Source organism: Nelumbo lutea, chromosome 3 (assembly GCF_056320005.1).
Source record: "Nelumbo lutea isolate HS-2025 chromosome 3, American lotus-T2T, whole genome shotgun sequence".
NCBI classification, from domain to species: Eukaryota; Viridiplantae; Streptophyta; class Magnoliopsida; order Proteales; family Nelumbonaceae; genus Nelumbo; species Nelumbo lutea.
The window spans coordinates 98432142-98493089 of NC_142686.1; the positions used below are offsets into that span (position 1 = coordinate 98432142).

At 38.5% G+C, this 60948-nt stretch overlaps 1 protein-coding gene across 1 annotated transcript; it reads right to left on the minus strand.

Annotated features, from left to right (window-relative positions):
• Positions 1–9611: 9611 nt before the first annotated feature.
• LOC148867100 (MACPF domain-containing protein CAD1-like) lies at positions 9612–57475 on the minus strand. The gene is made up of 7 exons (XM_088976772.1): positions 56969–57475; positions 38268–38506; positions 37762–37948; positions 37562–37639; positions 22770–22953; positions 12239–12402; positions 9612–10396 (listed from the first exon to the last, which is right to left on the minus strand). The coding sequence occupies exons 1-7, from the start codon at positions 57242–57244 to the stop codon at positions 9749–9751; spliced, it is 1776 nt and encodes a 591-aa protein (XP_088832898.1). The 5' UTR covers positions 57245–57475; the 3' UTR covers positions 9612–9748.
• Between the last annotated feature and the right edge of the window lie 3473 nt (positions 57476–60948).

Below are 60948 nucleotides of genomic sequence, written 5' to 3' on the forward strand. Positions count from 1 at the left end.
TGAGAGTCATATGCCTAGTCGCCTTTTTAGCTAAGGCAAGAACTTTTAGGACCTCGGCCATTGTTAATGAGCGGCCCACAACACTAGACTTGGCCTTAAATACTCTTAGAAGATATGAATCTCTGTGAACGTCAAAGGGTCAGCATCGGCCCAATACTTAGCATAAAATACGATAAACAACACACTAAGCAAATAACGCTACTCCATCGATGCAAAAGCACTCTACAACCTTTATCGCATACCATTTGTTGGGCTTCAGCCATGCACGAGTTTGGTATCTAAGTCCCTAAGGAAGAGCACGTCATGCAAGCTAAAGCAATCGCCTCCCTTCCTTTTCTCTAAGGCAAAGGGTCCAGATACCTCGGCGACAACAGTCGGCCTCAGCCTAAAATCCTTAAGAAAAAGAAAGAAACGACACATTTTTTACAAGAAATTCAATATGGAAAACATTTATATATTCATTCAATTTTTTTACAAAAAGAGGCCTCTGATGGGAAGGTCAAGCCCCTTACCAAAAGTATATCAAAACAAAAGAAAAGAAAAAACAAAAAAGCATGTCCAAAGGTTGTTAAAGAAGGGGGCCTTGGCCCTAGGCAAGCATCCTCACTCAGCCTCAATGTCAACATGCTCGTTGACCACCACCTCCTACTACATGGGCTGATGAGCACTGCCTTGGTCCTCGGCCACGCCTGCCACCTCAGCTACCTGCTGGCTCAGAAGGTGAGGACCCAAGTGGCTAACATTGAAGTTGGGGAAGAACACCAACACTTGAGTTTGGGTATACTCGATCCCCTCTAAATATGAAGAGGTGCCAAACTCGGCTAGTTCCTCCTTATGTGCCTCTGAGGTCTTGTACTCCACAGCTCGGGTGGACACCTCCTGAAGCTTTTGCTCCGCCTCATCTAGTGAGGCCCTGGCGGCCCTCAACTACTCCCTCTTGGCTGCCACGTGAGCCTCAAGCTTCTTATGATGCTCGTGTTCCCCACGATCCATCTCAACAGTAGCCCCTCTACTGGCCCACTCCTCAGCCAACTAGCGCTTCAGTTGCTCAATCTCCTCTTGTAACGTTTGTAGCTGTTGTATCATTACTTCCATCTTGTCGCAGAGGTTGACAGCACAAGAAGACGTCTACGAAGATATAAAGAATTCAAATCAGTTAGAAAAATCTAAGTAATAAAGTAGTGTCATAAAGCAAGTAAAGGTACAACCTTACCTCGGCCATCTTGTCGAGTAGTGTGTCTCAGACAGCTTAGGGAGAGACTTGGGTCCACGATTGATGGTCTCTAGCAAGCAGCATGTCAATGATCAACATGCGGCCAATGCCTACATTGCTCAAAGAGTCCCCCTCCTTGCCTCTCCAGTTTGGGCAGAACAACCGGCACTCCACTAGCAGAATGTCATTCTGCGGGTCCGAGGAGTGAGGCCCCAACTACCAAGGCCCCCAGCAGCACCCTCAGCTCGGTGGTCCCTCACCGCAACCTTCTTCGCCCTTGGGTCTTGAGGAACCTCGATCGGCCACCTTTCTCTTCTCGGCCTCGGTATTTCCCTTTGGCCAAGGTTGATCCCTCTTGCTTGGATTCCATGAAGTCCCTTCCATCGGGCCCTTCCTTGACTTCGCCATCTTAGCTTGCAGCAATCTCTCCTTCAAGCCTCGTCCATCTCTACAACCAAGAAAGATGACCATTGTTAGAAAAATGACAATGAACACTAAACAAGTAGCACAACTAACCGATAGCAAGAGTGCCCACACCAATGGGGGCAGAACTAAGGCCAGCCAACACTAAGGAATCCTCCTCCACTATGGGTCCAACATGAATCATCCCAATCTGCCGAATCAGATTCATCACGATTGACTCCTCGTTGTTGTATGGCTTAATCCTCTCAACCAACGAGTCTGGCGCTCCCCAGTCAGACCGGAAAGACAACCCTTGTGGACAACTAATGAAGAAGAACTTCCAGTTATGGATAGACGGTAGGTTGTCCACTACCCTACCCTATTGGCTTTAGAAGTACCAGAGACCTTCCCGTCAGGGTGCTTCCTCAATGCGAACAGACCCCAGAATATTTTTAGGGTCATGAGCACATCTTGGAGGTGGGACATCATCAACACGGCCGCTATGGTCCTAATGGTGTTCAGAGCAAGCTAGCTAAGGGAAATATTATAATAATTAAGGATCTCTGGGACTAAGGGAGGCAAGGGACACCGAAGGCTGAAGTGGAGGTAGTGTTCATGCACACAGACCTCCCCCTTGGTAGGCTGCCACGATCGGTCACCAACGTAAGGGACTCTAGCCCTATAGCCCCCTGGAATATGGTACATCTTTGATAGATCCCTCACATGCTCTTTATTGAGCTAACTATTGAAATTGGAGCGGGGGTAACGCATCAATGTCACAGACTCACACCTTGGCCCACTCCTCAGGTGTAGGTTCCTCAGCCTCCTCCAATTCCTCCACTTCAAAAAACTCAAGGGCATTCCCCGTAACATCAGCCTTAGCCTCATGGAGCTAGTACTCTCACCGAAAGAGCCTACGCCCCATTGGTCACGTTTATCTCCCCATGGGGCGGTCCTCTCCCTCAGCATCGGGCGCTAGATGCCTGTGGGGAGCTTTTGGAGTCACTACTATCACTCCCTCTACTAGCCAAGGTGGAAGGAGAACTGCTAGGGTCACTTCAGTCAAGAAAGGCATAGCACTTAGGTCTAGAGTCTAAGGCTGACATATTCAAGACAGGAGTCCTTTACCTAGTGTTTGTTCAAAGAAAGAAGACTTAGGGAATCAATTATTGGTAGTCGAGGTCTATGCGATCACAATTGAAGAATCAAGGTTTGAGCAAATGGTGAAGACTCACTCAACCAACGTCTCGATTTAAAGGAAAACATATGGCTTAGATCCCTTTAATCCAACAGTTGCAGACTAGTCGATTTGAAAACCCGAGCCAACGAGCCATACGTGGCATCAATCTCGGAGAGACGAAATGACACCCAAGGAATGAGTCGATTTTCCTGTTAGCTTCGGGTCAAGAACAACCCAAACCGGATGCCCCTCCGCACCATTTCACACACGGCCTTGACTAGTCAACACCAACGCCGGTCCCGTGTACGAACCTGGATGACTGAAGAAAGGGTAAGGATCCATCATATGGATGGTCGAACCATGCTAGATGGCTGGGCAAATTTTTTTAAAATTTTGTAATCCATCCGGGAATCGAATTCCCTATGTTTTGAGAAACTGCATTTTTCAAGATCGGTTTTGCATTGAACCGGACCAGATTTGAAACCAATTAAAGAGGGAGGTATATACCTAATATGGATACCACAAATGCAGATCCCAAAGTGGAAGTTCACGCCCAAATCAGTCCTAAAACCAGCCTCCACTGAATATGGCGTAGTGTACTCCTGAAGTCGGTTCAACAATATAACTTTCAACAAAACTGCAATCCAACTGCTTGGATCAAACTGGGGAGGTGAGCACGAAATTCCTCTAGATTTTTCTTGCAAAAATCACTAGAAAACCGATCTCTATCAGTCCCAAAATAGCTGTGGTCGAACTAGGGTCTTTTGGGAGACAAAAGAAGAGAGAGCAAAAATAGAGAGGTGTTTTAATCTAGTTCGCCCACTTCTTTTATCTCTGTATGGAGCGCTTCTCCTAATCAAATTAGGAGATTATCCAAATCTAATTTAGATCTAAACTTTATTAACAGATAAGTCTTATCCTCTTAAGATGATGGGTGCTCCATACCCATTTCTAAACCCACATTCGCCCCATGTCACATGACAACTTAATATGTCATGTGACAACTTAATTAATCATATTAATTATGGGCTTAGGCCCATCAGCTATGATGTTCACGACCCAGGGGTGTTGCATGGCCAACTTAGGCCTGATTTATATAGCGTGGGACCCCACAATGACCTTACATATGTCCACCTGGGTTCGGCCCAACCTCTGTGAAAAAGCTTGGCCAAATTCATTGCTAAACGTAATGAACCCCTGAGCAAATTAATATGGGTTCAAAATGGGCCTAACATTTACCCTTAAATGATCCTTGAATTCAACCATCCTATGAAGACCCAAGGATAATGGACTTAAGTAAGATAAAGCCCATCAGGTAATCAACCTTGTAATGGCCTCTTACACTTAAACTCTTGGCCCATAATGATCAAACACTACCCGGCAGGGAATGACCTCTCCCTTGGCTGCAAGGTACAGTGTCACACTCTCTACTCAAATGGATCCTATGAATTAAAACCTTTTGCTAACACTTTTTCATAAAGCATAATATATATATATATATATATATATATATATATATATATATATATATATCATATAAATATATTTTGCAAAACCAAATCTCAAACACAGTTGAAATTCATTGCCGATAATTTAGATTTCCATCAGAGAGAGTGTAAGTCCTATCATTCACTTTGTTCGACAAAGGGGCTGATACTATCACTATGATCACCCACTTAAATGAATTCTCAGACTGCCCCAACATACCCAGGTTTTGACCCTCAATGGATCTCACTGATTGGCATATCAAAGAGAGCCCAATTCGACAACTAGTGCAATACCATAATCAAGTCTAAGGGTTATGTGTAACTTTTCAATTTTGCCCATCAATCTCCAAGGTCCAAGGCATAACTGAAAAATTGATTGGGTTCAGCATGTGCTTTGGGTCAAACCCTAGTAGCTGAGACAAGTTACCCCAACTTATTTGGCAACACATTAGTGTCAACCTTGGCAGGATAAACTCCCCAAGTCTATCCAATGGCTAAGAACATTCTAAACTAACACGAGTCTTATAAGCATCCATTTTAAGGGGTAGTTTCACAGGAACATACCAATATCAACATGAAACAATAATTTATTTATATTCATTTACAATAAATGTATATGTACATCAATCTTATTGGATCTAAGGGCATACACTGTCTAACAATGATGTCGACACCCGTATGGGGCACGGCCAAAGAACGCGGATGTCCCACACCCGTGCAAGCCACAGTCATGCGTTCTTGGCTCATAGCGATCCTCCACTGAGATGGAGAGCGAACAATGAAGCAATTGCTACATGACCGCCAAGAAGAGTCCTTTGTAGCCGAGGTTGACGCCTCAACACAACTCCATTATACTCTCTTTAGTCGAAGCCAAGGTCTCCGTGCAACACGCCATCCGACCTCAACCATTACAACCTCGAGAGTGGGGGGCAAGTGATGTAGGGATACTTGGCAAGCCTTAGATCATGCCATGTGGCGTTAACCAGATTAGATCCTGGCCACACATCACCAACTACTTCCAATCACTACTAAGGCAAGGTTATCTATAAAAGGGGGCACTCACCTCAAGGTAAGGATCCATCCATAATCCAGAGAGAACCATTCTTGGCTATTAAGGACTAAGTTTTGAGCTCTCATTTCTTGCCTGGTCTGACCCCTCTTTAAGCACTCGGCTAACTTGACCGTTGGAGTCTCCGCCCCTGGGATAATACCTAGGGCCTCTAATGTGTGCTCTTCTCTTGTTTACATATTGGACCTATTGGCCTTGAACAATAGAGAAATCACCTTGTTGCCCTAGGCCTCATATTTGGTAGCAACAAGCCTATATATTAGGCTTGAGTTTGGCTCAAAGCTTGGCTTAGACCGAGATGAGTTGAGCTCGAACAACTCATGAGCAGCTCGACTCGTAGCCACCCCTAAATGCCCATATATCCAAAATGCAAGGTTTAAAGTATTGGGTATAACAAAATTTTAGGGCCTATTTGGTTTGCAATCAGAACCGAAATCCATGGAATTGGAATACTCTACTCCTCCCATCTATTTGGTTCAGACAAGACCATTCCCTCAAAAAGGGTAATGCCATTTCACCATGAATGGTAATGAGATTCCCATTCTACCCAACCAAATGATTGGAATCATAATAGTCCATTCCAATTCTGGTTCTAGACCCCTATTTTCGTTAACCAAATGGACCCTTAAAAAGACAAAATTGTGACACATATCGGCATATACCAGGGTATATTGAGGATTGGAGATGAGGAGATCATTCAATGTGACCTCTTTCATTATCTTGGTTTGTTAATTTATAATAAATGAGAGATTGAGGAAATTGCCAATAGAATTAAAACAAAATGGACAAAATAAACAGGTGCATGCAAAATCTTTTGTGATAGGCAAATATCTCTGGGCCAAATGAAAAGCTCCATAAAAAAAATAATAAGTGTAACAAGAATGCAAATTCTCACATAGATGAGTAGTAAAATTAAAAAAAAAAAAAAAAAAACGTGGTTAGAATGAAGTTATACAAAGAAATTTAGGGGTAGCTCTAACACATGATAAAATGAAAGAAAAGTAGATTAAGATAGTTTGGTTATATGTATAGAAGACCATCTACGAGAACTTAGAGTTAAAGGGGCTAGAAGAGCTAGGGGAAGACTAGACTAAAGACTTTGGAAATAATAAAAAATCATTTAAGTGCCTATAATTTAATAATAAATATTGCACTGAATAGAAGAGAATGTCAAAACAGGATTCAAGTAACCAATCCCAACCAGTTGGGAGAAGGATATGGTAGGGAAACCCAAATTTATACTACTTTAAAAAGTACAAATGGCCCTAAGAATATTTCTGGAATTTTTTAAGACAATATTTACCCCACTATATTTAAATTTAATGATAAAAGAATGAGGGCAAATAGGGTAATTGGTTCTTAATATTAAATGAGTTGAAAATAGGTAATTTAAAGATATTCAATGCATTCAATCCTCTCTCATTAAATCCAACATTTAAATTATTAACTTGCATTCATGCTCATTGAATCATATATTTAAGTCATTCTTATTTCTTCTCATCATTAAGTTCTATTAATTAAATCTATACTTAATAAATGAATAATTTCAATAACATAAAAGCTTATACCTTTAATATCTACCTAGAAAAAATAGTATTTTCATCTAAGTGGTGGTAAGAAATTAAATCATTTTGGGTTAAATGGGTTAATCCATGCTGCCATGATTAAATAATAAAATTAAAAAATAGATAAAATAAAAAAATAGAAATTAAAAAAATTGGAAACATTTTTAACATACATATTAAACAACAATAAGTATGTTAAATAAGAAATGTTTTTATTAATGATGAAAATGGAATATAAAATTTAAAACCAATTGGAAATAAAAATATTTTCCTATTCTCCCTCATTAAATCCTATATTTAAAATATATTCTTCTCATCATTAAATTCTTGTATTAAATCCACAATATGAATTTTAATAGTATAAAATTAAATATATTGAAAATTAATTTGAAAACAAAGCCATTTTCTTCCCTCCTAGTGGTGGGCAAGCAATTTGACCATTTTGGGGTCAAATGGATTAATAAATAATGTCATAATTAAATAATAAAAATTAAAATAAATAACTATGAAACGTAAGAAGTTTTTTTATTAATGATGAAAATGGAAAGCCAATTTCAAAATCTACCTAGAAATTAAATGAGGTCATATAATAAAAATTTTGATAATAGAAAATACAAAGAATCACAAACATAAAAAAAAGATAAGAGAAAATTTTGGGTACATATCTAATGTTATATATATATATATATATATATATATATATATATATATATATATATATATATATATATATATATATATAATAAAATATTGGGTACATCTCTAATATTATTATACATTCATTATATTGAACAAAAATATGTTTTATACATACGAAATAATTTTATCAAAGATGGAAATGTAATACAAAATTTAATGTCAACCTAGAAATCAAACAATTTTTATTTTTAGATGGTGGGTTAGTGGTTTGAGTAAAATGATACTATAGACAAACAAAATTTAAGTGTGATAAGTAAAAATTTATATTTTTTATAATGTAAATGAAATATATAATTTAAAGGGAAAATTATAGTCAAAGTCGATTGTACATTTTAAATTAGGTTGCAGATTGGCCCAGAAATCAACCGAACTCTGAAAATTAGCTCTACATTTCAAATTATAAAAACCATCGCCATGTCATTAGAGGCTTATGTGGTTGTTGCCAACATGCGACTCTTATTCCATGTTGGACACAGCAGAAAACCTATATCAAAAATAGGTTTTCAGTTTCTCTCCCACTCCCTTTGTCTCTCAATCGCCCTTCCTTCTCTCACTCTCACAGTCATCTCTCGATCTCCTGCTCCCTCTGTCTCTCCCACTCTCTCCACTTTGGTCTGTAGTCAAATCAAAACCTCTCTCTCTCTCTATTGTTCTCCCTCAATCTTTCTCATTCTTCTCCCTCACTCTCCCTCTCGGTCAAAATCTTCTTCTCCCTCAATCTTTATTGTTCTCCAATTTGTGTAAATTTCATAGCCAAGAGTTTCTTGTGAATTTTATCAAATTGGTGTAATAATTTTTTGAACCATAACAAATTGGTCTCGTGTTCTTTTATACGATCTGATTAATATCATATAAGTGTGTAAGAAAATAAGAAAATAAAAAACAAAGACTGAGAGGGAGAGAAACTAAGGGAGAATGATAAAAATTAAGGGAAAATGAGAGACCGACCGAAAAAGAGAATAAGAGATTATGGGAGAACGGTAAGTAGAGAAAGAATGAGAGAAATTGATATAGAGAATGTAAATACAGAAACCAAAAACCAATTTTTTTTTTTTTTCAAATCACAGTCGTTGAGCAGATAAAGATGATTATGAGTGAAAGAGTGTGAGGGAGATTGTGACAAAGAGAGAGAGAGTGAAACTAAAACCCTTTTTTATTTTCCAATCGCCCAACATTAAAGGACAATTTCAGTATTAGCTTTTATTATGTCTAGTATGTTTTAAGAGTCCCATGTTGGCAATAGACACATAACCCTCCGATGACATGGCAATGACTTTTATAACTTGAAATGTAGAGACGTTTGTTAGAGTTTTGTTGGTTTATGGACCAACTTGTAACCAAATTTTAAGTGTACAGCCGGCTCCGACTATAATTTCCCCTAATTTAAAACTAATCCGAAAGCAATGCTATTTCTTATCTAGATGGTGGGTCAATGATCCAACTTTTCAAAAAAAATGCATAATGTCATAATTGAATAATAAATATTTAAGTTTATTTTTAACCACATTGTTACTTTTTTTTTTTTAATTTTCAAATTCTATCTTAACTATGATATATCTAAAATTCAGGTAATTAATTTCAAGAAAATTTTCTCATGTGCAATGCATGTGCTTAATTACAAATATATCCTAAAAGTACACATCTTAACTGCTTGTGTGAGGCAATACGTTACAATCAATGTACCAGATATGAACCTTGCATGTACATATAGCAGCTTGTCCATGACCCTGAACTGAAGCGTCAAAAATAACCTTGACTTGGTTGAAATTGGGGGACTTCAACGAGTCCACTTGATGAGACGAGAACATGTCTCCTGCTTTGGGTCGTTCTCAAATTGTTAACCCTTGATATCAAATTCAACCAAACGAGAATTTACATAATAAAATTCTTCCAAAGAACTATAAAATATATTTATTTTGACCAACTAGCATACTTTTAAAAAGGAACCTCACCCAGAAAACATAAATCAGCACCAAAATCAAACGACAAAAGAACAGGACCTGAGATCCCAATCAGACACTATGAAGACATGGAGTATTTACATAAGAACAAATGAACAACCGTGCTTGCTGCGCAAAAAAAATATGCTTGGCAATGCCGTCAAGGGATACAAAGTATTACAACAAGAGATCTTCAATAGTTCAATAGGGAATACTTTACACGTAACACAATTCTTCCCTTCTCAACCCCAAGTTTTGCCCCCGTAACCAACCAGTGGCCAGGTATGTCTTGTGGTCCTTTTAACATCTCTGTCAAATCAACGATCTTTGCCAGCTTCCCAGTCTGGCCCGAACTATCAACCTTTTTATCATCCGAACTTCTCTCATTTAAAGAGGATGAAGAAGATGCACTGCCAACCTTGTGCGGAAAAGTACTTGAGGGGTTGTGATCCCACACTGATCTCCTTATTGTACAGCCTGGTACCTTAGAGAAGAGAAGTTTCAAGTGAAGGACACTTTTGGCACCAAAATCCCAGACACCTAGCTGGGCCCCAGTTACAATGTGAACACCTGAAAGATCCCCAATACAGGTCTCAGCGTGCTCTATGGGTGCTGTGCTTACATGGGCAAAATTCTTCCACTTAATTGGCTCAAACCACCGGCTATCTTGTTCCTCAGGACCTTGCCATTTTGGTGCCCCAATGGCCATGTGTGAGTCCCAATGGGGTTGTAGGATCTTAGGAAGAGATGCCAAATGCTGCAAATGGACAGTTAATCGGTTTTGCTTGCATCCTTCAAGGCAAAGTCTGAGCCCAGTTACAGGCTTACGACCAACCGTTATCTGCAAAATATGACGGCGCGAACAAACTTAGAAGCAAAAGACAGATCAGATAAATTGGGATCTATTTGCTGGATATGTATGGGGCCATACAAGTTTCAGAAATTGATGTGGCAAAATAAAAAAATTGAAATTTGTAGAGCCAGAAATGTATTTAGAATTTTAGACAACTATAGCAATGTAATCATTTACCCCCATCAATTATAGTATCAGATTAAACAATGGAATAAACAAGATTAGTAGAGAAATAATGCATCAGTTTATCGCTTTCGCTTGTGAAAAGATCTGGTGCTATTTCTCTTTATTTAATGCAAATTTGTACCTCTTTCTTCTCCCCTCACACTGAAACTGAAAGGGTTATGTGGTATGGTCTGAGAGCAGCTTACTTTGATCAATTGGGGGAGAGAAGTGCCAGCTTAGGAGCAGAGCCATAAATTTATCATTGACCCCATTGCAATTAGGGTGGCACTGGAGGGGCGTTCTACAACATGAATTGTTTTTCTCATTGCTGGTTCCAAAAACAAATCAAAACCATCTGGTTTGAAAACATGTTTCTCAAAACAAAAACAAAAAAAAAAACATGTTTTTGGTTCTGTATGTGTTTTTTGTTTTCAAAATTGAAACCAAAAACATGTTCTTGAATTCCTGCTTTCATCTAATAATTTAATATCACGTTCCATAAATCATATAATTTCTACACTACAAAATTTGATTTTGTTTTAAACCATTATTTTGATGGTTCCAAGAACATGTATTTTTTCTGAAACAAAACCAACTTGTTTTCACCTTTGAAAACAAAAACAGAGTTCAAGAATATGGGGTTTTTCTTTTCTGATATGGCAATTTCAAAGACATGAAAACAAAAATATTAATGTTGTAGAACACCCCCTGGATTGTCAACAAGGAATTCTGCCCTTCCTCTGGATGATGTGGAACCTTCTTTGACTAGACAGTATCTTTCCAGTCACTTGTTCCCACCCTTCTCGAGGAGTATAGAGCTAAACCTTGATGGTGCTCTTTGGGAAATCTGGGAGATCAAATGTAGATGGTGTTTTTGGAGACCATAGACACGAAAATGAGGTTGTGCTTGTTTATTCAGGTCCATTTCATGGGTAAACCACACTGCTTTGGCTTTGCTAGAGCGGAAAGCAAGGAGAGGAATTTCCAGGTGATCAGTTGGATGAGAGAGGACTCTGACGATTCTTGGTTGATCATGATTACATTAAGGAGGATCTCTTTCCGCCAACATGAACTTGTTCCATTGGAACAAGATGCCAGCCAATTCTGTAGCCGACTTATTGATGAGGACTTGAGTTAACATGGCTGAGCCTAGTGCAGGTCTACTTTTCTTGAATAGGCCTTTTGGTTTTGGGTTTCTGGGTTTCTGCTGTATTTTGTTTTGATGCCAGTGCAACCAACCAGTTAGCCAATTCTCTGACCAACTCATTGGTGAAGAGTGGCCTTAATAAGGGTACGTTGAATTGGTGTTCTATTTTTATAGAGTAGACTTCATGGGCTCAGCTTTTTGGTCCCCCCCCCCAAAAAAAAAGAGCCACATTGTATGTTCCTTTTTTTGTCCTATTTAAATAAATCTATTTGTGTCTTAACTGTGTGCAACATAGATACAGATCTTTTACCCATCATGATGAATATTATCTCCTTCCACATTTCTTAAAGGCAAGAAATTTATATAACAACACAAGCAGATGTTCTGAGCTTCACCAGAGTCATAACAAAATAGAAATTTTTATTTTGGGTACCAAGAGGTAGTAGACAACTTATAACTGAGTGTTTTTCTCTAGTTCTTCTGAACAATGAAAGGAGCGGTCAAAACAATGGAGATACCTGATCTGTGCTGATGTAAAGTTTGGGACCCATCAAGCTGTACTGCAAGGATGGGCACACAGGCTCCTTTCGCTGATATCCTGGAAGATTACTATTTTCAGGTGCCCAGACTCGTGCAATCTGAAATTCTAAGAAGTACTGTAGCTCCTCTATAGGTGGCTTATCTGAGCAAGAAAATAATAAATTACAACCACAAAATAGCAACAAGGATATGCAATGTAACATGCAATGCCAATATATTCTATATCAGAAAGCCCTTATTCATAGTCTTTTTTTATAGGAAATAGTAACAAGCCCAAACAAAAATCCTTACAAACAAGCCCAAAACAAAGCCTCCCTATTTACTCCTTGCTTAGCTAAAGCGTTATTCACTCCATTTGCTGACCTTACCCACTTAAACTGCACCCCAAGTTCCCTTGCTAAGTTTACAATCTCTCTTATAGGCTGTCTAAGAGCAAGGTTCAAAGTATCGATACGATACGCATATTGGCAGTATCACATCAGTACTTAGAAATGGCCGAAACTCTAATTTTTTTAGTTTTTTTTTTTCAAATTTTGGTTTCTTGGGAAGCTAAAAACATGTTTTTTATTATTAAAAAAGTTGGGGTTCCAAAACACCTGGAAACAGGCATTTCGGAGCGTATCTTTTTCAAAAGATACGATACAATACGCCCGATACGGAGCGTATCGTATCGATACTTTAAACCATGTCTAAGAGGCCACACTCCCAGGTTTCTAGATTGCATCCACCCTATTACCAGCTTGGAGTCTCCTTCCATTTCTAAGCAAGGTTCAAAGTATCGGGCCATATCGGCCAATACGTATCGTATCAGGGGCTTCCCAATATGCCCCTACAGGGGGTGTTTTGGGGTCCCGACCGGTTCAGAGGGTGAACGGATCTTAACCGGCCCCTCAGAACCAGATTCAGAAAAAACTAAAAAAAAAAATTTTAAAAAAAGCTACTGATACTGCCCAATATGCCACTACCGGCGTATCGGGCGTATCAATATTTTGAACCTTGCTTCTAAGTGTTGCATTCCCCATTGTTTTGCCAATCTCAGGCCTTGGAGTAAAGCCATGACTTTTGCCCTTATGCATAGTCATTCTGTGCTCAAAATTTAAAGAACATATATGTTCCTCAATTAACCTAGAGTACATTGGTCAAAATAGAGGTTAAAAAGATTGTCCAATCTGACACGTCACTGAAAGGCTCAATTTTTTCAATAAGATTAGTTTTCTTCTGTTTGATAAAACAAAATGCAAAAAAAAAAGTATAATAATGAAGTTCAGAAAGAACGATGAAACTGAATGTTAAAAGCTAAAAAACATACAGGGAAAGGTGCAAATCTGCAACTTTTCTTGTTTGACTGATTATAGTCATAGGTATCAACTCTTTCTGTTCCAGCCAGATGATATACAAAGTCAATTATTATTCTAATATAACTTCATGCTTTTGACTAATGCCTGGATTGGTCACTGATGAGTGGATATAGGAGCTTCGAATGGAACCAAATCATTACATCCCCAAATTTAGAAAGATCTAGAGTTTTGGAGCATCTTCAAATCACCAAATTATATATCTATTTAATTTTGAAGTTAATAGCACTGTAAAGGTTTATATGTAATAATTTCCTTTGCAGTATGGTGGAGGATTTGGAGAGAGAAAAGAATATCTTTTGCAACTAAAGGAACTTTAGGATGATAATGTACAGGCTCCACTAACCCGACCATAAAGAAAATGAATAACCCAAAAGAAATTTAATGCTTTTAGCCCAAGGGGGGAGGAGAGAGCACTGAGATGGAAGATGGTAGGGAGTGGATGGGATACAAAATGTGGGTGCTGGTGATCTATCCTTTTCACCATGGTAGAGGGGTTTTCTTTGCCATACAGATTGAGAGCAGACGGTCTAAGAGCCCTGAAAGTTGAATGCAATGCTAGAGTGAGAAATGATGAAGCAGAAGTAATTACGAGAGGAAAGAACCCCTTTCTCAGGGTGATGGATCCTCTATTTAAAGAGAATGCTGGCCATGCAGTCGTGCATGGTTCATGAAACATTCCAGAATATTCCAAAAGTTGGTTAAAGCAGCAGATCCTAGGTTGCTCCAGGGAAGAGACACCTGTCAGGTGGGGGACCAGGTGCCAGTTGTGCAGGCTTTCCCTATGTCTGTTACACACCAAATGCTACCATTCCTTCCTTGGATGAGAAGCCATGGGATACAAGATCTAGCTAATTCGGTGAAACCAAGATAGGTGACTCTCATCAAGCAAGTCCCTCGTATTGGCAAAGCCTAAATTGACAATCTTGCAAGGGCTTCTCCAATCCTGCCTCCTCATGAGCGTCAGTCCTGAATTCACACATTCTATTGCTCGCAGACTTGAGGCTCGTGGAACCTTGTCAGAATGCCACGGTGATAATGCATATCTATCCTCTTACACAGTCAGTTCAGTCAAGGGAAGAAAGAGAGGCCAAGGTGGGTGTGTTTTGAGTATAAAATTTCAACTGAATATTTGGAACTTTGAGATTTGACTCCAATTTTTGGAGTGACCAGATACAGAGAAAACATATTTCATAATGCCAACAGAGAAAATAGGAGAAATTATAGTTGTTTGCATAGGGTATGATTATGAAGAGATAGATATGAGAATGGGATAAAGAACAAGAAAAGATTAAAAAAAAAAAGAAAAAGAAATTGGACTAAACCAAAATACTATTGCCTTTTCCTGAAGCTTCTATCTGATATCCGAAATCCCCTGAAATTTCTAAGAATGTTTCAGTTTTGAATTGGGCAGAAGCCCAACAAGAAACTGAAACTTAAATCTTTGGCGGGTTTTGAGCAAGAGAGGTTGTGGGTGTTCAGTCAGCTATTTGATAATGAATATGTTAAGGGTGAAATTGGTGTGAAGGAGTCCAATGTAATGGTGATTCAAGAGTCAAGATCCATATTTGAAGAATCATTGGACCAAGTGACAATGGCATAATGCTAGTAAAGACTAGCATATTGAACATGATTAGCTCAGAATCAATCAAGACTCCATTAAACCTTGTAAGAAAACATGGTTGTTATTTATGAAGGTGATAGTCAAGCAATGGAATTTCTCATGTCAAGAGGGATATTTTTATCCTCTTTTCAGTTGGAAGTCTTGAAATAGTTAATGGGTTAGAGGCTGAGACAGTTTTCTTGAGAGTGGTGATGTCATGAACATTGGACAAAACTCATTCTAAGAGGCTGAAGGACAGTCAAGGTAAAGAGATATAAGGTTATAGATGTCAAGGGAAGGTAGACAGTCAGGCTGTTAAGGCTTTGTGGCTTCTTCTTGCTGTGGTATTGGGTTGTTTAGGCAGGAGTTATCATTTCATCTTCTCAACTATGGATTTGGTGTTTTGTTGGTATGGCAGGGTTGAAATTGTATTCCTTTGAAGAAAGGGGGAGTAGATGCTGTTAACTTCAATACAGCTTCAGCCCCATTTTCTGCTTCTTCTTTCTTTTCCATGTATCTCCTTTTTTTTTTCTTTTTTGCTTCTTTTGCTTTCTTTTATCAATAACAAGATCAAAAAGATTTTTTTCAAAGATGAACATAAAAATAAGGCCATTACCCAATGTTGATCCCAGCCATCTGGTACCTTGGGAGGGGTAAACTAGATACAGTCCTAACCTTTGGCATTTTTTGCACAAAGTGGCCACTCTCAAAGTCAATCTTGTGTTCTCATGCTTGCCAGCCCAAAAATTTTACCATTACATGAGCATATAAGTACAAAAGAACCCCCAATGTGACAAGAACAATTTTAACCAATAACTTTATTCAAATTTTCAACTCTAAAATTCCAATATAATTATGGCCTTATTACAGACATCCCTTAAATTTCTTTTTTCTAATTCTAAACCTACTTAAAACATATATTAAATAGAAACAAGAACAAGATAGAACTTGCTCTCCAATAGACCACCCTAACTAGTTTTTTTTTTTTTTTTTGAAGTAACTAATAAATCATTAATTAAGAATTATCAAAAATAAATAAATTATTAATTAAAGAAACTAGAATTTACAAAAGATTGCTATAAACAGTAGTAAATATGATGATTACCATACTAACTATAATGTTCACTATGTATAATAAATTCCTCCAAGACTAACTAATTAAAGCTGAAAACCTAGAAACTGGAAAATAATCCAAAATTACAGCCAAAATCCACCTTACACAGAAATCCTTAATTACCAAAGTTCAATCTTGCAAGCAAAATCCTTGAGAAAATTGAGATATTCAAAACTGTAAAGAGACTAGGACAAATGGGCCCTAACAGCCTCTTATGTGATATCCTTTATTTTATCTTTTATTTTATGTTGATGGGTCGCACTTAATGGGCCTGTTATTTGTTCTTATTTTATTTTCTTTATGTAACTGCTAAGCTGGCCGCCCACTTAAGGGTATACTTGTCATCATCAATTTGTTTTAGAGATTAATAAAAAATAGGGTTAGAGGAGAAGGAAGACTAATTCGAGTTCTTCTTCTCTTACTTCTTCTCTTCGACATACATAGCTCTTGCACTATTAGAGGACTGATTTTAAACCTGATATTAGAGGACTGATTCACATCTTGGTATCAGAGCGGGTTCAGTTCCTCTTCCTTTTTTCTTTGTTCCAGTACACTCTAAAATCAAGAGAGTGTATTGAGAGAGAAGTTCTCTATAGTATAGAGAATCACTTGCCTAGTTGGTAGAAGGGTTTGGAGAGTTTAGTTTTGGCCAGATTTTGCCAAGAAGTGATGTTGTCTTGCTGTTGCCCGAAACCCTAGCCAACTAGAGATTTTCGAGTTACCAGGAAAGGTGAAGCTTGGGTGGACGCTCTGTGCTTGGAAGGTGTCTTGTGACTGCTAAAGGAGGGCGGTTCAGGTTTGGAAGAGTTTGGGTTACTCCGGTAGGTGCAGCAGTGTCTTCTCTCTCCCACCCATTTGCTGGACGGAGCAAAGCCCTAGCTTTTCAAGCACCCAAGTTCCGGTTTGACTTCAAGTAAGTTCACATAGTCAAAATTTTATGTTCTTTGATTTCCGTTTGATTAATGGAGACATATGGAAGTGAGTTCAAGCAGGTGTTAGCTTCTGGACCTGCTCCAGTAGATTCCGTTTTGATGGGTGTTACCACAATTAAGCTAGATGGGACGAACTATCTTGCTTGGGCACAGTCTATAAAAATCTATATTTGTAGTAGAGGAAAACTCGGGTATCTCACAAGCAGCAAGGTGAAACCCGAAGAGACAAACCCTGAATTTGAAAGATGGATACAAGAGAACTATACTGTTATAGGATGGTTAGTCAACTCTATGCAACCTCAGATAAGCCAGCACTATCTCTGGATGTCTTCGGCTAAAGAGATATGGGACAGTGTAATTGAGACCTATTCACAAAAACTGAATGTAGCCAGAGCATACAAATTGAAAAGTGATGTGAAGAACCTGAGACAGGGGGAGAAGAGTGTGGCAATCTACTACTCCATACTAAAGTCCCTATGGCAGGAAATTGATGTTATGGAAACAGTAGTATGGGAGAGTAAAAAGGACGCTAAAATGTATAGAAAGCTAGTGGAGAGAAATAGGGTGTTTGAGTTTCTCACTGGACTCAACCCTGAGTTTGATATTATCAGACAGAATGAGGTTACTCTTTCACAAGCATATGCTATGATAAGTAGTGAGGAGAGTAGGCGGCAGGAGCAGTTGCAGAGTCCATCTACAGAACATTTTGCACATGCAGGAATGAAACCAAAGGGCCCTACTAAGAAAAGAGAGCAGTTGTGTGAATATTGCAAGAAACCATGGCATACAAAGGACACCTGCTGGAAGCTTCATCCTGAACTTCTTCCCGATAGGTTTAAGAACAATAATAACCCTATAAGGACAGTCAGGTGGGAAAATCCAAGACTGCTAATGCTACTACAGTGCCTGAAGGAGAAAGTAAGGAAAGTGAAGAAAAATCAACTATTGAGCAATTGGATGCAATGAAACTGGATTTTGAGAAGTATGGGAGGCTCCTAAATCACCTGGAAGCTACGGTTTCTTCAACTCACCCTTCCAACAGTACATCATCTTCATCGGCTTTTGCTCACTCAGGTACATATGCCTCAGCAAATCATGGTTCAATTTCAGGTAATCATAAAGTCCCTTGGATTATAGATTCCGGTGCATCAGACCATATGACCAGCCTATCTAACCTTTTTTGTTCATACCATCTCCTCTCTGGGAAAGAGAAAATATCCCTGGCCAATGGGTCACTTGCCCCCATCTCTGGTAAAGGAGATATAAAGACCTCTGACACCCTGTTCTTATCTTCTGTTCTCCATGTTCCTAAGCTTAACACAAACCTTTTATCTGTTAGTAGCTTAACAAAGTCCATGAACTGCAGCATAACCTTCTTTCCCACTCATTGTGTTTTTCAGGACCTGCAGTCTTAGAGGACGATTGGGAGTGCCAATGAGGCGAACGGAATATACCTGCTGGACACACCAGATCAAGCCTTGGGATCACCTCATGGAGTTGCTTTAGAGTCAGTTGTGTCAGAGTCTGTTAACAAAATTTTGTTATGTCATTTTCGGTTTGGTCATTTGTCTTTTTCTGCTTTAAGTCATCTATTCCCAGATATGTTTAAAGGAGTGTCTTTATCTAGTCTTCATTGTGAGTCATGTGAGATAGCAAAGCATTGTAGACATTCCTATTCAATCAGTAATAAAAAATCTCTTTCTCCTTTCCATATTGTTCACTCTGATGTGTGGGGGCCATATCACATGCCAACCATGGGGGGCTACAGGTATTTTATCCTTTTTATTGATGATTATTCTCATTATACTTGGGTTTATCTCATAAAATCCCGGGATGAAGTACCAATCATTGTGAAAATTTTTCATGAACTCATCCTCACCCAGTTTAATACCCGTATCAAAATATTCCGCTCTGACAATGCTAAGGAGTATTTTGAGAAAACCCTCTCCACCTACCTTGAAACTTTTCGGGTTATTCACCAAAGCTCTTGTTCCTACACTCCACAATAAAACAGGGTGGCGGAAAGAAAGAACAGACATGTGGTTGAGGTTGCCAGATCCCTTTTATTTGCATCCCATGTTCCTGTAAGGTTTTGGGGAGATGTTGTTCATACTACTACCTACCTAATCAACAGTATGCCCTCCAAGGTCCTTGGCTTTAAAACCCCCTTTAGTCTTCTCTTCCCAGATGAGGATCTCTTTTCTCTCCCTCTCCATGTATTTGGGAGTACTTGTTATGTGCATATTCATAGTCACCAAAGGCATAAATTTGAACACAAAGCTCATAAGTGTGTGTTTCTGGGAAATGCCTCTACACAAAAGGGTTATTGTTGTTTTGATCCAGTTCGTGGCACCCGCTTTGTATCTCGGGATGTCACCTTTGCAGAGTTGACTCCTTTCTTTCCTCCTGAGGAGGAGAAATCTGATGAACCCTTTGTTATGTCTCCAGTTGTTTCTCTTCCCATCCCTTGTGAGTCTGATCATGGCATGTCCACCTCTTCCACTGGACCCACCCCTGATCCTCCTCTTGCTTCTGCTCCTACTCTCCAAAGGTGTTACCAAAGGCGAAGATTCAGACATATGCAAGTTGTTTCCACTCCTTCAAAAGAGCATCTGGCCACTCCCACAGTTCCTAAGGAAACAGGTCAGTCCTCTATCGACCCACCTTCGACCGTCCATGACCTTGACCTTCCTATTGCTCTTCGCAAGGGCAAGCGGAAGTGTACAGCCCATTGCATCTCCAAACATTTATCTTACAGCCTTCTCTCTCCTTCCTACTACTCCTTCCTTGCTTCTGTCTCTTCACATGTGATACCCAGGTCTGCACCGAAAGCATTGTCTCAACCTGAATGGAGGGATACTATGATGACTGAACTTGAAGCATTACATAAGAACCATACCTGGGATGTTGTGGACTTGCTGGAAGGGAAGGAACCAATGGGGTGTAAATGGGTGTTTACCATTAAATATCACTCTGATGGCTCGATTAAGAGGTACAAGGCTAGGTTGGTTGCCAAGGGTTACACCCAAATGTATGGCATTAACTATCTTGAAACCTTTGCTCCTGTAGCTAAGATGACTTCAGTTAGGGTCTTGCTTTCTCTAGCAGCTACCTTTGACTAGCCCCTACACCAGTTTGATGTTAAAAATGCTTTATTGAATGGAGATCTGCGTGAAGAGGTCTATATGTCTCTACCTCCAGGAGTGTATGGGAAAGAAATGAAAGGAAAGGTGTGTAAACTACACAAATCCCTTTATGGTCTCAAACAATCTCCTCAGGCTTGGTTTGAGAGATTTCGGGTTGCTCGTCTCCTTTGGCTACATTCAAACAAAATCTGATCATACACTGTTCTTAAAGAGAAATGACTCTCTGGTGACCTTCTTAATTGTTTATGTTGATGATATTGTGGTCACGGGTAATGACATTGAAGAGGCCAGTAAACTAAAAGCATTTCTCCACTCTGAATTTGAAATTAAAGGTTTGGGAGATCCTCGGTATTTCTTGGGCATTGAAGTTGCTCGATCTAAGGATGGTATATTCATTTCTCAATGCAAATATGTCCTTGATCTTCTTGCTGACACTGGTAAACTTGGAGCTAAACCCATCTCCACTCCCATTAATCCTAATCATAAGCTTTCTGCCACAAATGGTGCATCGTTGTCTGATAAGGGAGTGTTTCAGAGACTACTTGGGAAGTTGTTATACCTTTGCATGACTCGACCAGATATTTCCTATGCAGTAAGTGTTCTCAGTCAGTTTATGCATTCTCCCAGAGATACTCATCTAGCTACTACTAAAAGGGTTCTGTGCTACTTGAAAGGTACTCCAAGGAAAGGTATTCTATTTGCTAAGCATGGTCACATGAAGCTGGAAGCCTTTACTGATGCAGATTGGGCAAGATGTATTGATGACAGAAGGTCCACCTCTGGTTATTGTGCTCTGGTTGCTAGGAATATTGTCTTGAAGGAGTAAGAAACAATCAGTAGTTGCTAGATCCTCAACTAAAGCAGAATACAGGGCAATGGCTCATGGTGTGTCAGAATTACTATGGCTACGATCCCTTCTAGAGGAATTGGGGGTGGACTACGAGCAACCAATGATGTTCTATTGTGACAACCAAGCTGCTATCAACATTGCACATAATCCGGTTCAGCATGACAGAACTAAGCACATTGAGGTTGATAGACATTTCATAAGGGAAAGAGTCTCTTCAGGAGAAGTCTGCTTACCATTTATCACATCAGAAGAGCAACTGGCTGATATCTTGACCAAGGGAGTTCCCAAGGGGAAATTGACACACTATATAAGCAAGTTGGGCATGATTGACATCTATGCTCAGCTTGAGGGGGAGTGTAAAGAGACTGGGCCGAATGGGCCCTAACAGCATCTTATGTGATATCCTTTATTTTATCTTTTATTTTATGTTGATGGGTCTCACTTAATGGGCCTGTTATTTGTTCTTATTTTATTTTCTTTATGTAACTGCCAAGCTGGCCGCCCACTTAAGGGTATACTTGTTCTTCTCTTACCTCTTCTCTTCGACATACACAGCTGATATTAGATGACTGATTCACATCTAAAACAAATGGGATTTCAAGGGTCCTGAGGTAGCTGTTTAATAATGTTGTTTGCTTCCATTGGTGCAGCTGGGATTATGGGTCCCAAATTAGCGTAGAGGCACCACTCATCAAACTTATCTGGTCTTCTCCTAATGAAGTGATAAATAATTAATAATTGGGCAAAAAACTACAGTTCTATTTTTCTTTTGGTAGACAAATAATAAACAAATTGCAGCTATAGTGAGATTAACTCAGAACTTACCATGATATCAAGTAACTTCAAGAATCTCAATGGAGAATTAAATTCATAGAATGTTAAAACAGAAATCACTAAATTGAAAATATCATGAAATATGGTATAATTTGATCTAAAAAAGAGGGTATTTCCAGATTATTTTTAATAAAACATTGTAAAATAAGAAGAAAAATGGAAGAGGGGACACTACAGAAGCACATTGGGAACATTTCCTGTACTTGTATGCTGTCATTAAAGGGGAGGTGTTCCCAATGTGTGACTTTAGTGTCCTGTCCACAGTGTGCATGCAGCAGTTCCGCAGTCATTTTTAGCAGCAATTCAAACCTCTGCAGCATAGTTTTTTGTTTTTGATAAATGAGGAATTTTTTTAAGAGAAGGGAGAATAACAGATAACAATAGACCCATGGAGCTCTGCAGCATAGTTCATAGTTGTTCTATTTAGTCTGAATTAGAAGGAAAAAAGGGCAGTTTTAAAATGGAATGAATGATATAGGTTTTTCTACATGGAAATGAGATTTATTACTCTTAAGCAGGATATTTAAAGTTCCCCGCAAAACTATTTATATAATAACAGTTAGAAATGATAAAACAAACTACAGATAGTAAACAGTCTTTAGGAATACTTAATGGGAATGCAAGTCTGGTTGGATTTAGATACAAAAATTCAAAGAACATTAAACTAGGTCTTACACTCTAAGTACAAGTCAATGGCATGAGCCAGATGTTTTTTCCCAGGCAATTCTCCCAGCAGTGAAACAATGGGAGAAAACGTCATGCTGATAACATCTGGTGCCAAATTTACAGTTTCTACCCATTTGGCGTGGCTCTGTACAAGATCGTCCCCTCCTCTTCTCCTAAAAATGACTGTAACATCCTGAAACAAAAATTTTGACTCTGAGCAGATGAAATGTTTTTGCATTTCAGCCTAATGATATAGCTGTATCCATGTAAGAATCATGCATCAGATATTGTTGTTAAAAGAACATGATTTACTAAACAATCATGCTTGACTACTAATAAAAACATCATGCTTGGTAATAAATTCACTTTTGTTTAGGTTCAAAAGCATTATCAATGGGAATGTCTCAATTACCTCCAGAATAGGAGAATTTCCACTCACCTTGGACACCAAATATAACTTCTATTTTCAAACTAGATTACAATTTGGTTCATTTTCAACATTGAAACAACATCTGTCACATGTTAAAGGACTTTTTTTGGTACAACCCATGTTAACAGTTAGTTTGTTGTGTGAGCAGAGGTGACACCTTGTCAGGATTGTACTCCTCTTTTTTATTTAATAAATTTTCATTTACTCCTCAAAAAAAAAAGAAGGAAAAGGAGAAGATTAAAAAGGAAAAAGGTAAATTAAGTCTCCCATATTAAAGGAGAAAAGTAAATGAAAGTCTAATTTAAAAACTTTTCAACTATTATGGGTTATATTATAAAAAAACTCATTTTGCTTTGATTTCCTTTTCTTCCTTCTTTTGTGAATGGTAATGATCAAAATGGTTTGCACTAAAGAAAGAAGAAAATATGAAAAAAAATTGCGTGAAAAATGGATATTAGTCAAAAAAAAAAAGTAAGAACCAGTCCTCTACATTGTAACATACAAACTTTTCAATGGCATTATGGCACAAGAACTTGAAATATACAGATTTTTCCAAGCCAAGGGCAATGGAATTCCACTCTCTTGAAAGAAATCTCAATACAGTGGTAAATTACTCAAAAATCAAAATGTGTCTATTTTTTTATAAGAATAATGGATGTGGATGACCTCCACCAAAATCCTACCCTTTCTAATGGCATCTAACATAAAAGGTGAATCTGAGGTGGCAGTAAGTCCAATTTGGAACTATTCTCAGGGCCCATGAGCACCTATGTCTAGGGGTGTCAATCAGGTGGTTTTGCGTTGGATCCAATCCGAACCGAAACCAATCAAATTGGTTTTGAACGGTCCAGTATAGAAATTGGGTTGGACTAAATCCAAAATAAATTCGTCCAAACTCCTATCGGTTTGATTTGGACTTAAATCAAATCTCACAATAGAACCGAAAACCAGAACCAAACCCTAGAAATTTGAAATTCTGAAACGATGAAAACCTCTTGTTCGAACTTTGAAGGTTTGAAGGCCTGAAATCTCACTCTCCAACTGCGCTTCTCTTCAGCAATGTCTCTGGAAAACAATCTCTTCTCTCTCTCCGGTGGTAATTCCCTCTCCGACTACACTTCTTTTTGGCAATATCTCTGGAAAACAATCTCTTCTCTCTCTTTAGTGGTGCTTCTCTCTCCGACTAAGCTTATTTCTGGCAATATCTCTGGAAAACAAACTCTTCTCTCTCTCCAGTGGAGCTTCTCTCTCCAACGGCATATTACAGATAACTTTTTTCCTATTTTGGAGTTATTCCAATTGAAGAGGTGAGCCCAATAATTTATTATAGCAAGCAATAGGTGTTCCTATATGTGCTGGTTTTGTTTTTCTAGAATTTGATGGATCGGATTTTATTCTTTTACCTGTTTTATCTCCTACTAGGATTTATAATATTTCATTTTAAATTTGATGACCATTATTTCTGGTGTTTGTTTTGCTCTAAAGATGAGTGCATTTTTTTCTTCTTTTAGGAGTTGCTTAGAACGACCAATTTCATTATTTATATCATGCAAGAACTCTTTCAATATTCTATCCAATGTATCTTCTGTTAAGGTTTCCAAATTCTAAGTTACATAGTTTAATTAGTGTATGTTTGCTTCATAATCCGAATCAGAATCGGAATCCAAATCCTTCGGAATCGGAATCAGAATTAGAACTGGAATCAGTTGGAATAAAATTTCATTCCGAATGGAAGGGAGGGAATGGCCATTCCCTTAAATGGGGAAATACCAATCTAGGTTGGATGGTCCAATAAGATAGTGGATTGGACCAGTCCATTGAAAAAGTCCAATAAGACAATGGATTGGACCATTCCATTGAAAAGTCCGATAAGATAGTGGATTGAACCAGTCTAGGTTGAATGTTATGGGCCCGGGTGTAAGATCTCATCACGGGTCAGTCCACAGGGAAAACTTCTAGTTTCCCCTTGCCCCTCCCTTTGCATGCAGACCCTATCGTGGCGACCTAAAGGGTGATTTGTCCAAGAGATCACCCTAACTCTCCTCAACTCTTCTCTTGACTGAAATTCTTGGATGCCTTTATTCAATAATAGTGGCTCCTTAAATAGGAGATTACAAGAGTCCTGCTCTTAGGGAGACTCCTTGCTGAATAGGGAGACCTCCAACTCTATCTTGATAAGATAAGACTGATAAGATAAGATAAGTCTCTCTTAATCCTAATCTAATAAGATAAGTCTATCTTAATCCTAATTTAATAAGATAAGATAATCTAATCTACTAACTTAATAAAATAAGATAAGAATAACAAGATAGTCTAATCTAATCTGCTGAATGGATAAGATTGTTGTTGCCGAATTGGATAGGATGAGAACACCGGATCATTGCTGCTGCTGCTCCCAATACGCGTCCACATCATTGAACAGTCCAATAAGACAGTGGATTGGACCAGTCTAATCCGATCCAGGTTGAACAGCCCATAAGACGGTGAATTGGACCAGTCCAATCCGGTCCAGGTTGAACAGTCCAATAAGACAATGAATTGGACCTATCCAATCCAGTCTAAGTTGAACATGTTGAATTATAATTTACCAAATGGTATAAAACATTTGTCTCAAGCTCACTAGTTGGTCTAGGTTTCAAGAAGTTGTTCTAAGCTATAAGCAAGAATCTTGATTTCCTAAAATGTAGAGACAAGCCAATGAAGCCACCACCAAGTCAGTTCTATCTTCTTCTTTGACTTCCTTCATGATATATATGCAAGTAATATCCTGATTTCCTTTAGTTGCTTGTGTAGAGAAACAGAGCTTATTAGTAGTTCAGTAACCTAGTTCTTACATACTAGTAGTTTTGTGTTTCATACTTTTTTTTTTTTTGATAATTGAAATAATTTTATTAATCAGCAATAGACAATAGTACAAAGTCCCCAAGGAAAGGCACGAGTTGCAACCTCTCCGGGCTAGTTAAGTACAGATTTCCAAATTAATAACTTACATAGAAGCACAAAAAAGATCTTCCCTAGAAACCCCCTGTTTGGCTAAAGCATCAGCCAAAGAATTAGTAGACCTACTAACCTGAGAGTTCCCTTCAACTAGGAGATGCGCTCCACCCCAAGCTGGTTGGCGATCTGAATTCCTTGTACTGCAGCAAGGATTTCTGCCCTTGTGGAATCCCCCACTCCCACCGGTCCTGAGAATAGGGAAATTATGTTGCTGTCCTTATTTCTCAGGATACACCATATACCTGAAGGCCCAGGGTTGCCTTGGCTACTTCCATCAAAGTTCAGCTTGATGACACCTTCCAAAGGCGGAATCCATTCTGACATAATTCTATCCTTCTTTGTTGAAGTGTTAGCTATTGCTAGCCAATTCCTCAACAAGTCATCAAAGGATAAGTCATCAAAGATATCCACAGTTTTCAGCCAATGGATTGCTCTTGTTAGGATACAATCCTTCATTTCATCTAACCCTCTTTCCTTCTCTAAGAAAATTCTTGCATTCCTTTCCTCCCAAAGAGTCCACAGAGTGACTGCCCTGACACATTTCCACACGATCTTACCTCTTCTAGTTGCCAAACAAAGAAAGATGGGTTGAATAACAAGCTTAAATCAAAAGACATAGACCACCTCCCTCCAAATAAACAAAGGCTCCACCTCCATATAGCTGTAGCAAAGGAACAAGAGATCAGCAAATGGAAACAGTCCTCATTCTCGGCCTTACACAAGGAACACCAATTTGGGGAAAGACAAAGCGAGGGTCTCTTTCTATAAGTTTTCCAAAGTATTGATTTTCCCATAGAAGACTTCCCAGCAGAATACAGCAATTTTTGGGGGAATAGGTCGCGCCCAACCTTCTTTGACAGGGAATCCTTGGGAAATGGGGTTAGAACTGAGGGATTTTAGAAAAGAAGAGCAAGTAAAAATACCTTTTGGAAGAGGAGTCCAAACCCTTTGATCAGAAGAAGTGGGGTCCAAGCAAACAGATTCTAGTAAATGAATTAGCTCAATAACACAATTCAACTCACCATCCCTTAACCCTCTACGAAATCCAAAGTCCGAGTTTAAAGATAAGGGGTTTAACGGGCTCGGGAGAAAAGTTGCAATTGGCTCATATTTGTGAAGGGAAATGGAATAGAGCGAGGGGAAACAATCTTTGAGGGGTTGAGTACCCACCCAAATATCCTTCCATAACAGAATAGCATTACCAGAACAAGCATCATACCTGATGAATCTGAGGAAGCGAGGGAGAATACCATGTATAGCCTTCCAAGGTGTAGTAAGGGTAGCTCGGCAAGATATCCCGGAATCCCAACCATTTCCTACACAACCATGAATGCCTGCTACCACCTCATGCCATTCATATGGTACTTTTTTAACTCAATGTTTTTTCAACCATGACAACAAATTATAAGGTAATTGTGTTAGCCTAAAAGGAAAAGGCTAACTTGTTTACTGACCTTAAGTCTTGCAAAGCTACAAATGGTTCAATACCAATGAGACTTGTTTGTTGTTTTCTCCGTACAAATTTATCCAAAGAACTTGGGACCAATGGTTTGTTTAGTGTGTACTTATTTTTTTATTGGTGGTAAATGGAGGACTGAAGATTGAGTACTATCAGTTATATTGTTCACTTATACGCTTCTGAAGTTTTGATTTGGCAAAAATAATATAGTAATAGTAATAATAATTTGTATCTTAAGCTTGTGGCAGATTATGTGCTTAACCATTTGAGTTTTAGAATTTTCTTGGAATCATAAGTAAATGGAATTCAACGAACTAGAATTCAGGAAACTATAATGGTTATTATTTGGACTAGAAAGTTTTTTGATCGGGAAACTAGAATGGTTATTCAGGACACTTTGTAAGAAAACAGTAGATTTTTTACTTCCAAATGTTAAACTATGAGCCCTTTAATCATCTCTTGCAACTTCAACCCTGTCACTCACAGTAAAACTTCAAACCTGTCATTCACTATCATTCTCATTTACCATTTTTGAGATAATAAAGGTTAAAAAAAAAAAAACTTCACAAAACAACCCCCAGGCAGATTATTCACTCTGATATCTTTTGTCTCATCACTATTAATTAGGCTGAAGAGCCAGGGATGGGCAATATGTGCAATGCTTAATCATTTTTTATCAGTGGAAATATCAGAGGAGATAAGAATCCATTAACAGTTAAAAAAAAAAAAAAGATTTAGAAGTGCAAAAAAAATCAATCTGATCTATCTCAGCAGGCAAGACCCAACAACATAACAGAAAAGGAGGCAAACTAGACCCAACCAGGTATCTCAACTCAACTAAGACATGTCCCAACTACAAGGGGTCAGCAACATGAATCCTGTTATGCCATTCCACATTGTTCAGTGCCATATCCATTGTTAAGTTTATGGGTCCTTAAATCATTTCTTACTACTTCAACCCATGTCCCTTTTGGCCACTCCTAATTCTTCAGACCGTTTAACTTGTAACAGATCAGTTCTTTTCACTGGTGCTATAGATGGACCCCAAGTACACGATCAAAAGTAGTAGATGTTGTAAGATTTCTGTAATTATGTATTATATTTGATTTTGTGCTATTTTAAGTAGTTGAGAGATTTGTGAGCTGTACAAATTTTTTAGGAATCAGCTTTATCTTCCCTTTAATTAGGGAGATATGTTACCTAGTTTGTATCCTTTAATTAGGGAGATTTGTTACCTATTTTGTATCCTTTAATTAGGGAGATTTGTTACCTGGTTTGTTTCCTAGAGAGAGCTATAAATTTCGATGTACAGAAGCATAATGAGATATCCCATTCTTCATATCTTTCTGTCTCTTCTTTATGGTATCAGAGCAGAAAAGACCTAGGGTTTGTTTCTGCATTTCTGTCCCTAAAAATGTCTGAAGTCACGTCCAGTTCTCAGCCTTCTCAGCCTGAGCCCCAGATTGTCCGGAATCTGCCTGAAAATCACTCTATTCAGATCACTACAATCCGACTAAATGGTGACAACTTTCTCCGGTGGTCACAATCTGTTCGCATGTATCTCAGAGGGAGAGGGAAAATTGGCTATATCACAGGAGACACGAAGAAGCCTGATGTGAAGGATCCAGCCTATGCTGTTTGGGATGCTGAAAATTCCATGGTGATGACTTGGGTGGTTAACTCCATGATTGAAGAGATAGGTGCAAATTATCTCTGCTATTCTACAGCCAAGGAATTATGGGACAATGTCTCACAGATGTACTCTGATTTGGAGAATCAATCCCAAGTGTACGAATTATCTCTACAACTCGGAGATATTCGCCAAGGTGAGAATTCTGTGACTAAATATTTTAATTCTCTTAAGAGAATTTGGCAGGACCTGGACTTATTCAACGATTACGAGTGGAAGTCACCCGATGACTGCAATTATCACAAGAAGATGGTGAATGTTGGCCGAATCTTCAAGTTTCTTGCAGGTTTAAACGTTGAATTCGATGAGGTTCGTGGCCGAATTATTGGAAGAAACCCTCTGCCCCCAACTGGTGAAGTATTTGCAGAAGTACGTAGAGAAGAAAGCCGAAGACAAGTGATGCTTGGAAAGAAGGCTGTAGGTACAACCGGACCTGTGGAAGAGTCAGCCCTGATTATTTCTGAGGCCCAAGTCAGTCGAAAGTCAGCCCAAAATCAGCGGGTTGGAGACAAGAATAACCTACGCTGTGACTACTGTGGGAAACCTCGCCATACCCGAGAGAATTGCTACAAACTGCACGGGAGACCACCCAATTGGAGGGTGAACAAACCTGGTGGACAGAATATACCTACAGCAAACGAGGCTGAATCATCCCCATTCAGCAAAGAGAAAATAGATCATCTACTTAAACTTCTAAAATCTTATTCATCACCTAATACTCCTGTCGGGTCTATGGCACAAACAGGTAGCAATTCTTTGGCATTCTCAATGCTAGGAAAATCTGGCCCTTGGATCATAGATTCAGGGGCCTCCGATCATATGACAAGTTGCTCTAACCTATTTAGTTCCTATTATCCTTGTTCTGGTTTTGAAAAAGTGAGAATAGCTGATGGTAGTCTTTCATCTATTGCAGGCAAAGGAAACATTAAAATTTCAGAAAAAATTACTCTGAAATCTGTTTTACATGTTCCAAAACTTGCCTGCAATCTTCTTTCTGTCAGCAGATTGTCGAAAGATACTAACTGCTCCATTCTTTTTCTTCCTTCCACTTGTGTTTTTCAGGACCAGAACTCGGGGAAGACGATTGGAACTGCTAGAGAGATAAATGGACTATATTACTTTGATGAAACCTCTACTGGTAATAAAAAAGTTCATGGTTTAAGTAGTACGAGTTCAATCCCTGTCTGTGATCAAGTTATATTATGGCATAGAAGATTAGGACATCCTAGTTTTCCATATCTCAAATATTTATTTCCTAAAGTGTTTAAAGGAGTTGATTGGTCAAAACTTCATTGTGAGTCTTGTCATTTGGCTAAAGATCATCATGCTTTATTTCCAATAAAACCTTATTTTGCTTCAAAACCATTTTATTTGTTACATAGTGATGTTTGGGGCCCATCTAAGGTTAACACACTTTCTGGAAAAAATGGTTTGTGACTTTTATTGATGACCATACAAGGGTATGTTGGGTTTACTTGTTGGAAAGGAAATCAGAGGTTGAACAAAGATTTAAAGAATTTTTCCTAATGATTGAAAATCAATTTCAAACCAAAATTGGTATTCTAAGATCAGATAATGGGACTGAATACTTTAACAAATACTTAGGAGCATTTCTAACCGAAAAAGGTATTATCCATCAATCAACTTGTCGTGACACACCACAACAGAATGGAATTGCTGAAAGAAAAAATAGGCACCTTCTTGAAGTAGCTAGACCCATCATGTTTTCTATGAATGTGCCTAAATATCTCTGGGAAATGCTCTCCTAACAGCATGTTATCTGATAAATAGAATGCCATCTCGAGTTTTAAAATATGAAACTCCTTTACAGAATCTAAAAAAATGTTTTCCCACATCTCGAATAACTATGGATCTTCCTTTAAAAGTGTTTGGTTGTGTCTGTTATGTGTATATACCAAATGTTTTTCGATCAAAACTGGATCCAAAAGCTGAAAAATGTGTGTTTCTTGGTTATGCATCTAATAAAAAAGGGTACAAATGCTTTAATCCAGTTACAAAGAAATTTTTTGAGAGTATAGATGTACACTTTGTTGAGGACCAACCTTTCATTCAAAAAAATTCTCTTCAGGGGGAGAACATAAGTAAGGAAGATAATTTTTGGGAAACTTTACCTATTCTAGAAGAATTTATACCTTTGATTAATTCTGATAAGCAAGGTTCGGAAACAATTGTTGAAAGAATGGAACCTAGTGATGGTACTCTTAATCCAAATTTTCCAGATACTACGTTATCAGAGACAGGGGGAGAAGTACTTCAAACGGATCACAATCCTCATCCTGAGCTTCAGTTTTATACCAGGAAGAAGTTTCACAAAAGTACTATTGTTCCAGTTGTTCCTACAGCAGAAGTCCAATCCAATTTGCCGAGTGAAGATCCTACAACTCAGAGTAATCCTTCTTCTACCCCTAGTTCGTCTTTATCTAATGATTTGCCTAATCTGTCTTCTTCAGATCTTGACATTCCAATTGCATTAAGAAAAGGTACCCAAACTTGCACAAAACATCCTATTGCAAAATACTTGTCATATGAGAAATTATCACATACTCATAAAGCATTTGTGTCTAGGATTTCTAATCTGTATGTGCCAAGAACTGTTCAGGAAGCATTAGATGATCCGAAATGGAGGTTAGCTGTGATGGAAGAGATGGATGCTCTTAGAAAGAGTAATACACGGAGTATTACTGATCTACCCCATGACAAGAAGACAGTTGGATGCAAATGGGTGTTTACAGTAAAGTGCAAGGCTGATGGAAGTGTGGAGAGATACAAAGCAAGACTCGTAGCAAAAGGATTTACCCAAACTCATGGTATAGACTACCAAGAGACTTTTGCTCCTGTTGCTAAAATTAACTCTATCAGAATACTTCTTTCCCTTGCAGTTAATTTTAACTGGCCACTTCGTCAGTTCGATGTCAAGAATGCATTCTTGAATGGAGACCTAAAGGAAGAAGTATATATGGACCTACCACCAGGTTTTGAAGAAAGTCTTGGAAGAGGCAAAGTTTGCAAGTTAAAAAAATCCCTATATGGGCTAAAGCAATCACCAAGAGCTTGGTTTGAACGATTTGGGAATGCAATAAGGCGGCACGGCTTCTCACAAAGTCAAGCTGATCATACTTTATTTTTCAAGCACTCCACCGAAGGTAAAATAACTATTTTGATAGTGTATGTAGACGATATTATCATAACTGGGGATGATTTATTTGAAATCAACAAGTTGAAGAATAATCTTGAGGCTGAATTTGACATTAAAGACCTAGGAAAACTTAAATATTTTCTCGGAATGGAGTTTGCAAGGTCCAAGGAGGGAATCTTTATCAACCAACGCAAATACATTCTTGATTTGCTTAAGGAGACAGGGATGACAGGTTGTAAAGCCACAGAAACTCCAATGGACCCAAATATGAAGTTAAAAGCAGTAACAGTAAATGAGGTGGTTGATCGAGAACGTTATCAAAGATTAGTTGGAAGACTAATCTATTTGTCGCACACAAGACCTGACATAGCCTTTGCAGTAAGTGTAGTAAGTCAGTTTATGCATTCACCTGGACCTACTCACTTTGAAGCTGTGTTCAGGATTTTGAGATATCTGAAAGGAACTCCAGGGAAAGGACTCTTGTTCAAAAATAGGGGTCATCTCCAAGTCGAAGCCTACACAGATGCAGATTGGGCAGGTGATATAAATGATAGAAGATCTACTTCAGGTTACTGCACTTTGGTAGGAGGGAATTTGGTCACCTGGAGAAGCAAAAAACAGAGTGTTGTAGCAAGGAGTAGTGCAGAGGCAGAATTCCGCTCTGTTGCACATGGCTTTTGTGAAGTGTTATGGATCAAAAGGCTCCTAGAAGAATTGAAGGTTCCTACACCAACACCTATTAAAGTCTATTGTGTTAACAAGGCAGCTATTTCCATAGCTCGTAATCCAGTTCTACATGATAGAACAAAGCATGTAGAAGTGGATAAACATTTCATCAAGGAGAAGATAGATAGTGGTGTGATATGCATGTCCTACATACCCACCACGAGCCAAGTAGCAGACATTCTCACCAAAGGGCTTCCTAGGGCACAGTATGAGAACTTAGTTAGTAAGCTTGCCATGAGTGATATATTCATGCCAGCTTGAGGGGGAGTGTTGGAAGATTTCTGTAATTATGTATTATATTTGATTTTGTGCTATTTTAAGTAGTTGAGAGATTTGTGAGCTGTACAATTTTTTTAGGAATCAGCTTTATCTTCCCTTTAATTAGGGAGATATGTTACCTAGTTTGTATCATTTAATTAGGGAGATTTGTTACCTAGTTTGTATCCTTTAATTAGGGAGATTTGTTTCCTAGAGAGAGCTATAAATTTCGATGTACAGAAGCATAATGAGATATCCCATTCTTCATATCTTTCTGTCTCTTCTTTAGTAGACATAAGGAAAAAAAAGGGAAAAACACCAAGGAAAGACTATTCCAGAAAGAACCCCTAACAAAGCCAAGATATCCCCACTCCCCCCAAATTATCAACTCAGGAGTTGACCAATTTTTAGATCCATCTAAATAGGATGACCTATCTAATGAGATCAATGGAATATAATGGTCCTCAATGCCATCTCAAACCCAACTAATTACCTATCAATGTAATATAAGGGCCGTTAGGTTTTCTATACCAAAATTTACATTGACTCTTCCTTTTAATAATTCCTACTGTTGTAGCATTTTGCCAACACTTGTTACTTCGCATTACACTTTTTGTAGCATTTCAACAATGTTCCAAACTGAAATCAACATAAAACCTTCACAATTAACATTCATAAACAAGCAGGTCTTCAGTGTCAAATGCACAACATATTTCTTTTAATGGCGAATTTGATCCATTGCTTGATTGAAAAATGATGCTCCAACTCATAACAGATCTTAAGGCTAAACCTGGACACCAGGGTAGATTGTAGTTTACTTGTATCTTCTCTATGCAACTCAGTGGGGAGAGAATCCCTTGATTATGGTTCTCAATCTTTTGAACCATCTTGCAGGGTATTAGCTTCATCATTTAACAGCTATGAGAAGGTGGAGAGTTTTGCAGCAGATTGAAACACTCACAAAAGTTTGGACAAAATTTGATGGTTTGATGTATCCATGTTGGCAGCACACTTTTTATTTAAATGAAGTAACATTGCTTTCAGTTATGGTAGTACAGCTTTTATTTAAATGAAGTAACACTGCTTTCAGCAATGGCAGCAGTAAAGCACAGCAACTGAGGAAATAGCTAATAGTGGTTGGGGGAGTAAAGGGATGTTGTTCTCTTGGTTGTCCTCAAATTCTTTGGCCAGTTGATATTTGATATTTTTTTTTGGCAGCAGTTTCTAGTTTTGTAATTAATCAGAAGTTGTGCAGCTATCTGTTTTTGTTGAAGAGGAGTGAGGAACATGGTCTTGTTGATCAGATACAGTAATTTCTTTGAAAGGAATGTTGATTAGATACAGTAATTTCTACCTGGAACATATGGTTGATACAGTAATTTTTTTGTTTTTTATATTTTTGTGACAAAATTTAATATATTTCTGTAACTTATTCACATTTTCTGGGTTTTCAAGTAATTTTTTGAATTTTCATTTAGTTTGGACCAGATTGGACCCAATCCAATCCATTTGCATTTCAATTGGACTGGATCCAATCCAGTTTGTATAGATTTGGACTGGATTTGGTCCAGTCCATTTGTAAATGGACCAACGTTGGATCGGATTGGACTAGACCAAATCCGGTCCGATTGACACCCCTACCTATGTCATTATATGAGAGAGGCTAGAGCTACAGCAGCCCCAATGAACAGCAAATTTGAATGGGCCAGAAGGTCAGATAATCCCCATGCTAATAGACTTCGAAAAGAATGGAAATTAGATGAACACTTTGTATTGGAACTTGGGAGCACACCTTAGAAAAACAAATCCTTGTGGGAATAGTGCCTTGAACTCAAGGCATGTTGTAGGTCTTTTGGGCAGTTTCCTGTTTGGAAACTAATACTACCATTATTTTGGATTTTCTTGTTGTACTAGGGAAATAGGACCTAAATCTATAACTATATGCTTTTTTCATGACATTTCAGTCCATGGGGTGTTCCCCATTATAGGTTTAGGGGTTCTACACAGTTCAAATCTTGTATATCAGATTTTTGGTGTTTTGGTGTGGCAATCCCTTTGTGAGATGTTAGAAGAGCATCTCTTGGAAGAAAGAAAGTTGCATCATGGGGAAAACATTGTTCTTGGGGAAAGAATTTCTCTTTGGCATTCTTGTTGGGATTTTATTTCATTGTGATCCCCACCTAATTTAGTGGACTTATTTTGATCTTCTTCTCCCATGGACATAGGCATCTTGCCGAACCATGTCAATCCTTGTTTTATAGGTTTTTGGTTTCTTTTCTTTTTCTTTTTTCTATTTATTTGGTTCCAACCTGTAAACAGGCCTGAAATGGCCAGCATTGGCCAAAATACACAAAACTACAGCATGTCCTAGTAGACATCTCCACAATATCCTACCTCCAGATCCTAATGTATCCTAAAAACGAGAACACCAAACCAAAGTGCCCAAAAAGTGTTTACTTGTTAAAAATGTATACATACAATGGATAAATTTAAATGATTCATCATCTCCTATTGATTTGTACAGGATGCAAAGGTAAGGAGAGATGCACTAACTTTTTTTTCTTCATCTTCAAAATGGGGGAAAAGTATATACAGGAAAAATCCTATAGAGATCATAAGGAAAGAAATGCAAGAATTTTCGAGGAGAAGCTGAGCAGAGAAGCCACAAGAGAGAACACCATTATCAAGGTGGTGTGCTGGGTGACTAAGAATAATGCTTTCACTTCATTCACCACTATATTAAGAAATTGGTAAAATGGGACCTCATCCATGGTAACAAAGAGTAAGCCTTCTATCCATGGAGTCCCCCTCCCAAAACATTAGGAAAATGAACTTTGATGGTTATAGACAGGGAACCCAGATCGTTATGGAGTTGGGGTGAGTTTTCATAAATTTGAAAGGGAACATCTTAGCTGTATACTCTGGGCCAGCTGGTCCAGGTGAGTGGTGGCACAATCCTGGCAGAACTATGGGCAGTCTTACATGGTTAAAGGATTGCAAAACCCTAAAACTACAAAGACAGTTTAATTGAAGGGAACTCGCATGTAATCATAGAATGGCTGAAGAGGGACCAATTTGGCTCTTGGGAACATAGACATGCCTTTAGACAAAGAAGCTAGCCTTGGAGTTGATGATAAATTATAAATAGACACCACATTCAGCCAATGGCATACCAGAGACTTGCAAAACAAGGGGCAAACAGAAATCAGATGTGTTCGAGACTTCAAGTTAACCCCCTGGGGGGGAGAGAGAGAGAGAGAGAGAGAGATTTGTGAAGGAAAGAAAAAAAAGTGCTTAGTCAAAGCTACTTATTTGGGGTGCCAGACACAATTCTGTACCAAATTATGTAACTTCTACTTTTTTAAGCAAATAATAAACTTCTTAATTGTTACCGATCAAAGAATGTTTGCAGACATTTGATAACACATAATAAGAAAATAACAATTCTTTCTAAAATTTCTTCTTCAGGATGCAACAGCAAGGAGAGATGCACCAAGTGTGCACATGCAAACAGCAAGAAAACAACTTTTTTATCATTAAAATAAGAAAGCAAGTCTTTTCTAAATTATTTCTTCCTCCTTTTTTGAACAATGACAACCAAAAGGTTATGCTAATACTATAGAGAAAGTGGAAAAATTATGACATGAGACGGATGTCAGACCGCCCCTCCCACAAACCTCTGATTCCTTTACTAAATTCATTTTTTTTCTGTTTATAGGTCAGATGAAGATTTTATTAATCTAAGTATTAAATAGTGATTAAGGTACGATCCCTATAGGAGCTGCCAAGTCCTTTGGTATAGCCCATCATAAAACTTACAATCTCTACCCTGGAAGAGCAAGCGTCCCCAAACAAAATCCCTATCAACTTAAGATGACTTTCAATATTTTCGATTATTCAATCAACTCAAATTACCAACTCTTATGTCTCACAAGTTATCAGGAAACGCAAATCATTTTCCAGAAAATGCATAATAATTTATGAAGATTATATTTGTAAATAATAGATCAGTTGATTTTTAATGTCTATTACTGGTTCAGTATTTCAATATCAATATTAAGCCAAGAGAAACAAAACTACTTACCTCTTTCCCACTTATAGATGGAACAGTAGAAAGCTGAGGGTGTATTTCTCGGCTGTTGAAAAGAGATGGATCCGGAACCTGATATTTGGAGATACTCAAAAGTTAACATCATTAGAATACAGCCTCCAACTATGCATTGCTGCATATCTGAATGCAATAGAAGCATCAAAGAGGTGGTGTAACAATAAAACTAGCCTTACTTTGAATCTGGCTGGAACAGCACTGAGCTGACTTTCTGAGTCAAATCTTTGATTCCCAATATCTATCAGGTAGTTGTTGATTTCTGACGCTGACAAAGGAGATGACTGGTGCTGCTTGACATAAACTACATCTCTACCACCAATTGTTGCAGATGTAATGACATGGGTACCAAAATTTTCAATAAAGCTGAGAAGTCAAGATAAAGTATATGACATAAGAAAAGAAAAGAAGATGACTAAAAGACTAAAAGGGAAACAAAAGAGATACTATCTAAGTTTTTTAATCTTTTCTTATATGATATACACAGTTATTTGATATGTTTTTTTGAGCCTCAAATGTGCAATCATACTTTTCCTAACAATTTTATGAAGTTTTAACAAATTACATGTTTCTAAAAATTTTTCTTGATTTCTTTAGATTTTCCAAATATCTTAGTGAAATTTATCATGACATTCAGGTTACTCGTGCAAATCTAACAAGATAAAGATTAGGTTGAATTATTTACCTTGCCAAGGATGCAGGATCCCAAGTGTGTGGAACAGCATGCTTGATTTCCTCATTCAAAACTAAATCTGACTTTGCCAGTTTAACTGTAAACAAGGGAATAAAGTATCCAACCATGGCAAGAGTTTTTGTAGCTGCTGCATCAACTTGCCAAGAACCAGTGAAATTGAACATGGAATTAAAGCATCCAAGAGGAGTACGACCTGATATACCTGACTTCTTATTGAAAATTTCTGCCATCTGGAATATCATACATCAAACGGCTTACATTTTTTACCATTTATACTTTTAGTAAAAGAAATAATTCTGATCACTAATTAATGAAAACAATTCCAAAAATAAGGTGTACAGGCATAGATGAACAAGTTATTTGCTCATAGATTTGGAAATATGATTCTCTGAAAAATATATATCATTTTAACAGTAAAATAAAAATTTTACTGATAGGAAAAAAAAAGATACACTTCTGAGAACGAATACTGAGCTAACATCCACAAACAACTCAGCAACAGTACAATATTTGAACTTTAAATAGTTTCCCAAACTATTAGAGTTTCTTTTTTTATTATAAACTATCTAAATTTTTATCAATAGAAAAATGATTATTAACTATGTACTTGTTTTATAAAGTAAAAAAAAAAAGGTTGGAGGATAGGTAGGAATAATGTCCCGGTTACCCATCTCCAATTTGCGGATGATATCATCATCTTCAATGAAGGGGGCAACCTACGGAGAGTGAGGAATCTCAAGAACTTGATAAGTTACTTTGAAAGTGTTTCTAACCTAAAATAAACTTGGATAAGAGCTGTATAGTGGGAATAAATTTGGATGAAGGGGTCATTGAGTCTGTTGCTGAGTGCTTAAATTGTCATGTGGCTTCTTGGCCTCTGTCTTACCTTGGGCTCCCTTTAGGTGCTAACCCGAAGGAAAGCAATTTTTGGACTCCAATCCTAGAGAGATTTGAAAAAAGATTAGCTACTTCAAAAAAGAACTATCTCTCTCTAGGAGGTAGACTAACGTTGTTAAGAGCCACCCTAGCTAACTTGCCAATTTATTATCTCTCTACTTTTAGAATCCCCTCTAGGGAGGCAAAGAAATTGGAGAAGCTAATGAGTAATTTCCTATGGGAGCCAGGGGAAGAGAAGAAGGATTACTTAATAAGGTGGGATATAGTGTGTAGAAGCAAGGAAGAAGGTGGATTGGGGATAGGAAATTTGGTCTTGAAGAATACAGCTTTGTTAGGTAAGTAGCTGTGGAGATGGCCCTTGGAAAGAAGGAGCTTGTGGCATGAGGTGATAGCTACTATTCATGGTCGTTGTCGCTCAAATAATGGCTGGGATGCTGGTGTTTCTCGACAGGCTACTTTGACAACTCCTTCGAAAGCGATTCATAGCATCCTTCCCCAATTTCTTAATTTTGCTAGGTATGATGTTTGCTCAGGGAATTCTGTTCTCTTTTGGGAAGATGTCTGGGTGGGAAATTCAACCTTAAAAGACCTTTTCCCTTCTCTTTACTCTATTTCCTTGTTTAAGAATAAGGTTGTCTCTAATTTCCTTCCCTCCCCCCTTTTGCCTTTGTCGTTAAATTGGGATTTTGGCTTCCGTCAGGGCTTGAGGGATGCTGAACTTGGTGATGTTTCTCAACTTCTTTTGATTCTTGATAATGTCGGTTTGGATCCTTTACAATCAGACAAGAGGATTTGGTACCCCCACCCAAAAGGCTCCTTTTCTTGTGTCTCCTTTTTGAAAGCCCTTTGTTCTTCCTCCCCTCAGTCGGTTTTTCCAATAAAGGAGCTTTGGGCTAAGCTTGTTCCTCCCAAAATTATCCTGTTTTGTTGGGAAGTGTTTTATGGGAAAATCAATTCTCTTGATTGCCTACAAAAAAAGAAGCCTTTTATGTGCTTGTCCCCTAGCTGGTGTATTCTTTGCAAAGCTAATGGTGAGCACCGTTTCCACTTACTAATTTCCTACTCCTTTGTTGTTGCTATTTGGGATTGGATTTTTGCCTTATTTCGTTGTAGGTGGAATTTACCCACTAATGTAAGTCTGCTTTTCGACCTATTGGTTTTTGTATGGCCCACAAAAAGAGGGAGGATTCTGTGGAAATGTATCAAAGCAGACGCACTTTGGACAATAGGGGAGGAAAGAAATGCAAGAATTTTTCAAGAAAAGAAACGAAGCCTCCCGAATATCAAAGAGTGTATCTTAACAAGGGCAATTCATTGGTCGAAAACTTCAGATTTTTTCCATTTGTTCTCCTCTGATGACTTTAGAAGGAACTGGCTAGAGGTGGCTAATAGCTCCCTCAAGAAGGAAAGGACTTCTATAGTATGAACTCCGCCACTAGAAGGTTGCATAAAACTGAATTTCAATGGAAGTAGTCAAGGCAATCCTAGCCCCTCAGGTATAGGAGGGATTTTGAGAGATAAGGATGGTAATATCTAGCCTTGTACTGAAGTGGGAGCAAGTTTGTTACCCTAAGGAGCATGGTGGCCTAGGTATAAGGAACTTATTAAAGAAAAATAAGGCCCTTCTAGGGAAATGGCTGTGGAGATTCCCTTGTGAAGAAGATAGGCTGTGGCACAGGGTCATTAAAAGCATTCATGGTGAAGCAGTTAACAGCTGGGATGCAAAACTAGCCTCCAATGCAGCTCCAAACTCTCCCTGGAAGGCAATTTATGAGGTATTACCAACCTTTCTTCTATTTATCAGATTTGATGTTGAATGTGGCAATAAAGTTTTATTCTGGGAAGACCTTTGGGCTGGGGATATGCCTCTTATGGTTAAATTCCCGGATCTCTACTCTTTACCAAACCTTAAAAACAAACCTGTTGCTAGGTTTGGTTTGCTCTCGGACTTTGGTATCTCTTGGGATTTTGGGTTCAGAAGAGGGTTGAGGGAAAATGAATGTGAGCCTCTAGTGCTTTTAATCTCAACACTTGAGAGGGTCTACCTAGACCAATCTATAGCTGATAGTAGAGTTTGGTCCCCAACTCCTCATGGTCTATTTTCTTGTGCATCTTTCTTTGGTTTGCTCACTCACTCGGACCCTATGGGGTTGAACTTCCCTGTGAAAGAAATATGGTGTAAACCGATCCCTCCAAAAGTATAAGCTTTCTATTGGGAAGTGTTCTTAGGGAAGGTAAACACTTGTGATGTGCTACAGAAAAGGAGGCCAAATAAATGCCTCTCTCCTCATGTGTGTGTCCTTTGTTTGGATTGTGGTGAAACCCTACCCCATTTACTTTTATCTTGTTCCTTTGTTTCTGGTATTTGGAATGTTGTTTGTTCTCTCTTTGGATGCAGATGGGCTCCCCCACAAGATGTGGTAAGTCTTTTCAGCCCCTCCTTTCTGAGACAACAGAAGAAAAGAGGAAAATGTTTATGGAAGGCAGCAAGAGCAGCTACAGTATGAACTGTATGGGAGGAAAGAAACCTAAGAATTTTCTCTAAAAAGAGTAAATCAAAGGAGGAAGTGATTGAAGCCATAAAAATCAGAGCCGCACATTGGGTGAAGACCATGGAGCTATTCAAAAATTTCTTCACGAATGAGATTTTAAGAAATTGGGCTGAAGTAGTACTAACAGATGCACCCAAAGTAATTGTGAGTGAGGAATGGAAGCCACCGGCACTGAACAAACTAAAACTAAATTTTGATGGGAGTTCTTTTGGTAACCCAGGAAGGGCAGGCATAGGGGGTGTGATTAGAAATCATCAGGGTGTGGTGGTGGCACTCTTCTCAGGACCAATAGGTATTGGTGACTCAATACAGGCTGAATCTCTAGCCCTACTTCAAGGTCTAAAGATGGCTGAGCATATAGGAATAACAGACTTAGAAATAGAAGGAGATTCACCACTGGTCATTTCTTGGGCTAAAAACATCACTTCAGTACCTTGGAAGCTCAAATTTATCTTCAGAGAAATTGACATACTTACAAGGAGGATCAACTCTCAGTTTGATTGGGTCAAATGGAGCGCAAATGGGATGGCGGATACCCTAGCAAAACAAGGGGCAAATAGATCTACATTGTACTGGGCAGAACTGTAACTGATTGTAACCTTTGTTACTTTCTTAATAAAATTTCTTGCTGATCAAAAAAACAAATATCTTAGCCTTGTACTCGGGTCCAGTGGGAATAGGAGACTCAAATAGGGCTGAGTTGCCGGCAGCTTTACAAGGTATTCAGATTGCTAATCAACTTGGTGTTATGAACCTTCAAATTGAAGGTGACTCCAAGATTGTTGTAGGTTGGTTAACAGATCCGAGCTCAGTCATTTGGTGCTACAAGAACCTCTCAAAGAAGGCCAGCTGGTTATTGAGAAACATGAATTTTAGTGTACAGTGGGTTGGTAGGTCTGCAAACGCTATGGCAGATTATCCTGCTAAACATGGGGTTTTGAAGAAACATTTGTACTGGGCTACCTTGTAATCTTGATCTATAGTGCTATGTGATTTTCACTCTTTAAGGGAGGTCGCACCTCATGCCTCTCAGTAAGATGATTGCAACAGTTCTCATATTGTCTTAATAAAGTTCCTCTTCAATTATCAGAAAAAAGACTACTTTTTTTTATTATTAACTATGTAATTTTATTAACATGTGAAAAAGAATGAACATATTGAATCAAAGAAAAAGAATGAACATAATTAGGAATAGATGTTTAGGCAAGCATTGCTGCCTAACCCAGAAGTTCCCATGTTACAATCAAGAAATCTTACACTCTAGGTTGACCACCTCCAAGACATTTGATAATGGCTGAATTGGCTGAACTGAATTTCTTATCACTTTTTTCTTTTAGTGAATAATCAATTAAGTTGCAAGCTTCTCAACTGCTGAATAGCATGTCAAGATGATTATTTTACCCCCATATATTTCACTATACAATTATTTTATCCACTGAAAAACAAACCAATAAGTAATTCAGTTCATCTGATTCAGCAATTATCAAACAGCCCTAAGCATTCTTTGTTAATGTAAAATGGGACCAGATGCAGAAAATCAAGGTTTTGAAAGGAGAAATACTCAAGAGTGTAATTTGAGTCAAGTAGAAATGAAAGAAGCACTGAACAGAATGAAATGGACTGAAAAGGGCTAGATGAGCTAAGGGCAGACCGAAAAGAAATTGGATGGAAGTAGTAAGAAATCATTCAAGTGACCAACATGAATACCAATTTTCTATCAAATATTACTTGGAACAAGGACTAATTTTAGACCAATTTTCGCAGGTATATAATGTTAGAATTCAAAAAATATGAAATATTCGATAGTATATACTTTTTTTCTTAATATAAATTTTATTAATTCAGAAACTGATTTAGAATTGTAATTTCATACAACATCGCATGGAGAGGTGCGAGCTGCAGCCTCTCCCAATTGATCACAAGTAAACTGTGAATAAATTACATAATCACAGCTGAGCCCAAAACACATCAGCCAAAGCATTTGCCCCTTGCTTGGCTAACACATCAACCAAAGCATTTGCTGATCTCTCCCACCCCCCATCCACTGTATAGACTTCTTAATTTCATTCTTGTAGCACCATATAGTATTCTCAGGGTTTTTCAGCCAGCCCACCACCACCTTGGAATCCCCTTCAATGATTAAATGCTCTACCCCCAATTGGTTTGCAAATTGCATCCCTTGTACAGCAGCTAATAGCTCTGCCTTAACAGAATCTCCAACTCCTAAAGGACCTGAGTAGAGTATATACTTTTTCATAGATGTGTCAACGAGCCCATTTTTTCTCATCTTGCCAAGTCAGACTCTTGGACACATTTTGGATTCTGACTCCCATGCCTGTGTCTATGCAACAATGGCTATTTCTTGGCTATTTAAAGAAATGTTTATCTAGCTATGTAATGTAAACTGCATTTAGACTTTTTGTTGTGTAAGTTATACATTCTTTCTTTTAATAGAAAATAAACAATTCTATCAATCAAAAGAAAAATGAAACATACAGAAAGTATAAGGAATTGAGCCCAAAAAAGAAAACATAACAAAATAAAAACAACTGCAAGAATGGAAAACAAAAAGAAACAACTCCACCCCCCCCAAACCCCAGAAAAAAAAAAAAAAAAAGCCCCCATAAGGATCAGAAACCCAGAAAAAGAGCTTAAGCACTTATTGGGGGGAGTGAAGCTTTAATTTAGCTGCTTTCACTGAACCACTTTGAAGAAGCTTCACTGGAAAGGCCACTTTTTTTTGGCTGAGCGATGGCATATTTAGGCTTTCTAATTTTTTCACCAAACATTTCTTATAAGCTGTCCAAGTGAGGCCCACCTCACAAATCCAAAAGATGCCACCTGAAAGCCTTACCAAATGGCCAGTAAAACCAAAAAAAAACAAGTTTAAGCAACCTCCAACAAGGCCACAACAAATTCACTAAGAAACTTAAAACCTATCCCTCCACATCACTTTTTTCCCTGCCCCTTCTCCCTCTTTAGAGGATAAATCAACCACTGCCTCAATTTCCTGCAACCCTACCTTGCGCCATCCCCATCTCCATCATGTCCTAACCATGTAGGTTGCAGACCTCCCCCATTAATTTCCTCTTCTTCACTCCTATCTACCTGAATAAACTCCACTGCCATCTAAGATCTATCATCATTCCATTCCTCCAATCTCCTAAAGCTTATTCAGCAAACACCTCTGTTAGAGAATAAAAACTTATTCAGGGACCTCACCTAACAGCTTAAGTTTTTAGGTTGAATGGTTCCTTGATATCGTATTAAAGCCTGTTTGACCAAGTGGTATTTGTTCAATCCTCACTGTCCCCATTATAATTAATTAAATTTCAGCACAAGGTATGGGTTGGCTTGCATTTGTCCATGCTTCAAGTCTGATGGGCTTTTGTGTGAGGGGGCATGTTAGAGAATAAATACCTATTCAGGGACCTCACCTAACAACTTAAGCTTTAGTTTGAACAGCTCCTTGAGAACCTCAACCCACAAGAAAAATAAAGTAACAAACCAAGTGATTTGGCCACTTGACCCTTGAGACTTGGCCAAGACATTCTCTTTTTTTCGATCAAACCAAGACATACTCTCTTAGCTGTAGATTCTCCTTGACCTGTTCATTTCCACCAATTTGGTGATATGGGAGCCCAAAGACAAATGGTCAGATATGGGATTTTGTGAATTTTTATGCATTTTTGTATTTTATACAGTAAGGATGATTCTGTCATTTCACAATTTCAGTGGGTCTGACCATAGGGTCTGATTTGTCTATTTTATCTGGTTTGTGTTTAGAGCTTTAGAATCATTACTTAACTAGCTTAGGAGTTATCAAGTTTTCTTCAAGTCAAAGGATGATATTGGCAATTTTGTAATTAATGTTTTCATATTCTAGTAGGAACTAGGATTGGCCACCCCCCTATAGTCACTGTATATGTTGTAAGTGCAAAAACACTGAGTAACAAATAAATTGACTTTATTTGAGTTCTTATAGCTTATGCAAGAATAATGGGTAATTCTCAAACTCTAGAATGATACAAGGCCTCCATTTAGTGATTCTAGGTTTTCTCTCTATATCCTCTCCAATTTTGCAAGAAAACATTACAGCCATCAACAACCCAGTGACCCACAGATTCTTTATCAAAGGAATCCATTTAATATCCCTGGAGGACTAAGACTGATCCAGATATAATTTTCTTTAGTTTATATCAAACCTGAAATCTTCCCATTTCAGCCATTTTCTTCCTTTTTGTGCCAACCATCTCTGATTGCTCCCATAATAGAATGCCCCCCACATTTCTTCATCATACCAAATGTCATCCTAGACTCCATCTAAAACTCTACTTTCTGGGGTTTTGGCCATTTTTCCTTTTTTTTTTTTTGTTTGAAGATAAATAAAGAAAATTTTTCTTTGCTAAAATTGCTAAAATAGAAGAGTACAGCTTAAAATGGTGACAAGAGTCAAGAGGTCACCCCCAAAACAAGAAAGAAACAAAATAGAAACATAGAAAACTTCAAAGCAAACAATTCAAAAAAAAAAAAACCCAGATTTGTATGGATTCATAGAACACCAAAAATATGCCCCAAAGTCTTTTTTATTTAATCCTTGAAATTCTGGCAGTATCAACACCCAACCAATCACTGAAGAGCTGATCCGAGCCACCACCTCTTCTACTTTTTTCTTCATATTCTTGAATATTCTTCTATTTCTTTCCATACTTCCCAAAACACAGCAAATGGAATGCAACTCCACATCAATTTGACCTTAGTACCACCATGAATTCTTGGCCAGCAACCAAAGATTTCAGACTGATCTGAAATTGACCACATATCCACTTTAAACAGCTTGAAAACGTAGAACCATATTGGGGAAATGAAGCTGCAATGGTAAGACAGATGAATAATGTTTTCCTCTCCAGACAAGCAAAGAACATTGGAAATTGAAATCCTCTACTCTTTAGGATGTCATGAGTCAGTAAGCACCCCCTGGCTATTAGCAAGGCACAGGCTCCCACCCTTGGGGGCACTGGTTTCGCCCACACTCCCTGAAACCAGATTTCTGATCAGAATGGAATACATTGACTTGACTGTAAATTTTCCATCCTTGCATTCCTTCCACCATCTGGTGTCACCAACTGATGGATTAATTTCCAATGATTGCAGTTAAGATAGCACATCCAAACATTTCTCCAACTCCCAGTCAAGGAGAGGCCTTCTAAAGTTTGGAGTCCAATACAATCTGGCATTCTAAACTGCAGGTGTTCAAGACTGCTATCAGTCTTGATCACTAAGAAACTTTAGGTTCGATGAGAAGAGAAAGTGAAGAAGAAGTAGAAGAAAGAGTGGTGAGAGAGCAGTAGAACACAGGTTTTGAGGAGAAGAACAGAATCTCAAATATTCTGCCGCCGCCACTTTAATTTAATATTTATATGTTATGCTGGTTACATGAAAGGACATATCTGCCCTTGGTGTTTAAATCATAACTGCTAACACATAACAACATAAAAAATAAATAACTAGGAATAACAGAATAACAAATTGACCACAGCTGTGACTAGATACATTCTACCCTACGGACAGATTGGGACCACAGCTGTGGGGCCCACATCAATGTTCTCTACACTCCCCCTCAAGTTGGGAGTATATGTTCATCATTCCCAACTTGGATAGATCTGCTTCTAGCTTCTTTCTTGATACAACTTTAGTGAGGATGTCTGCTAGTTGCATACTGGATGTGATGTAAGGGAGGCATACTTCTTGAGATGAGACCCTCTCTCGTACAAAGTGGCGGTCAACTTCAATGTGTTTGGTTCTGTCATGCTGTACTAGATTATATGCTATATTAATGGCGGCTTGATTATCACAATACAGCATCAGGGGTTTTTCATACTCAATACCCAACTCCTCAAGTAGAGATCTTAGCCATAGGATTTCAGCCACTCCATTAGCCATGGACCTGTATTCTACTTCAGCACTTGACCGGGAGACAACACTTTGTTTCTTACTTCTCCAAGAGACAAGGTTTCCTCCCAAAAGGGCACAATATCCTGAGGTAGACCTTCTATATCAACACTCCCAGCCCAATCAGCATCCATATAGACTTCCACCTTCATGTGATTGTTGTTCTTGAATAGTATACCCCTACCTGGGCATCTCTTCAAGTAGGCTAAGATTCTTTCTGCCACAAGAAGATGTGTGGTTCTAGGAGAATGCATGTACTGGCTGACAACACTAACAGCATAAGTAATATCTGGCCGAGTGAGGCAGAGATATAGGAGTTTTCCTACCAACTGTTGGAACATAACTTTGTCTTCAAGAAGCTCCCCACTCTCGACACTAATCATGTGGTTTTGTTCAATTGGTGTATCTGCAGGCTTGACACCTAACTTTCCAGTTTCTGCCAACAGGTCTAGGACATATTTCCTCTGAGAGATAAAGATCCCATGTTTGGATCTAGCAACCTCAATACCTAAAAAATACCGGAGTACACCAAGGTCTTTCACCTCAAATTCTTGATGAAGAAGCTGTTTAAGGGACTCAATCTCATGGCTATCATTCCCTGTGACCACAATGTCATCAACATATACTACCAATAGTGTCAAGGAGGACTCCACCCTCTTGATGAATAGGGTATGATCTGACTGGGCCTGTACATAACCAAACTTCACAAGGGCTAGTCTGAATCTATCGAACCAAGTCCTAGGTGATTGTTTCAACCATACAAAGCCTTGTTGAGCCGGCAGACCTTCTTACCTATTTCTACATCATAGAATCCAGGAGGCAAACGCATGTAAACTTCTTCCTGCAGATCTCCATTCAGAAAGGCATTTTTCACGTCCATTTGGTATAAAGGCCAAGTGTGACTTGCTACAAGGGACAATAGGACTCGAATAGTGGTCATCTTGGCTACCGGTGCAAAGGTCTCCAAGTAATCTATGCCATAAGTCTGTGTAAACCCTCTTGCAACTAACCGAGCTTTATACCTCTCAATAGATCCATCTGCATTATGCCTCACTGTAAATACCCATCTGCATCCAACTGGTTTCTTTGCTTTGGGCAAATCAACTACCTCCCAGGTGTTGTTTTTCAACAAGGCATCCATCTCAACTTGCATTGCATCTTTCCGTTCCGGGACGGATAGAGCTTCTTGCGCTATTCTTGGAATAGGGACATTGGAAATGGAACTAAGGTAGGACCTGTAGGTAGGGGATAGGCGATCATGGGATAAAAATTAGGAAATATAGTGGGTTGTAGATGTGGTACAATGTCGTTTCCCTTTACGGACTGCAATCGGAAGGTCAAGATCATCTGTAGGAGGTGAAATGGTAACGATACGGGAAGTCTCTGTGGGCCCTGGGACTGTAGTACCTGGACCTGGAGCTGCATATGAGATTGGAACTGGCCCGGACTGTTGATGATCAGGATCAACCTGCCTGCACCGCCTGTGATAGACCCTCAACTCCTGATCCCTCTAACCACCCTCACCATTGCAGCTCTCCCTCAACTCCTGATTGCAGCTCTCATCACCCAATGGAATAGGTAAAGGAACTGCCCCACTCTCACTGCTCTCCCCCTGAAGACAACGACTCAAACCCCCACCCGAGGATAATAGGGTGTCCCCTCAAAGAAAGTGACATCCATGGAGACAAACTTCCTCCCTGAGACTGGATCATAGCAGCAATAACCCTTTTGAGTGTGTGCATAACCAAGGAAGATGCATTTAGAGGCTTTGGGTTCGAACTTGGAGTGATGGGGACCGAGAAGCTGAACAAAGCAAGTACAACCGAATGTCTTAAGGGGAATAGAAAACAAATCCTCACGTGGGTGTAGAAGGGAAAAAGGAGATCGCATATCAAGGACCCTGGAAGGGACCCGATTAATAAGGTATACCGTCGTGAGGATAGCATCACCCCAGAAGCGAATAGGAACATTGGAAGTAAACATGAGACTTCTAGCCACTTCCAAAATGTGCCTATTCTTCCTTTCGGCAACTCCATTCTGCTAAGGTGTATGAGGGCAAGAGCTCTGGTGGATAACCCCATGATGAAGAAGATAAGATGTCAATGATTTAGCAAAGTATTCCTTTGCGTTATCAGATCTGAGAACTTTGATCTTGGCATCAAACTGGGTTAGGATCATTTGGTGAAAATTTTGGGTCAGGGAAGGTACTTCATCTCGTGAACGCATGATATAAACCCAAGAGAAACGGGTATGGTCATCAACAAATAATAACAAGAAATATTTGTACCCACCCATGGAAGGGATATAATAAGGCCCCCAAACGTCAGTATGCACAATATCAAAAGAATTATCACTCATTTTATTACTCAATAAATAAAGCTTTCTACAATGCTTAGCAAACTCACAACTTTCACACTGTAACTGAGACAACTCAATAGACTCAAATAAAGCAGGAAACAGACTCTGTAAAGACCGAAAAGACAAATGACCTAATCGGTTATGCCAAAGCATAACCGGACTCACACTTTGAGAAACAAAAGACATCTTCTCAACTGACTCTCCCTGACGAAACCACTCCCCGAGCAGATAGATCCCATTCGTCTCACAGCCAGTCCCAATCACCTTCTTCGTCTCCAAGTCCTGAAAAACACATCGGTCAGGGAAGAAGGTTACTGAGCAGTTTATATGCTTGGTAATACTACTGATTGAAAGAAGGTTAGTATCAAGCTTAAGAACATGCAAGACAGATGACAGGGAGATAGTATCTGATAACTTGATGTCACCCTTCCCAGAAATAAGAACCAGGGAGCCATCAACAATAGATACCTTATCCCTACCAGAAGACAAATAGTAAGTAATAAATAATGAAGGCAAGCTAGTCATGTGATCAGATGCACCCGAGTCTATTACCCAACAAGGCTCAGTAGTATCTGGAGCTGAGGCATGATAGGCTGAAGCTCGAGTACCTGAATGTGCGAAGGCAGATGTAGCAGGGGCTGATGAAGATTGCGGTGGCTGAGCTGAATTTCCAACTTCCTTTTCTAGTTGTATTAGGGCAGCCCAAACTGCAGCTAAGGTCTCTAAAGATGTTCCTTTTGTGCCAGATGACGATGCTGAATCAGTGTTCACGGCTACATGAGCAGTGCCCTTCTTGTTTCTCAACTTCGCAGGAACCAAGTGAGGATGCAGTTTCCAACATGTTTCTTTTGTATGTTTGGGCTTCTTACAATGTTCACATACCACATCCTTCTTGTCTTCCTTCCTCCTGTCCTTCTCTGAATCACCCCCTGATTTGGGTGTGACCGCTACAAAGGCTGGTGTGGGGAGGTTGCATCATAACCTTCCTTCTGGTCTCTTCACTGTGTACAAATGAGTATGCCTGAGAGAGATACACTGTCTCTAGTCAAAATCTGTTGCCGGACAATATCATATTCTGAATTTAGGCCTGCCAGAAACTCAAATACCCGGTTTGTCTCAACCTGCTTTCTATATATTTGTGCATCTCGGGGACTCTTCCACTCAAGAGTCTCTAAGTGATCAATCTCACGCCACAGGGACTGCAAAGTAGAGAAATATACTGAAACCGGTCTCTCTCCTTGTTTAAGATTTTTCACTTCACATTTCAATTCATATGCTCTGGCAACATTAAGGGGTTGGGAATAAGTTTCTTTAATAACATCCCATATCTCCTTAGCTGTCTTTGCCCACAAATAATTCCGGCTAATATGAGGTTGTATAGAATTACACAGCCATGTCATAACCAAGTAGTTTTCTTGAATCCACTTGGTATATGTCGGGTCTCCCTTGGGAGGTTCTTTCATATCTCCCAAGAGGTACCCTAATTTACCTCTTCCACCAATAGCCATCATGGCTGATTGGGCCCATTCCAAATAGTTTGATCCATCAAACTTTACGGTCGTAATCTGACCACCCATCTCAAAAACACTACCATAACTGATGTTCCCAAGGCTGCCTTCTGCCTGATTTTTAAACTCCATTTCTGTCAAGTCTCAAAACAGCACTTGAACTACCAATCACAATCAAAAACAGTATGGGTCTGATCTGTATTCACAGTGTATGTGCACAAAACTGGGATAATTCTGATCTGAAACCAACTAGCCAACACAACAGTAGTTGTCCATAGATCTCTAACCCCTTAGGACTCTGAAAACAACTTAAAAAAAATCTGATATGCTTGGGAAAGTTAGGGTTTTAATCAATCCTTAGGTGAACAATTCAGTTGCACAATCCAAATAGTACAGTATAGTAGGGTTAATAAGAAACCCCAGAATCTGATCAAACCTACCAGTAAACTTAAGGGCAGCTCTAGGTAGATCACAAGGTTCAGTCAAACCCTAGGGCTTGTTGCAAGATCACTTTCAAACCCTAGAGTAGAGAGAAACATAGTTGAGACAGTTCGGCCTAGGGTTTGCTATAAAACCCTAGTGAGTCGAAGAGAGAAAACCCTAGAATGGTTCGACCTTCCCCTCCAAATAGGTCCAACCTATCTTCTCTAATAGAACTTCTCTTAGAAAGTAAACAACTTACAAGGAAAATTTGTTCGCTGCCTTCTAGGGTTACCCGAACCCTAGTTTTCTCTGATCCTTCCTGACCACCAACACTCTGCAACTCTAGCAAGTCTCCAATAGTTGCTAGCACTTCTGGCGATCTCCAAGAATCAGTCTGCGAACTCCTTTTCAACTTCCAGTCCTAGGAGATTCTCATGTGGTCGGTTGGTATTAGGCTCACATGAGAAACCCTAACTTGGCTCTGATACCATGTAGGTGTTCAAGACTGCTATCAGTCTTGATCATTAAGAAACTTTAGGTTCGATGAGAAGAGAAAGTGAAGAAGAAGTAGAAGAAAGAGTGGTGAGAGAGCAGCAGAACACAAGTTTTGAGGAGAAGAACAGAATCTCAAATATTCTGCCGCCGCCACTTTAATTTAATATTTATATGTTATGCTGGTTACATGAAAGGACATATCTGCCCTTGGTATTTACATCATAACTGCTAACACATAACAACATAAAAAATAAATAACAACTAGGAATAACAGAATAACAAATTGACCATAGCTGTGACTAGATACATTCTACCCTACGGACAGAGTGAGACCACAGTTGTGGGGCCCACATCAATGTTCTCTACATAAACATCTCTACAAAGTTTCATTAAAAATTCCATCTCTACACCTAGTTTTAGAATTTTTCTAGTTTTGTACCATCTCACAAAGGATATGCATCTCCAGTTATTTGATCCAGAACCTCTCTAACCCCTCTTAATCCTTCCTTCTAGTCCTAAACTCTTCCAAGGCCATTGTTACCCTCTTAATCCTACATCTTGGTAGCATTATATCAGTCAACTAATGGCAAATAAGCAGGGATCCCACAATTTTTAGATCTGGTGGTGCGCTTCAAGGGTGAAGGAAGGTGACTGAAGTAAATGGTAATTAAGAATGAAGGTTGGTGATGCAGAAGTAAATACCTTATTATTCACCAAAGAATGAGCAAGAAGTAAGGTTCCAACAGTGAAGCACCTTAGAATCAGGAAGAAAGAAATTAAGAAAGACATCTTGTTGCAGAACATAGAGCAGAGAACCAGGTTACTTAAAGAAATAATTGGATAGAGAGAGAGAGAGAGAGATATCTAGCTACAACCAGAATTCACTAAACCGAACTTCTATTCATCAAATCTAGTTTTTCAAATTTTCAATTATGATGACTCTATTTATAGGATGAATATAAGGGATAGGGTTTCCCCTTACAGAGTACAGACACCAATTGAAGTTGACCAAAAATTATCTACAATTGATTTAAAACTAACCCAAATCCATGAATAACACATATAAACACTCAAATATGGAATCTAACCCCTAAACAAACTCTAAATACCCTAACTATCCTATTAAAATTAAACAGACAACTCCAAGATAAACCCAAAAATAGAAACTTCCAAATCCGATCACAGACTTACACCCTATTAACAAAATAGTCATAACTTTCTCATAACGCATCAGATTCACAAAATCTTGATCTTGTTGTATGGTGTGCCTGTGTGTATGATGACATCAAAATCAAATCAAGCAAATAAGTTTTGGCCCCCTAAACTTGTATTGCAAGAAAAGTGATGCAACTATAACCATAACTTTTCAAAATTCCAAGAACTCTCTGGTAAGACTCTTTAAGCCTATTTAACCCTTGTAAGATGATTCACCCTATAGAAAAAACTCAAATTGATCATCCAAAGATTATAATATTAAAACTTGTGTAGGAGTTTAAAGAAACTTGGTTTATCCTTCCTTGGTTTCTTTCCCTTTTCCCACATCTGCATCACCAATATTCTGCCATTATAGTAACGTAAGCTCTATTCAGGGAGAGGCGACTATTTGAGATGGCAGTAAGTAATTAGCCAAAAATTTGTTGGAGTGCTAAGGTGTAGGTTCTATAAATAAGGAGCATCACTTGAGATGGTAGCATAAGGAGGTACTAGTCCTTAGTGCAAACCTCAGGATCAGGGATTAGTTCACAATAGTGATAAGAGCCAGAAGAAGTCAAGAAACATTGATTGACTATTGGGATAAATGGCATGGATGTCAGCTATCCACATATAAGGGCCAACCTTACCCTTGTATCTCATTGACAAGACAAATATGAATCCTGATGGTGCTCAGAGACTATGTGAAATTGATAGAGTCCTTGTTGTCTCATCTATCTGATGATTACCGCTTCCATGTATGGAAGCATCAGATATCCCATCCCATAGTAGATAAATGAATAAGAAGCTATTGCGTTCAATTGAATTATGTTGTTTTCATGGTACTGATGCTGAAATGGATACAAATACCATGTAATTCCAAAAAGGATTGATTGTCTTAGGTTTTCTTGTATAATGATTCTAAATGGCTTTGGTCTTCTATTTTGTATAAAATAAATAAAATTTTACTTTGTATAATGCAACAAAATGTCATTGTTAGCATTATCAGCATTATATTCCTTTATTCTTGAAGCTGAATGCTCTCAAATGTCAACGGAAACACTCACTGGCCAAGTGCTTGGACACTGCCTCAGCCAATATAAAATGTATGAAAAACCATGACATGTTTGGATGAATAAAAATCCTTGAGGAGTGAAAATCAAAATCCTGGAAAGAACACCTTATAGTTGCTCTTTTGTCACATTTTACTTAGGCCTAGGAGGGTACTGTTCCGGTTTTTTTTCCTGTTTCAGTCTGAAGTTTTTTAAAATTTTTTTATCATTGAAGTTTTCTTACACTTTCCACTAGAGAATAACTTCGGGTTGTCACTCAGATAAAGCTGAGGGCCATCATAGCTTAAATTCCAAGATGGATCAAGTCCAGATGTCTTATTTTCACATTCTCAATTCCTTGACTAATTAGTTGTATAATCAATTTTCAAAGAAAACTAATACTTTAAACATTTAAGACAAGGCATATAGAAGCCATTTGGCATAACTTAGGCATCAACAAGCATATCTGTTATATTACTTCAGCCCATGGCAGTTCTGTCACCTTATTTCAGATAATATGCATAGAAATTTTAACAAGAGAATCAAGATTTGTAAGCTCCATCACTCATAACAAGACTACAATACAAATTTCATGTAAAAAGTAAAGGCTTGGCCCACTAAATAAATTGATGCATTTTCAAACTGAAACAGAATCTCATATGAGAAAATTGGAAATATCACCAGGATTCTCAAACTCACAACAGAGAGAACATGTCACAGGGAAAAAAAAAGATTAAGAGAACTTCAAGAAGAACAAAAGCTTGAGGGGAAATATGTGCTTGAAGAAGAACTTTAAGAAACTTGATGCTTGGATATGGTTAGCATTGTCGTATCAGGTAGAAAGGGATTAGGACAAGCTTGTTGCATGGCTACTTAAATTAGCACAGTTGATGAAACTTAGAGCAGTAGATAGGAAAATGTCATAACTATCTATATTCTATAGTCAACAAGATAGTAATTTCCTTGATCAAAATGATAACTAAATTTTGATATTATTCTTTTTGTATAAATTGAGCATATAGGGAGAGTCAAACCATTTCCAGCATTAAATGGATATTAATGAGAGATAAGCAATACACAGAACACAGCGCATATGGAAGGGTGTGACTATTTTCAAAAGAAAAGTGACACCATCTTGTACTTCTAACCTTAGGCTCTAGTGAAAGAAGTTTCTATTACAGTACAGAAGACAATTTGCAGTTGTATATTTAAGTTCCAAAATATCATAAGAAACTAAAAGTTGCTACTGGCATGTTTTTGTCAAGGTTGAATAGATTTCCCAATTACATGTTAGTAGCTGCAAATGCGTGGATAATTTTTTTTAATTGTTATATACGTAGATAATGTTACAAAATAATACAAAATATAAGGTTTTGCACTCTACGTATTTGCATTTGTACTCCTTCCAAACTGAGCCTAAAGGAAGAATGCTTTGAGAAGGCAAAAAAATTCCAACACGTTTCTAACCAACTATGCATCTTTATCATAAAAGACAAAGCTCTGTAGTCTTCAGCTTATTGCTTCTGGGTCCCACATCCAACTAATGAAAATTCCCACTTCAAATAATTAAAAATGTTAGTCTAACTTCCCCATCTCTCATTTAAGCTAAACAATTATTCATTCTTCAACTGCACATCCCCTAAAATATCAAATTCGATCACCAACTCAAATCATCAAATTTACATTTTGACTCTTGGATTCAATAAAAATTAAATCTGAGAATGCCCTCTTTCCAAACAAATTGCATATTTTTCAGTTAATTACCAAAAAATAAAAAGGAATAGCTAGGTACAAAAGCTGAAGCATGAGAAAAAAAAAATTATCAATAAAGCATGAGAAAATTCAAAGACCTCGACATTGTGAAACAAAACCAATCTAAGTCTTGGCAACATGCATAATGTCATATTCCGTTTGAATCTAAACATAGAAGCACATACTGATGGAAAAAATCAAAGAAATGAAGAAATCAACGAAAAAAAAGGGGGGGGGGGGGGGGGGGGGAAGAAAAAACTTGTATAAAACGCCAGAAAGTGAGAAAATAATACCAAAATCGAACTGATAACCAAGGACCCGAAACAACCTCAAACCAAAGAGCGCAAAACAGAGTAAATAAGAACGGAAAAAAAGGAATACAGAAATTCAAACAACCCCCAGAGGCACCATAATAAGAGAAAGGAAACAGACCCAGCAGATAATTTAACTACCCAAGCAGACCCAAGTCAAGAAAACCGAGTGCCCATAAATGAAATTGATCGGAAGATTACCTCATGGAAGCTGCAGGCTGCTCTGGTATCCATCCTGCTCTTCCCAGAGGAAAATCCAATGTCAACGGAAATATTGGGGAGAACAAGACCTTCATTTATTACGAGATCCCTAGTATTGTTCTCGTCGATGTGAACTAAACGAGATCCCGGAGCTCCCTTACAGTAGAGAAGTCGAATATCCGAGGTAACATCGAAGCCTCGGCCAAGAGCCTGAATTGAGTTGCAGAGGGTCGTGACGAGAGCAGCTGAGCTCGACGTCGTTGATGGGTTTTCCATACCAAGTTGAAGGTGTGGAGAATAGATTTTTCATCGCCGAGTAAAATGAGAAAAATGATAACAAGAAGAGTTGTTGCTTCTGCGCTTCATTTCTGTGTCTGATGTAGTAGTTGTTGTTGTAAGATACTCGATGACTTGATGTTCTTGTTCTTCTCCTTCAAAAGGAGGCTCTTTGACTGTAATAATATTCTGAAAACGCGTTTTCGCTAATAAGGATTCTGAGTTGACTGGTCTTTATATGTGCACGCTTTTACTTACTTTACTCGAACCACACCTCACCTCACCCCACAAAAATGCTATTTTGCCTTCTTTTTATGAATTAGGATCTGTTCGTCATAAATCACGCCTCACAACAACCTCACATGAGAAGATGTTCCCGATGTGCGGCCCAGACATGCTGTGAGGTTGGTACGAGGCGCGCACTGTCGGGACTAGATCCGAACTCTCTTTTATTCCTCTCTATTTTTTTTTTCACTTCTTCTAGCAGGTGAGTGTCTGGACTCCAGAGTGTCAAACGGGTAACTCAGACCCGTCATGTTCAAATAAAGCATTTTCAAATTTGGTTACTGTTTTGGTACTTTTGTAACTTGGGCGGATTGGGTCGGATTGAGGATCGGGTCAACCTAGGTCCAATCCATTCCAGCCCTAAGATACAAATCTCAGGCTCAGGCCTAATCCAACCCGACATCAAGTTCGAAGTTACCAACTCAGGTCCAATCCAAACTTAACCTAAAACAATTTAGGCCATGCTTAGGATTTTTTTTTCTTCATGGGGCTATGGAAACCGGGGTATCCCGTTCCCTTGTTCCCCTTCCTTAACCACCCCAATCCTGGTGGGTGGCATTGGGATTTGATCCTAGGTATGTAGAGACCCTAACGAGTTAAAGATCCTATTAATTAAGTATATGTTTGGCATCGATGCTGTAATGCACCGTTTTCTAATGTTGTTGATGTGTGGGTTGGAAGTAATGTTTTCTTAGAAAATTGTGCCTTTTTTTTGTTTGGAATCGTGACTGCTAGGTAGGATGTTTCCTGGAGCAACAACAACTTTTTTTGTTTAGTGCCAATGCTCCAGGAAACGTTTTATGCACTTCTACCCATTATCCAGTGCCACATCACTGCCCTATTGGCAACAACAAACTACAACTATAGGAAATGCCAAATTTGGCATTGCTCCAAGTCATGCCTTCTCGATTTCCAATGCATGGTTTGGAGCACCGTTTTTTATGAAAAAACAGTTCCAAGCAGATAGTTGTTTCCTAGAGCACAATTTTTTCCTATGTGGCGCTGATGTGGCATCGTTGCTCTAGGAAACGACAATGATGCCAAATAGCTGCTAAGCCACCAGGTGGCTTAGGATTGATCAGGGCAAGCTTAGGTTTGGTCAAGTCAGGATTGATCGAGTCTGAATAGGTTTGTTGGGTTTAATGTAATTTATAAATATATTTTATTATTTTTGTAAAATCCTCTTTCATTGGAATTTATAACCAAATTTATGGGTTCAAATTTTCAATGGAATGAAAATGTTTATTAATTCCATTAATAAATTTATATATAAAACATGAATATATATGTGGGAAAATTGAAAACCAATACCTTATACTTTGGGCCTAGTCTCACTTTGGTCCCCTAACTTTAAAACATGCCAACCAAGTACTTAAACTTTAAAAAATGTGTCAATTTAGTACCTATCGTTAACCAGTCATTAAGTGATATGTAAAAGGACACAAATGCCCTTCAAGTGTCATCTAATTTTCTTTATTAACAATTCTTCACATTGGTTCTAATACACAGGATGATGTCGAAAAAGGAAATATCGCCAAAAAACTATCTAGAGAACGTCATACTCAAATTTATTTTGTCAAAAACTGATCTGATAGAGAAAAGTAGTGTGTCAAAAACCGATTTGATAAATCAATATTGCTTTGGCTTAATATTGGTTCTTGAGGAAGAAGATGATAAATAATGTCTTATTTGGATGGGTAATGTTGACATTTTCAAAAGTTGTAAGTCGCACATGTCATAATGTGATAGAGATAACTGATGAATTGCTAACGACATGGACTAAATTGGCACGTTTTGGAAGTTTAGGTACTAGATTTGCATGTTTTAAAGTTCAGGGACCAAAGTGAGACTAGGCCCTGAGAAAGGCCAAAAGTTACTACAACTATAAAGAAATTGATCTCAAAATCTCGAATTCACCACATCTACAACCACGTTGGGATTTGCAACAAGCTCTCCTCACAAATCTCCTTATCATCTTAGTGGATGGTTCCTGGAGTGCCACCACACAAACTACATCCACTAGTATATACATGTTCTCTCACAGGTCTCCTCTTATCATTATAGCAAAATGACAATCATGCTTGGCAAGATTACCAGTAGCAACTGAGCTCTGGGTAGTTATTAGAGGCTTACAAAAGTTTTTTTGTATGGGTATTAAAGCAGGTATTTTGCTTTCGGATGCCAAGGAGGTGTTGATGAAGCTGAAAGGAATAGACAGGCATATTATGTGGGATCTACAGGCCTTATATGACCACATATCTAAACTTCTCTCTTTTTTTATTATATTAGAATCATGTATGTAAACAGGGACTTAGTAATGCCAGCCCATGATCTAGCAAAATGAGCTAGGCATAGAAACTCTTTTGTGAATAGCAATGCCAACTCGATAAACTTAACTCATATTTTTTTGGAAACTTGTAAAAAAGGGGCCTAGATGCTTCCTTGATTCCCTTCAATGAATATCCAATTGCATCTCTATACTCTTTGTCTCATGGAAGGATGTGAACCAAAGAGCTGAGTTGAGGTTTACGGCTCGGTCCTAACTCAAGCTTGTTGAGATTGCATTCCCAAGCTCAATCTCTACTTATCCAACAACTCGCTTAAATCTGGTACATTATTAATCATTTTCATCAAGCATATTCTAATTCAACTTGGCTCTAGTTGGTTTGGCCAAGTAGAGGTACAACTTAGGCCCAAGTTAGCATTTTACACAACTTCGAGTTAGGCCCATGGTTTTGAAAACCAAATCGAAAATGGAACCGTTTTGACCATTGGTTCCTAGGTCAAACAGTCCAACCTTCTAATCCAAAGCTTGGTCAAATGATTTTTGAGTCCAAAATTAGACCTAGAGCCATGGCTGATTCCCAAGTCAATTGGTCCAACTATTTATCCAACCCGGTTTTCAAAGTGATGGTTGGGCCCATTCAAAATTTGACAGAAGCATAATCTAAGCCCACCCAAGTTGCACCCCTTAGCACAAGTATTTCAAATCAAAGTTGTTCCACCTAGAAGACCTAAAAAGAAGAAGCATAGGCTTGGCTTCAACCTACTTGGAAGGGCTTTAGCTTTGATTGAGTAGCTTTCACTTAGCTGCTTTGGGAGGGGCTAAGAGTTTATTTGGCAGGGCTTCAACATTGGTTGAGTTGTGTTGATTGAGCTACTTCGAATAAGCTACATGAGATAACTTCACTAAAAAGTCGATTTTGTGGCTTTTGTAAGTCTATTTCAAACTTTTCAGGTTTTTACCAAACATGATTTCACAACTTTCAAGTTTCTTAATTCACGTAATACCAAAAGTTATTGCATGAAATTCATCCCAAATGACTAATTGTAAGGAGACTAACCTAAGTAGCACAATGGACTAAAGATTGAGGCCCCACAAATCGAGTCCGCGGACCTCCTAAAAGAGGACAAATCCT

What these genes read in the sequence shown, in the direction of transcription:
- LOC148867100 (XM_088976772.1), bottom strand. Translation starts at nt 57,244, where the DNA reads ATGGAAAACCCATCAACGACGTCGAGCTCAGCTGCTCTCGTCACGACC. An exon ending in CAGCCTGCAGCTTCCATGAG is followed by an intron (nt 38,507 to 56,968) that starts GTAATCTTCCGA and finishes ATGATATTCCAG; the next exon opens with ATGGCAGAAATTTTCAATAA. An exon ending in GATCCTGCATCCTTGGCAAG is followed by an intron (nt 37,949 to 38,267) that starts GTAAATAATTCA and finishes TTGACTTCTCAG; the next exon opens with CTTTATTGAAAATTTTGGTA.